The 72089-nt window shown below is 40.5% G+C and overlaps 3 protein-coding genes across 3 annotated transcripts; all 3 read right to left on the reverse strand.

Annotated features, from left to right (window-relative positions):
- Positions 1 to 11170: 11170 nt before the first annotated feature.
- LOC149276130 (solute carrier family 46 member 2-like) lies at positions 11171 to 24035 on the reverse strand. The gene is made up of 5 exons (XM_089503868.1): positions 23573 to 24035; positions 22474 to 23115; positions 17295 to 17378; positions 15569 to 15725; positions 11171 to 11231 (listed from the first exon to the last, which is right to left on the reverse strand). Exons 1-5 carry the CDS (start codon positions 24033 to 24035, stop codon positions 11171 to 11173), a joined length of 1407 nt encoding a protein of 468 aa, XP_089359994.1.
- An 8367-nt stretch (positions 24036 to 32402) lies between these two features.
- Positions 32403 to 35310, reverse strand: LOC149276131 (solute carrier family 46 member 2-like). The gene is made up of 4 exons (XM_089503869.1): positions 34236 to 35310; positions 33660 to 33743; positions 33388 to 33544; positions 32403 to 32484 (listed from the first exon to the last, which is right to left on the reverse strand). The coding sequence occupies exons 1-4, from the start codon at positions 35308 to 35310 to the stop codon at positions 32433 to 32435; spliced, it is 1368 nt and encodes a 455-aa protein (XP_089359995.1). The 3' UTR covers positions 32403 to 32432.
- Positions 35311 to 48376: 13066 nt separating this feature from the next.
- Positions 48377 to 57815, reverse strand: LOC149276132 (A-kinase anchor protein 2-like). The gene is made up of 3 exons (XM_089503878.1): positions 55589 to 57815; positions 51465 to 51643; positions 48377 to 48469 (listed from the first exon to the last, which is right to left on the reverse strand). The coding sequence occupies exons 1-3, from the start codon at positions 57813 to 57815 to the stop codon at positions 48377 to 48379; spliced, it is 2499 nt and encodes an 832-aa protein (XP_089360004.1).
- Between the last annotated feature and the right edge of the window lie 14274 nt (positions 57816 to 72089).

The raw sequence follows: 72089 nt of genomic DNA on the forward strand, positions 1-72089 counted from the left end.
AAAAAATCCATACCAGACTGGGTAAGAGACATGGGAGCTAGAGTAATAACCCCTTCAGTCTCAGGGGTTTTTGGTACCTCAAGCAATTTTGCTATTTTTGCGCTATGTCGGTTCAGTGATTATTCTCTTTTCCTGTGAATAGTGTACCCATGTAAACTATATATTGTTTTTTCAAGGAGAGATAAAGCTTTCTTTTGATACCATAGTTAGATGATTAGCTGAAAATTTAGGATGAGAAATTTAGTAAAAACTAGCGAAAATTTGAAAAAAACACCTAATTTTTTTATAAATTTTCCCTCTGAATCCTCAGGTAATTAGGTAAAGTGATGGAAAATCCCCTCCAAGTTTATCAATTCAGGTGTCCTGATTTCAGAAATATCTGATTTATATAGATTTTCCATACTTTCCCAGCACTTATGCTTATGGCTTAAAGGGTTTGGAGGTTGTGAACGGGGGCAGGAGGGCTTTAGATGTTGTGTTAGGGCAATGGGATGTAAGGGTTTTTTTCTTTTTTTTACTATTATTATGATTTTTATATATTTTTTAAAAATTGTAATGCTCACCCATGTTCTATGAAGAATTTCCTAGAAGTATTTGTCCTTTATAGCATTATTTCCAGCAAACACTGTTCTAAAGTAAGTTCATCCTTACCTCGAAGTAAGAACGCTGCCTCGTACTTGTTTCTTCTCCCCCCCCAAAGGAATTTGTTCCAACATGGAAAAAGAATCCTGACATTCCATAGAATCTCAGTATTCCAGACCACAGATGTTATAAACAAGCTCAAATATCTGCAAGAGCCCTCTACTGGCACACATAATAAGCTAAAGTTTACATTTATTTCTTTTGCTCTCAGGATCAGGGCCGGCCCAAGGCAAAATGCCGCCTGGGGCGAAATTTAAAATGCCCCCCCCCTTATCTACTCTTCCTCTCCCCCCCCCTTGTACTTACCTTTCACCGAGACCGAACAGGAAGACTCGCCGCAGAGGAGAGAGAGAGGGGCGCCGAGTGGGTACTGACAGCTTGGTAAGCGAAAACCACTCGGCGTCCCTTTCTCTCTCTTTCGCTTTAAAAAATAAAAAATAAAAAATAAGTGCCGCCTGGAGCGGTTGCCCCACTCGGCTCCATTGTCGGGCTGGCCCTGCTCAGGATAAATTGAATTTTTTTTACAATTTTTGTTGTTGTCCAGCAGGGTTAATAATTTAAAAGGAGAGTGTTCAGGAAAGTTTACATGAGATTCTGCATTTCAGAGTGGCCAACTCTGGCAAGTTCAACCTACATGAGTATTTAGTGGAAATTTGATAGGTGGTCTAAGCTCTTCCTGCAGCAGAAGCTCACTGATTTGAAACCACAACTATTCTCCCAAATATGCTTTAGAGAATAAACCCCTTCAATGCACACACAAGTTCCACGTACACACTATTTATTAAGCTATTTACCTTATAGTGATATACTGATATTATATTCTGCTTGCTGTATGGATTAAACTGTATCCCCCTTGAAAATAATTTGCAGTTTAATATTAAGTGTAATTATGAATATAATCTCTGTTCTAAAAAATTTATTTATCTCCCTTCTTGTAGTTTCTTTGATATTTATGTGGATAAAATGTCTTTAATAAAACAAAATCAAGTGATAGGTCAGTTATTATTATTATTCATTGTTTTATATAGTGCGGTTATATTCCGCAGCGCTGTACAGCTCTGCATGAGTTTTCTTAGTACTCAAAATATTGGTCATGCTCTGTAAATTGGGAGTAAATAGCATCAGAAAATCTATGTGTCTAAAAAGAAATAGTTTCATGATTTATTTTTTTTTTATTGTAATGCTTGTGCTCAGGTTTGGGTATCCAAAACGTGTGGCCCTTAAGGAGACAAGTTGTGAACCATGGTCTTGTGTTAACTTTGATACCGAGCTCTGTCTACCTCCGGTTCCATAGGCATTCGGCCTATCATCCCGATCATCTACTCGGGATGAAAGGATTCCTCCATTCAGAATGTGGAAAACTCTGGTCCAGAAGGTATTCTCCTGGCTTTAAAAAATAACAACTTAAGATGTACTACTCGTACTCTCTAGCAGAAGATGGAGGACATTAGGATTCTGCCCTTTCTGTTGATAAGAAAATTCCCAACCATGGAGTCAGAATGGCGATCAAGGGCCCAAGCTGGCTATCTAGCACACTGGGCAAATGAGTCAAATAACCCCGCTACGCATGCATGGCCATTTCCCTCAACCACCCCCATTCAAATGTAAAGTCATTAGGGCTGGCCCTGCCCGTAATGTCATCGGCCTTGTGCAAGATGTCTACCTTATGAGAAGTCTACCTTATGAGAAGGCTCTGGGCAGCTGGAGCCTGGAAATCTCAGCTATGCAGGTGGGTTGTCGTCCGACAGCTCCACACACTGAACGGCTTGGAGGATAAAAATATAGCTTGTACCCACTCATATCCAGTCGCACTTACGCCATCAGGTGGATGCTGGCCTTAAAGTGCCTGTAGAGCTCTGAAGGTGTAGATTACATTACCCAGCTTAGTATGACATTCCACATCATAAGACCAAAGGCCCTGGTGCTACAGTGTGGAAGTGATAAAGGGCCATTGGAACACAGGAGTGATGGGAGTGATTAAGGGCCATTGGAACACAGGAGTGATGGGAGTGATAAAGGGCCATTGGAACACAGGAGTGATGGGAGTAATAAAGGGCCATTGGAACACAGGAGTGATGGGAGTGATAAAGGGCCATTGGAACACAGGAGTGATGGGAGTGATAAAAGGCCTCTGTATGCCTATGAAGAGATTCCATTAGAAAATTAGCCATTTCCAGCTACAATCGTGATTTACAACATTAACCCCTTCTGCGCTGGATTTCTGATCCGTTTAATATATATATATACCGTATTTGCTCGATTATAAGACAAGGTTTTTTCCAGAGCAAATGCTCTGAAAAATACCCCTCGTCTTATAATCGAGGTCGTCTTCTTCTTACCGGGGTTTGGTCGAGAGCAGTGTCTCTGCTACTAGCAGCAGGAGAACAGGAAGCTAGCACAGTCCTCACATAACCCCTCTGCCCCTTCTCACTATCTACCACCTCTGCCCCTTCTCACTGCCTTCCCCCCCTCTGCCCCATCTTACTGTCTTCCCCCCCGCCCCTCTCCCTACTTCTCATTATCCTTACTTACCTTGTTGAGTCCTGCGGTGGGAGCGGGAGGCGTCCGTCTTCCCGCTCTGCCGCGGTGCACGCTTCACAGCTGAGCGCCGGAATATGACATCATATTTCGGTGCTCAGCATGAAACGCCGGCACCGCCATGGAGAGTGAGGGGCGCCGAGTGGTTGCTGAAAACTTCACGAGCGACCGCTCTGCGCCCCTGCCTGGGACTTAAATTAAAACATTGGGGGTTTTTTGTTGTTTTAACTTTATTTAACATCCTCCATGTTAAATAAAGTAAAAAAAAACTTTATTTAACATGGAGGATGTTAAATAAAGTTAAAACAAAACAAAAAAAACCATGATGTTTTAATTTAAGTCCCGGGCAGGCGCCCCTGTTGCCGCACAGGTCGCACACCCCTAAGGCCAGCCCTGTTGGGAGGGACACATAACCTACCTCCTTATCCTTGTACTGAGTGCAATCATGGAGTACCAGGACATGACTTCACATAATAACGTATCCAGAGGTCACACAGGTTGGCCAAAGGGTTATTAGGGAGGTCTGTGCCTGCTGTGATGTCACATACACAGGAAAGCCTAGATCTAGATTTTAGTTTGCAGTCTTATTTAGTGAGTGCTGATGTTGGTGTGATAAGGCTGTCAAGCGAGCATTGAGATTGTTCTTAATGTGTTTTTACTCAGCCCAGCAGTTGAAAGGGTGATAGTAGGGTATTACGTCAAAGTTGATACTTTATTGGACCAACATACAAAACGATGTAAAGTTACAAAGGTTTTCAGAAAGTCTCTTCTTCAAATGGAACATTTTCTGTGAATATCACTTGTTCAAATGGTTCTTTGTCCTTCACACAGGCGTTGGGGTGGCTGTGACTCCTCTTACAAAGAGTACGCAGAAGAAACAGGAGTCTCAAGTGTCAACGTGAATCGGGACACACATGGCAACATCTTCACAACTGACTTCAAAGACCCGGTGCATGTAACTTATGTTACAGAGAAGGAGAAACCACGCTTGGAGATTCCCATCAGTAGGGTGAAGCTATCCAGAGATGCTCTTCTCTATATTTCTCTGATAACATGTATGAACCTTCCCGGTGACATTGATTCAGAAGAAACTCTTTAAAGATGACTTGGTATGGCCACTTTCACGTTCCACTTACCACGTCTTACCATGTCGAAAACATAGTAAACATAATGAATTATATCATTAATTAGAGAGAAAAAAAACAATTGAAAAAAGTGAAATAAGTGCATTGATATTCAATAAATTAATAAGAAAGAGTTGAATTAAGAGTTCACACTAGAAAACTTGTTCAAGGCTCCACAATATAATAATATCTCCATTTGTCGGGCTTTTGTATTGGACCCACTTGCCAGATAAAATTGAAGATTTGTAACCAATGTGATGAAAACCAGGAATACATCACTCATAACGGGATTCAGATTGAATTAATGAATTTTTATTTATGTATATTTTGAAGAAGCCAGGTGTTGTATCTTTAAAACAATATCAACATGTTGTCAGTTCCATTGTACGGTTGTGTCTATGTTAAGTATCTATCGTGTATTTAAAATATTTGAAATAAAATTAAAAGTGTAGCAAAGTCTTGGTATTGTTCTTACAGAGCTCCACAAGCAAAATGGACGCTTAACTGCATAAGTTGTATGAGTTATATTGAAAGGTGTATGTTTGGACATCAGAGGTCTCTCCTACAGAAGAAATGGTGACGAAAAGAACTCTGAGGTCTAGAAAGCTTATGTGCTTATAGCATGGACCAGGTTAAAAAAGTATAAAGATCAGTGGGTGCAGGGTTATGTAGCAAGAAGGAAAAATAGGAAACTAGAAACTAAGGGTGATGCACAGTTCCCAAAACCACAGTGCATTATCAATAACAATAAAACATGGTGGGGTATACCTTTCCGATCAAAGTCAACAGCCCTACCTAGTGTTAGGCAAGACCACAACATGGTATACAAAAGTTGTGATCTACCTGACCCAAGTTTCCGTGTTTAAGACGTAGGTGCTTTAAGATGAATTTGGAACTGGAAAGAATTACACTTTTCTACAGTTCCAGCTAAAGATTTTGAGAAACATCCTCTGATCCAAAGACAAAAATGGCATTTTCCTTGTACAATCCCCCCACCAAACGCACAAAAAGTCTGCTATAAAAAAAGGTATTAGGACAGACTCCTTAGGTACCACTGCCCTTCCTGTCCCTCTCTACCAGGACTCTGTATCATAAATAGGGAATTGGAAATGTTTTCTATAATATATATATATCGTTCTGCTTTTGCTTTAACAGTAGGATTGCAATGACATCCTGGAGTGTTTTGATTCTGTTTTAGTTATGTTTATTTTTTATTAATACTGCTGTATTTTTGTAATACTGTATTTTCTGACACGATCACAGTATGTTGATCTCCTCTCCGCATCTGGTGTTGTTCACGGTCCACTGTTCATTCTAGAGTCTTTCGGACCCTGGTATGCTTACCAATTTGTTTTAGTGGACCGTTGTTTTACTGTGCAAACGCGGGAGGTGTCTATCATTCCTCTAATGTACACACTATAACTTGTCTTTTCGCATACCTTGAATAAACGGAGATTTGAATTGAGATTAAAAAAAACGTAGGATTGCTGCAATTTAGTAAAACAAGATGAAAATGTTGGGTATTTTGATGGCACATGACCTATATAAAAACTCTACGCAGCTATCAAAAAGTTTGTTCCAGGCAAATTAAAAAAAAAAAAATTATGTAAAAAAACCTATGCATGTAGGATATTTCCATAATCTAAAAAACATATACTGGATTTATCTGCCATAACACATAACCTGTGCCAAAAAATTCTAAAAAACACAGAAGCGTTGGTGAAAAAAAGTTCAACAAAGTATTTCTATAGCTAATTTCGGCAGTGATTGGTGGCCAAATGTCTGCTTGGAATGTGTCCTGAAGCCACTAGTGACATATCCTAGATTGGGTGGTGTTTATGGCTTCTTTGTTTAAAATTTCCAGTTATAAACCCAACATACTAAATGTAAAAAAAAACAACAGTTCCAAAACAGCAATATACACCTTATAAGCCCAATTAAAATGCTCGAAATGCATATACAATCTGGACACCTGAATTGTTGTTGGGGGTATGTTCTGTCAATTTAACTGATTTAGTGATTTAGGGTTTAGATATATATGAAAAATATGGGGTTTTAGTATTTTGTATAACATTACTCATTCTAAATGTTTAACTATGATGTGTGTGAAGATGTAAGTGACGTCTACACATGAGAGGCACTGATGCAAATTTGTAACTTTTTAAATTCATACATTGTCCTTTTTGTACACCTGTGCATGTATAAAAAAACACAACAGAAACTGATGGTCATTTAATTTATTTATTATTAATTACAAAATTAATTAATAGTCCAGTTAATTAGGCCTGAAAGCAATGATCATGGTGACAGCTACCTCGAGACTCACGAAGAGTCACCTATCAGCACGCAGGAGAGGGAAAAACCACCCTAATGGGGGAAACCTCTGGGGAACCATGGCTTGAAAGATTGTCCTTCCCTCTGGACACTAAGAGGTTAACTGTGTATTTATACCTGTAGAGAAGAAAAGGCAAAACGTAATTGACAACACGGAAGCACAAAGCTTCTGTGGATGATTATGCCTCCACCGCAAGCTCTTTCCCTTTAATAGACTGCCTTAACATCATCAGTGCAATATAAATGGACATAGCATTAAACATGGAGATGGCTTTACACATGGACATGGCATTAAACAATGACATAGCATTACACATGGATATAGCATTAAACATGGACATAGCATTACACATGGGCATCGCATTAAAAATAGACATATCATTACACATGGACATAGCATTACACATGGAGATAACATTACACATGGACATAGCATTAAACATGCACATAGCATTTCACAAGAAGATAGCATTAAACATGGATGTAGACCTACTCACGGACATAGCATTAAACATGGACATAGCCTTCCACATGAGCAGAGTATTAAACATGGACAGAGAATTAAACATGGACATAGCCTTCCACATGGACAGAGCATTAAACATGGACATAGCATTAAAAATGGACATAGCATTACACATGGACGTAGCGTTAAACATGGAGATAATAATACACATGGACATAGCATTACACATAAAGATAGTAATACACATGGACATAGCATTACACATAAAGATAACATTAAACATGGACATCGCATTACACAATGACATAGCATTAAACATGGACATAGCATTAAGCATGGATATAGCATTAAACATGGACATAGCATTTGTCACGGAGCTGGCTAGTCCGACCGACTACCTCCGCTGTCTTGTGCTCCCTTAGTCTGGGACAACACACTTTCCCCGGTTCCCCCACTAGCCGAGACTCAGTGTAGGGTAAAACCAAACGAAGACTGATTTATTTTGGACACACAGGGCTGGATATATCCATCAAAACACTCATTTACATAAAATAAGATATTGGGACACAAACCGCTTCCCTTAATCTGCCTCCCAGAGACAACAGGGGCAGTAACGAGATTAACAATACAATGGGGGGGAGAGACTGATTTATGCAACATTAAACTGAAACAATGGCAGTCACTCCCTGGTTGCAGATCCTGGCTGCCTGCTAGAGATAATCCCCTCAGCCAGTGATGAGATGATACTGCTGGGGGTAGCCACAGAAGTCTTTACAAACCCAGGGCCCATAGTCGATAGGGAGGAGGCTGGCAGTTAGGCCTCTCCGGTGGTCCCAGTAATGGAGGGTTCCGTCACAGCATTAAACATAGAGATAACATTAAACATGGACATAGCATTAAACACAGAGATCACATTAAACATGGACATAGTATTAATCATGGACATAGCATTAAACATAGAGATAACATTAAACATGGACATAGCATTAATCATGGACATAGCAGTAAACATAGAGATGACATTAAACATGGACATAGTATTAAACGTGGACATATCTTTACACATAGAGATACCATCAAACATGGACATAGCATTACAAGTAGATATAACATGGACATATCATTACATAAGGATATAGCATTAAACATGGACATAGCATTGCACATAGAGATAACATTAAACATGGAGATAGCATTAAACATTGACACAGCCTTACACATGGATAAAGCATTAAACATGGACATAGCATTTGTGACAGTGTAAACCCCAGGGAGATGCTTAGTGTGGCATTTGGGTACAGGTGCTATCCAGATCGTAAATATGGGTCCCTGGGGTGGAGCAATTGGAGAGCAGGGTGGGCCAATGCTCCGTTTCCCCATACTGTGGAAATTCCATGCCGGGTTTTCCAGGAGGCAAGAAATCTGCAGGATCCGGTCCGGGATTCCTATGGGGCCGGCATCAGGCACAGGTGCTGGACATTAAAAACCCCTATTGGGGGAAGTTCCCTGCGCTCCCAGGGTAAGGAGAGGCCCTGAAGAAGACAATCCTTGAGCCAAGTGAGGCAATACCTGCCTGGACATTTTGTGTGTTGTCTGGGGGAGGTTTTCTAGAGCCTGGCGTAGCTGGGTCTGGCTGGGAGGTTGAGGTAGTGGGTGATTAGGCTGGTCAGTCTGGACCAGCATAGTTCAGTTAGAGAGGGCTCCAATCGGGAGCTAGGTTTTCTTTTGCAGGTTTCACAGATATGCAATACTTTTATCCAGCAAAAAGAAACTTCACGTCCGGATCATCAATAAGTCGTCACAAACACATCAAGGCCATCCTCCATAAGCATATGTATTTCAGCCAGCAATACACAAGGACACATACCATGCAACAGTCAAACAGTGGTTTTTGGGGTTGAATTTCAATTGTGTGTTGATCTATACCTGCTATCGGCAGCAGGGTCTAATATATATATATATATATATATATATATATATATATATATATATATATATATATTTATATATATGGGCAGCAGGGGCTAATAAATGAGTTTTAGATATTTGGACAGGGGCGCAATCTCAGTGCTTGCCAGAGGCGCTATTTTCAGTAGATACGCCTCTCTTTCTACAGATGAAATGGCATCGAAATATATATATATATTTTTTGGACATTGTGGTTTTTTAAAAAATACATGCTGTAAAAAAAACACCACTGGTACAAAAAGTACACCACTGGTTTATGGTATGGTGGGGCTTGGGGGAGAGATAGAGCATACCAATGGGTGGTGCGGCAGGGCAGACACTGTATTGTTTACAAATGTTTCTAATAAGGGGCACTTACATAGACATGCGCGATCAGTTTTTAGACTGCCATCTGAAGTGAGGACGGGGAAGGTGGCTGGTGGGAGACTACCCTTGGCTTTTTTTTGCGCTCCTCAACGAGGGTGGGTAAGACGGCCGCTGGAGTAAATATGCTGCTGCCTATGCCCTTTGTCATAACTACACCTCTTAACCAAAAAAGTCCATCTAAAGCAAAGGTTTGGTCTTTAAAGACAAAATCTTTTTTTTTTTTAAATCCTTGCTAAATGTTACTTACATTAAAATATATGGTTTTTAGTAATTAGATAAAAGCTTCTAATTTTAAGATTACATCTGCTGTCCACTTCTGTAATGCGCCTTGTCTCTCTATATACCTATTTGGATTGTTGGCACACAGTGGCCGACAAAGACGGTTTCCTTAGCTTTTGCAGAAGTAATCCAGGAGTCCTGGTCAATGGGGCTGATACCAAGAAGAAATATAAGAAGAAGAGAGGAAGCGGAGCTGCCTGAAAGAAGACGTGTAAGGGGTCAGTGGACAAGGTAGTACAACATTTTTTTTAATTTAGAAAGAAATATTAATAATGATTATGAGAATAGTCAAAGCTTTTTTTTTTATCATTTTAAATATTGGATGAATGGGTGAGGTGGTGGCCACGGTGGGGTCCTGCTTGGTGCATAGGGCCCTTCTTGTGTTGCAGATTAAATCGTTTACACGATAGAAATTATCAAGAAAGACTAAAGTATCTTAATATATATAGCTTGGAGTAAAGAAGAGGATGGGATATGCAATAGAAACATTTAAATACTTAAAAGGGAATTAACAAAGTAGAAGAGGCAAGCTTATTTAAAAGGAAGAACAATGTTAGAACAACAGGTCATAGTCTAAACCTAGAGGGTCAGAGGCTTAGGGGCAATGTAAGTGTCACATTAACCCTTTAAGGCTGAGGACATGGGTGTGGGGGGGGCACTGTTGGATTTTTGGGGAGACTCCTTACCTGCTTTCCCAGTCCCTTCTTTGGGGGACACAGGGTGACTGGAAAACCCCGTCTGGGCTGCCGGACCCAGACTCTCATGGACTTGCCGGCTATGGGGGCTCTACAAGCCAGGAAACACTCGATGCGCCTGACCGGGACCTAGCAGCAAATTCATGGAACTGTGCGGCCGCTAGGAACCACGACGATGCCTTTGGACAATTGGAACACCGTCACTAAGGACACCCTTTGCCCCACCAAGTCGCTCTTTTGAGGGTACAGAGAGGGAGCTCGTTTGGGAACAGTGGTTTAATTAGCAATCTCTAGGACCAGGGTTTACCCAGCCACGGCTATGGAAATCTGGCTATTGCACTGACTATTCCCGGGATGTTTCCAACGCTGTCACTCAGGGCCCCAACGTCGGATCACACCACTTTTTTGATCATAAAATCTTAGCTTACCTTAAACTCTCCAATGGTACCCCGGGATTGACGCTGCTCTCTCGGCACTCTTTGTCGGGTGGGCATTGCTGGCCATAGAACTGGATGGTGGCGCTGGGCTATCTGGTGGTTGATGGGATTATACCTTTAATCCTATCATGTTTGCTGTATATATATATGTGTGCAGTCCTCAATAAAGAGAGTACTTGGGGGAATATGAAGGTTTAATCCCATGAGTAATTAAGCTTTCAGCGGAAAGGAAGATCTCTACGCCGGAGCTACTCAGTACGAGTACGGGTCTCTGTCACATTTGGTGGCAGCATTGGAATTTCCTTCTTTGTCAAGGGATATTCAAACCACCAACGGGATACCTTCCTCATCCTCGGATGAATGAAATGGTAATTCAATTAGCCTGATATAGAAAAAAATATTCACTCATTCACAGATACTCATTCATTCCCTCAATCATGTATACTCGTTCATATACCCTCGTCCACCCCCTTACCTGAACTGCAGAGCTCTGGGTGCAGCTTGCAGACTTCTGCAGGTGCCGCTGCTTCCCTCTGCGTTGCTCGCACTCTTTGAGAACAACTTTTCTTGTCCCGCTCAAGGAAAGAAGTATTGGAGAAGGGTCATGTGACATGACATAAATTCACATGACTCTGCTCGATTCCTGCTTCCCCTGGGCGGAACAAGAGATACAGTGTATGCAAGCAAAGCGCAGGTGGAAGCAGCAGGCCCCCCTACAGTGGCAGGCCCAGTCACAGTTGCGACCCCTGCTTTTGCCCTTCATTAAAGATGGCCCTGGGGGTCATCCGGCCGTATCGGCCACTTCCGTGCATGGCGGCACGGCCGTTAAGGTTAGATTTAGGTAAGCCGGAGGGCTCAGCCCACCCCTGATAATTAAAAAAGCGGTGGCCTGTTTTTCATCCATACATCCGTGTATGTAGTTATTTGGGCAAGTTGTGGTTGGGTTGACGGAGGTGGTGTTTTATGTATTCCGGAGCACGATCCTCACTACCTTTATGCATGTATATTTCTGAATGTTTGAGAGTTTTGCCCACCATGAAAAACAAATGTGGTATGCATAATATAAAAACCAGTACCACTTTACCGGTTCTCCAGGTTGACACTCAAATCTTCGAGTCACAAGACAAGGGTCCTGACACGACCCACTCCCTGCCCATTTTAATGGGATGAATGATACTTTTGCTAATGCTTAATGCCAAGTCCCCTAAAGGGAAGACATTACCTAAGTCATGCTCCCATTTGATAATAAAGGGCAGTTTCCAAAGTCTGTTATATATTTGTTTTATTTTATATTGGTGCTACCTGTCCTGTAGGCCCTTTGAATAGGTCTGAGTTAGAGTTGATCTGAGGATACTTATGACCAATCGCTATTAATGGAACCCCTGTGTAAATCAGCAGAGGACATTAGTAGATGTTTTATATGAAGAATGGCATTTTCAGTTTCCACTAGATATGCTTAAAAATCAATTCCAGTGTAGCAATAGAAGTCACCATAGTACGTTTTCTAAAATTAGGGTATTCGTGTTGTACATACCAACAAACAAAATGGAATAAAATCCCAAACAATCCAATCTAAGTAAAAAGCAACGCTTTATTTCCAGGTCACACAGCAGATAATAAATTAGCCTTAAGCTTTTCGTGCACTACAGCACTTAATCATATAAATAATAATAATTTATTTTGCACATAGTTCCAAAGCCAGAAAGATTGGTGCATTGTTGGATGTAAACACTTCAAGGAGTGTTTATATGTAGGTGTAGGGTCCATTCAGAGTATACAATCATTTTCTATAGCAGCTCAATAAACCTTTCCAGGCTACTTATCATTAGGTAGTCAGCCAAGTTGTTCCCCTGTTGTACTGCAGGGTAACCTAGGCTATATCATGATAGATGATGATAGATGGTGGTTGCAAGGCCACAAAAATAATAAACCACAGACAGAAAAATGTAAAGCAAAGAAAAATATCCAAAAAGGAAATGTTACATAACAACTAGGATCAGATTAAAAATGAGTCATAGGTATCCACTTGGTGCATGTTATGCTATGCACTATGCATTATGTCTTGTTTAGCTGTGGTACAGAGCTGCAGAATATAAGGGTGTTTTATAAAACAATATTGTGCACGATCCCTGTCTGGAGCTTTCCAGTGCCAAGATGAACTGTGCAGTGACTGCCTACAGGTGAATAGAAAATAATAGAACTGTAGAAAGGCGATGTAGTAATTGAACGACATTGAGCAGTCAATAACTCACTAGTGTACAGTGTATGTTTGTATAATTATATTGAAGGGGCCCCTTGTAACAGTGTTGCCCCTGGGCCCCACCTGACTTTGATTCACCCCCTACAGACATCCCCCAATATATTACTTTTCGCCCTCTTGTAATGAGTGGCATGTCAGGTCCCCACATTTGCCATACGTGGGGAATATTACGTTACAGATATAAACAGAGCAGAAAAAATACTTCTTAACAAATTGAGAATGAGAACCACAAAACGGGATGGTGCCTGACACCATCATAAAAGCACAAGATGGTGTCATCTGAAGTTTGAACAACTCGCTTAGTGTGACTTGTTTCACATCAAAAATCATTCTCCATAGAATGTGCTCATTTATTCATTCTTCATTTTTCCATGCAGAAAGTTACACTAGAGAGAATGTACAGAATGACATAAGTTAATTGCACACTAAAGCAGTTTATGGGACAAATATTTGGCCTTGTATACTAACTACAGTAACATAGCTTGCAACATGTGGTAATTTCCACTTGACCATAAAATGTATTAAAGGGTTCCACCTTAGCAGGCGCTATTTGAGATAATAAAGAAGGATCTGAGATTTTGGTGTTCAGGTGTTTGTCAGTGCGCAGAAGAAATGCAGTTTCAACTCATAGACTTTGCAAGGAAATAGCCGTCCTTGACAAGGTCACCCTGTAACAATTGCTGGCCCTACATAAAGAAATTGGTGAGGTATTTTCAAGAAATCTCACTGTTAAAAAAACCCCCTGGTTTATGTTAAGCAACATCCACAGAGAATGGTAATATCCAACATATATACCGTATTTTTCGCTCCATAAGACGCAGTTTTTTTCCTCCCAAAGTAGGATGAAAAATCAGCCGCGTCTTATGGAGCGAAGATGCATGCAGGCAGGCAGGCAGGCAGGCAGGGAGGGAGGGAGGGGGGGCAACGATATACCGTATTTATCGGCGTATAACACGCACTTTTTTAACTAAAATCCGGAGCTTAAACCCTACCTGTGTGTTATACGCCGATAAATCCGGGGTCGCAACTGAGGCAGGCGGCGGCGGCCGCCAGCAGAGGAGTCCTGGATTTCTGCCAGTCAGGGGGGCCCAAGGGGTGCCGAGCGGTTGCTGAAGACAACCGCTCGGCAACTCTCGGGCCCCTCTGCCTGACAGATATACAGGAATCCTTTGCTGGCGGCAGCCGCCGCCACCGCCGCCTGCCTCAGCGCTTCAACTCCTGTGTTGGAAGCGTTTGTCTCGGGTGCCGGCGCTTTACGCTGGGCGCCGGCATATGACGTCAGACGCCGGCGCTCAGCAGTGAAGCGCCGGCACCCGAGACAAACGCCTCACGCTTCCAACACAGGAGTTTAAGGTAAGTGACCGGGGCGGGGGGGGGGGGAGATCCTGAGAAGGGGGGGTTAGGGAGTTAGAGGGGAGATCCTGAGAAGGGGGGGTTAGGGAGTTAGAGGGGAGATACTGAGAAGGGGGGTTAGGGAGGGAGGTCTTACTGTGTGTGTCTTACTGTGTTTGTGTGTGTGTGTCTTACTGTGTGTGTGTCTTACTGTGTTTGTGTGTGTGTGTCTTACTGTGTGTGTGTCTTACTGTGTGTGTGTGTGTCTTACTGTGTGTGTGTGTCTTACTGTGTGTGTGTGTGTGTGTGTGTGTGTCTCACTGTGTCTGTGTGTGTCTTACTGTGTCTGTGTGTGTCTTACTGTGTGTGTCTTACTGTGTTCATAGCTTATTCAGTTATTGTAATAAATATTTTAGCCCATTTTTTAGCTCAAAATATTTTTTCCTTTTTTTTCTCCTCTAAAATCTAGGTGCGTCTTATCAGCAGGTGCGTCTTATAGAGCGAAAAATACGGTAGGTTTTTGTGTTTTGGGGGACTAAAATGCTCCTTTATATTTACCTTTTGAGTAGGGTGGCAGCTACGGATTTTATGTCTTTTGGATTTTGGATAGTAAGCTATCACTCTTGTGGCCAAACAGTACTTTTGATGAAACTGTATAATTATTCACTTTTTTTATTTTTTGAAAAGTTATTACTTTTTTTAAAGCTGATCACATGGTGATAGGGAATTAGGGTTCTGCAGCCCTCCATTTCTGATTACAGTAAAATGCATTCAGCCAGCAGGTAGAGGGATGATAAGAGATGGGCCCTTTTGGGTATTTTTAACGCTGCCTTCAATGTCACCACTGACACCACTAGGAAAGTTCAGGCCTTTAATATACACAAATCATTGTATTTTTTGGCCAATTAACTGGGGTTGGATCTGAATATGGAGTTTACAACCTGCACACAGTAATATTTTACAAGAAACAGTTAGGGTGTGAGTGAGGTTCTAGGTGTACAGGGCTGGGCAGGCCAGTTAGTCCACTTGGTTTACATTTTTTTTAAGGAATTTATATAGAAAAATACTCCCACGTGTGGCAGCAGTGCTGATGTGTTAAAAATACATTGTAAAGGTGATATAATTACCTGATCAGAATAAAGCTGATGAATACAATAATGAAGATCACAATAAAAGAGAATCCACTAAACCAGTCCAGTGTAGCTTGATATATTTTGATGAACGCAGATGATGCCATCACAGCTATAACTGCCATAATTATTTGAAGAATGGCAAAGATTTTTCCTGAAAGCATTTGAAAACAGAGAAACAATGGTAACTGTAACTGCCACAATTTGGACGTTTTGTAAAACTATATTATTTACGTGGACAGTAAAAGCCTACATGGTTTTCTTTCATATCTGTCACTTTGTGGATAAAAAATAATTCTGTTTAAGTATACTTAGTAAATGCATATAATAAAAAAAATACGTACCGTATTTGCTCGATGATAAGATGACCCTGATTATAAGACGACCCCCCAAAATCTGAATATTAATTTATGAAAAAAAGAAAAAGCCTGAATATAAGACGACCCTATAGGAAAAAAGTTTTACCAGTAAATGTTAATTCATGTAAACTATGTGAACAATTGTTTGTTAATAAAAGCTATGATTGAGAAAAATATTTTGTTTTTGTTCTTATTTCCTTTTTTTCAACCTGCCCCCCCAGTTATGCACATCTGCCCCCAGGCTTGCCACTCTGCCCCAGAAATGCCTTATACCCTCTAAATGCCACTGTGCCCCCATGATACGCCTTTTAACCCTCTATATGCCACTGTGCCCCATGATATGCCTTTTGACCCCCCTATGTGCCACTCTGCCTCCAGAATTGCCTTATACCCCTATATGCCACTCTGGCATTTAGGGGGTTAAAAGGCATATTATGGGGCAGAGTGACATATAGGGAGGTATAAGGCATTTCAGGAGGCAGAGTGGCGCATAGAGGGTTAAAAGGCATTTCTGGAGGCAGAGTGGCATTAAGGGGGTTAAAAGGCATTTCACGGAGCACTCTGCCTCCAGAAATGCCTTATGCCCCCCCATTTAACACTCCCTCCCCCTCCCTCCTCCAAACCTACCGGTGCTTCTGAGTCCCCGGTGCTTAGTCTGGGCAGCGTGTAGAGCTCTACGCGCTTGAGCGGAAGTTGTCTACGTGAATCGCGTAGAGCTCTATACGCTGCCCGAACTAAGCACCGGGGACTCAGAAGCACCGGTAAGTTGGGGGGGGGAATAACACAGGAGGATCCAGGTCCCCTGCATCTGAGTCCCCGGTGCTTAGTCCGGGCAGCATGTAGAGCTCTACGCGCTTGAGTGGAAGTTGTCTACGCGAATCGCGTAGAGCTCTACACACTGCCCGGACTAAGCACCAGGGACTCAGAAGCACCGGTAAGTTGGGGGGGGGCATAACAAAGGAGGAAGATCCAGGTCCCCTGCATCGCTGTGGGGGATCTGGATCTGTCTCATAGTCAGACCTATTTGAGGTCTGATTATAAGACGACCCCGATTATAAGACGAGGGTTTTTTTTCAGAGCATTTGCTCTGGAAAAAACCTCGTCTTATAATCGGGCAAATACGGTAACTTGTATACAATTTTTTATAATGTACCTGTAAATTAAACATGCCTGTTATATCAACACAGTGACTTTAAGCCTTATTTAGACTTCTACAGTGGTCCAGTTGCTTTGTGGCACATTCTTAACTGAGTGAGACATATAAACAGCGCCCCATACTCACCCAATCTGCCACTCCAGTGACAGATCGGGTGCTGAAATTTGTAGCTTAAAATATATTTTAAAAGTTACATGGCTTTTCTCACCATATGATGTTTCCTGTACACGTTTGGATAACATGGACCTGATGGTTGGCACCGGAATCAGAGAGAACAGCATTGCAACTCGAGCTAGATAATAAAAATGTATATCATAGCACAATATTCGAAAAATGGTGTAACCTCAAACGCAATGAAGTAGCAATAAGAAATATTAACACAAATCGCAAAAGGATCAAAGTACTAAGTTATTGCAAAAAGAAAACATATTTTTCACAAAGATTGCTAGTTGAACGTTTACTGTAGTGGACAAAAGAAGGACGTTTCACGAAATTGAAATGCTACCTTTATCGAGGGATGAAGTGCCTTTAAGCATGTGTGGCCCAGAGAGGTGTCTGTAGATGCAAACTGACCCTTCTGGCCAACTTAATTTGACACTATACTGTACTTTGATTAAGTAGATCCAACCCTTGATCCAACCTGGTATGCAGTAAAGTGTTTGAACAGATGAAATATGTAATTATTAGCAGTACCCAGTACCCCATACATACCGTATTTGCTCGATTATAAAACGACCCTGATTATAAGACGACCCCCCAAAATCGAAATATTAATTTAGGAAAAAAACAAAAAGCCTGAATATAAGACTACCCTATAGGTAGGTAAGTTTTACTAGTAAATATTAATTCATGTAAACAATTTTTTCATATTTAATAAAAGCTATGATTGAGAAAAATATATTTTTTTTATTCCCTTTTATTTGCCAACCTGCCCCCCCAGTTATGCACATCTGCCCCCAGGGTTGCCACTCTGCCCCCAGAAATGGCTTATACCCCCTATTTGCCACTCTGCCCCATGATGTCCCTTTTAACCCTCTATATGCCACTCTGCCTCCAGAAATGTCTTATACCCTCCTATATGCCACTCTGCCCCATAATATTCCTTTTAACCCCCTATATGCCAGAGTGGCATATAGGGGGTTAAAAGGCATATCATGGGGCAGAGTGGCATATAGGGGGTTAAAAGGCATTTCTGGAGGTATATATATATATATATATATATAACTGCTAACAGCAATCACACTCCTATCAAGCCAAGGCAGCCAGTACATGCTGGAACCTGGGGATGATAGGAGTGTGAGTACGGCCTCCCTATGCCATGCTACCACCACCACCCCCCTTACACATCCATGCTATCACACACTCATTCACAAACATTTAAATACTCTTCATTCCATTAACCCCTTAACGTCCATTGCCGGGTCAGGCACGTCATGCAAAACGGTCACTTAACGACCTATGACGTGCCTGACACGTCATCAGACTTAAACAAGCTTAGAAAGTGATCAATGATCACTTTCTAAGCTTAAACGGTGTTGCTGTAATGCCTCGATGTCGAGGCATTCAGCAACACCGAGATCGGCATGATGGGCCATGTCTGGCCCCTCCCCGGGGCGTCAACAGCCGCCATACATTGTATGGCGGCGGACGCCCGTTTTAAAAGCGTTTAGGAGGCGATCAACTATCACCTCCTAAACTTCAATGGTGTCGCTGGAATGCCTCGATCAGGAGGCATCCAGCGACACCAAACACTTACCTCTTGATGGACTGTGACCGCTCCGGAGAGCGGTCACAGCCGCAGCTGCACGCAGTCTTCACCATCCGCAAGATGGCGGCGGCCCGGGAAAAAAAATAATAAAGTTGAAAAAGTTCGCTAGACGGTCTCCTGACCTTCTAGAGAACTCTGGCTCCACTTGCTGGTTGAATACAGGTACTGCATTCAACCATACAAGTCAATGGAGGCCAGCTTTCTAATCACTATGTGATTAGTAAAATATTTAAAAAAAAAAAAAAAATTAAAAAAAAAAAAAGAAAAAAAGAAAAAGCTTAAAAAAAACATGGTAACATTTAAAAATTATTATGCTTTAGAGGAACTATCCAGTTCCAGCAAAATGTAAAAAAAAAGTCCAAAAAGAGTAAAATAAATAAAATTAAAAAATAAAGTTTATTATTATGAGCAAGTGCTTAAATTAGCGCTGTATCTTCCCAAAAATCCTGACGTGGAAAAATTTAAATAAAAGCATTTCAAATACCCAAGGGGTGTCTAATTTAAAAAAATGAATGGTTTGATGGGGTAAATTGGAGTGGCCGGGCTCAAAGATAGGGCATAGGCACAGACTGACCGAAATGGGGGGGAAAAAAAGCGCACTTCCAAAATGTGGCATTTTAACCTCAAACACCAGACAAACCCATACATGTGGGGTATGACTGAACTCGGGAGATGTTCCTGAACACATATTAGGGTGTTGTTTGATAGTGACGTATACCTGGAGCTATAAATTTATACCCAAAATACAATTTGTGTGAAAAAAAAATAAAAAAAAAATACTACCACAAAGTGTGGCAAAGGCTGGTGGTAGAATCTGATGCATGGAAAGGGTTAAATACTACCATTTTAAGTACCTTGGGGTGTCTAGTTTTCAAAAATATATGGTTTTATGAGGTAAATTGTAGTGGCCAGGCTCAAAGATAGGGCATAGGCACAGACTAACCAAAATAGGGGAAAAAAAGCGCACTTCCCAAATGTGGCCTTTTAACCCCAAACAGCAGTCAAACCCATGCATGGGTGGTATCACTGTACTCGAGAGATGTTATTGAACACATATTAGGGTGTTGTTTGATAGTGACGTATACCTGGAGCTATAAATGTATACCCAAAGTACAATTTGTGTAAAAAAAAATACCAAAAAAATACTAACACAAAGTGTGGCAAAGGCTGGTGGTAGAATCTCATGCATGGAAAGGGTTAAAATACTAGCATTTGAAATACCTTGGGGTGTCTAGTTTTCAAAAATATATGATTTGATGGGGTAAATTGCATTGGCCGGCTTCAAAGATACCCGAAATGGCACATGGGGGGAAGAATTACCAGATTTGGAAAAAATGGTTTTGAAATAGCAAAACGCTACCTGTACTTAATGCTCCATAACGTGCAGAAAAAAGCAAAAAAACATAAAAACATTGGGTATTTCTAAACTCAGGACAAATAGTAGAATATATTTAGTAGGGTTTTTCATTAGCTTTTTTGGATGAGTAAAAGATTTTTGGGGTAAAAGTCAGAAAATGGGGTTTTTTTTTACATTTTTCATCATATTTTATTACTTTTTTTATGGGAAATTAGATAATATGATTAAAACAATGGTATCTGAAGAAAGCCCTTCTTGTCCTGAAAAAAACAACATATAATTTGTGTGGGTTCACTAAATGAGTGAAGAGAAAATTACATCTAAACACGAACACCGCAAAAGTATTAAAACAGCCTCGGTCCCAATGGTACAAAAGGTAAAACACAGCCTGGTCCTTAAGGGGTTAATCACACATACTTGCTCAAAAACCCTCCCCCACCCCCTTACCTGCAGATCTCTCACTCGAAGACTTCTGCAGGGGCCCGGCTGTGCGAGCAACTTCTCTGGCCCCGCCTCCAGAGGAAGGAGGGGAGGCAGAATTATGTGACACTCTGCTAGCTTCCTGTTCTCCTGCTGCTAGTAGAAGAGACGCTGCTCGCGACCAAAGCACCGGTAAGCAGCCTGGCCCCAGCGGACATTTTTTTGAGGTCTGATTAGAAGACGACCTTGATTATAAGACGAGGGGTATTTTTCAGAGCATTTGCTCTGAAAAAACCTCGTCTTATAATCGAGCAAATACGGTAAGTTCCCATTACTACATTTTGTTTTACTGTTAAATAGTTGTAATGCTTTATTTACTGCCATAGCTACATCGATCGCAGCTCCGATGGGGCCCGTGCCTCTAGGGGGCCTGGTGCGAACGCTGCAAACTCTTCTTCATGTCTCCTCGTACCAGTTAAAAATAGTTTTGAAAGGACCCTTCCAACCTGGACCATGCCAATCCAGGTCAGAAAGGCCCTTTCTAAACTATTTTGAACCGCAACGGCGAGACAGGAACGTATCAGGGTCACATTACGTGACCCTGCGATGAAACAGAGGCACACTGTGCGCGAGCGGTGAGACCTAAGCAGGGGCGGGAGGTGGGATATATGTATATGTGTTTGCATAATGGATGTGTATTTGTGTGTGTGAGAGCATGGATATGTGTGTGTGTGTGTGAGCATGGATGTGTAATTGTGTGTTTGTATGAGCATGGATGTGTAATTCTGTGTTTGTGTGAGCATAGATGTGTAATTCTGTGTTTGTGTGAACATGGATGTGTAATTGTGTGTGTTTGAGTATGGATGTGTAATTGTGTAAGTGGGATGAGAGGGATTGTGTGTTAGTGAGTATGAATAAGTGTGTGTGATTTGTGTGTTTACATATCTTAAATGTTTTAAGAGAGGCAAGGCACAAAAAAGGCACAGACCAGTTGTCTGGGGGCAATAATGGCACAGACCACCTGTTCGCACCAGGGCCTCATGGTTTTTTAGTTACTTCACTGGCTTTATTAGTATTATTAATTAATTAGTTGATTATTTAATTATTTAATAGTTAGTTATTTGCAAAATCCTGGATTTAAAAAGCATTATACTGAGATTGTGGTATTAAAATCATGTACCATATAAGACAATCTCAAAGATAATTTGCAGGTCAGAGTGCGTACCCACTGTGATATAGTTATTTGTTTAATAAATACCTAAAGATACCTAAAACAGGAAGAGAATAAGGAAATATGAAACATTTCATTAAATACAGTTGTATGTGGCAGCATTAATTGCATAAAGAAGCAGAAGTCCAGTTGTAAACCCTTTGTATTATCATTTAAAACACAACTCAACTTGCATTAGAACTTTCCTCTTTGTGTTAATGGTTAATCAGTTGCACAAATAATTACCAACAGATCATAACCACACCTTAAAATAAAAGTGTCCCTCTTAAGCCATTTTAATTGTTGGGGACCATGACAGTAGCACCCCCTTTGATATCAAAGAAAGCTGAGTCGCCTTTGAATAATGTGTACCTTAGCTAATAGCTGTTCAATTAGAATCCATGTGATGATTGATACATTATCAGTAGGTTGGGTTCTGTTAACTTTAGTATGTTTCATGCTTACACTTTCTGGTCTCATGCTTCCACCAGAGACTCGTTAGCGTTCCCAGTTAAGGAAATTCTCATCTTTATATTTCACATAAAAAGTTTTAAAAATAAAACTGACGTTATTGTAGACATGCTCATGAATGTCGCTATACAGAAAAAATACAGTTTGCTAGATTTACATACCAATATAATACACATAGGTCCAGGATGCAAAGGCCATGATCAGAACTCCAACACCAAACGAGAACATCCCAATAAGGATTATGCTATGATCACCCCAAAACTTGGAAAAAAGTAAAACTCCCAGGAAGCTAGTAATGAAAATCATATAGGCTGCAGCATTTCCATAGCCCACTTCCACCGGTCCCCAGTTCAGAGGTTTCTTTAATACAAAGAAATTAATCACATCTTCTGTACCATTAACTGATGCATTGTAAAGGGATACAGAACTGAACAAGAGGAAAATAAGAACTTTGGAGTCATGTGTCTTCACAGGCACATCCATAGATCTGACACCTGACATTCCACTGGACTGATCATCCATTAATCTGCTGTGTTCTGTGTATTCACAATCAATGGGTTCATCCAGGTTTTCAGTTGTGTTTTCCCTTACAGCTTGAGAAGGTTCCTTTATGTTTGCATCTTTCAACTGTGGAATTCTCAACACGAAAATAACATACAAGAGACATAATATGTAATTTGCTAAGCTGCATGAAACTAGGGCAGCCCCCTGGCTATTTCCAATTTGCAAACTGACAAAAATATGTCCAGATATAAGACTGCCAGCAAAACCTGCCATTCCAAACACGCAGGGCCGGCCGAAGACTTAACGCCGCCTGGGGCGAAGTTTAAAACGCCGCCCCCCCCCCCGCCGACGGGGGGGGGGGGCGGCATTTTAAACTTCGCCGACGCCATAATCTACGTTTCCTCCCCCCCCCCGGTACTTACCTTTAAACAGTCCTGCGGCGAGTCTCCCTGCTCTGCCACGGTGCCGGCTTGTAATGCTGAGCGCCGGAAATTGACGTCACTTCCGGCGCTCTGCATTACAAGCCGGCACCGGGACCGAACAGGGAGACTCGCCGCAGAGGAGAGAGAGAGAGAGGGGCGCCGAGCGGGTAAGCGAAAACCACTCGGTGCCCCTCTCTCTCTCTCTCCTCCGCTTCAAAAAAAAAAAAAAAAAAAAAAAAAGCGCTTGGGGCGGCAAAGTGCCGCCCCTTCTAAAGTGCCGCCTGGGGCAATTGCCCCAGTCTGCCCCATTATAGGGCCGGCCCTGCAAACACGCAATCATTTGTAATGAGTCTGATGGATCTTTGGTTTTCTGATGAACCCAGTGTTGCCCAGACCATCACTCCAGCCCAATAAGCTATGAATCCACCAGTTAAACCATTTATGGCAGCTGACCCAAACATCACCTGAATTGGTAAATCCAAAAGAATCAGCAAGAGAAGAATGGAACTGGACACCAAATACCCCGTCAGTGGCACACACAGAGAAAACTTCCTATAATTGTTGTCACCAAGCTTTGCCAGAATGTAGGCAGGCACCAAAGGAGTCAGTTTAGTGATCAGGTTGTAGATGATGTAGAAGTTTGAGATCGATTTCTGAAGATCATTATCACTGGAACTGTTAGTTGTGCTGACTGTCTGATTATAGTAATTTTTTACTAGCAGAATAAGACCTGTGTCATAGAAAGAGCTGGCAAACTGAGCTGCAGCAACCACCGGCTCAATCCAGGTTCTGGACATTATTATTGTCATTGATGTTGTGTGCTTGCTTTCCAGAAGTGTAGGATCTGAAATTGTTTTCCACCAAGTTAAGATCTCATTCTTCTCTTGAGAATTCTGCTTCTTGTTGTCAAAATAGAACACACACTGTGAAAGTATACTGCACTTCTAAACATTCAATAAAATGTGGCTGTTTGTAAAAAGGCAGTACTTCCTCATTTTGCAATGATTTTACATAAGGAGGAAGCCTTTTTAGCTTGTGGTAACCAGGAAATATTAAGAACCAGCAATTCTCAAAAAAATATTGCATGTAAAGGGTTAATCTGCTTTTGTGATAAATCACAATTCTCCTCAAAAGTAAATTTCAGATTTGATCAAAGACATCAATGTGTTGCCTACCATGAAGATTTTACATAATACTGGTCTAATACTGGCTCTAATTATTCAAAGATACAAGCAGGGATATCAAACATAACATACTGGTAACAGAATCACCAACTAAGAGTTTTAAATATAATCACAACAGTTTTGAATAGGAAGTAATCAGTTCTCTTCTATGTGACCTTGAAAATCTGCCCCAGAGCCAAGCCCAAAAGCTCCCTGGTATTAAAATGATTTACTAAGTGGAAGGTGGCTCTCAGCTGATGAATTCGGTGTAGCAGCTCTTGGTAAGACTACAAGAAGCATCAGGCAAAGTAGTAAAAAATGATCCCCTCTCTTTTATAATCACAAAAACAGGACTACAGAGCTCTGTTTCTTGATTACTGCGTGATCTGCAGGGAGGGTGATCAGTGTGAGAAAAGGAGTAAACTAACTTTTTCCCCCTTCAAAAAATGTAATAAAGTTAAAATTAATCGATCATGCATTCCTGGTAGAAAGGTCTAACAGCACGTTACAAAAAGCAGGAAGCCAAATGAGAAATGAGGGTTAAAAAATGTCAAAATAACTAAGATTGCTTTACTCCTTTAAATGTAACATAGCAGTGGTCTTCAAGTGGTTAATGTTGGTAGGCAAGCAGCCGCATCTGAGCCCCATCAGTTCACAAGGAGTCACAGGCAAATTGGGTAAACACAAATTGGGCTTCAGCCTTAACACAAGTAAAAAGATATTTATCTATAAATGAAGGGTGACATTTTTTATAATTGTCAATTGTTTTTGAAAAACAAAATACTTTACAATGATAAAGCTTCATAAAAATGTGTCACACTTGTGTAGATCCCCTTCATTCTTTAAGAGATACCTTAGACCATACCATACCTGGAAACGTTCAATAAATGCTTTATTATATGTATTTGTTGGTCATTTCAGCAGCTTTTTATAGTGTGCTTTCCTTTATGTATGTTATGCCAATGAAATAGATACCGTATTTGCTCGATTATAAGACAAGGTTTTTTCAGAGTCTTATATACAAGGTTGTCTTCTAATCAGACCTCAAATAGAGGTCTGACTGCAAGACTAAGATCCAGATCCCCCGCAGCGCTGCAGGGGACCTGGATCCTCCTCTCTGGCAGCCTCTGCTGCAGGCACTTCCTCTGGGGCTTCTATGATGGAGCACCAGCATCACATGATGTCACGTTCTACCCAGGCTGCGGAGCTGCATAACTCTGTCTTGCTACAGTTTCTCTGTTTTGCTACAATCCATTCCTTGCTTCCAGTTCTGCTCTTTGCTTCAGCTCTGTTTCCTTTATAAGGTGTGCCCCACCCGTTATGTTTTTCTCAGTCTGCAGTCTACAGGTATGTCTCTCAGATATGTGTTTAGATTTCATGTTTGGTTTGTTTGGTACCTCTGCAGGCAGGGTTTAGTGTTAGGACCCACCGAATATTGGAGTACTTTGGCGTAGTGGTGGGCTAAGCATACTATGGCCATATGATGTTACGGAATCTCCAATTGTTATCTTATAGTCCTAGGCTAGTCCTGTTTGGTCCTGTGGTTTCTGTGTACTCCTGTCATGTGTAGCCTGGTTAGTCTAGGCAGCTCTGTGCTTTGTTGTCCTGTATCCCCGGTAGAGAGTTGTCCTGTATCCCCGTTAGAGGGGTGTCCTGTATCCCCGGTAGAAGGGGGTGTCCTGTATCCCCGGTAGAGGGGGTGTCCTGAATCCCCGGTAGAGGGATGTCCTGTCCTATATCCCCGGTAGTGGGGTTTCCTGTCCTGTTCATGTCGGATCTTGAGTATTCCTTGTCTTGTTCCCTGTTGTGCCCTGTATTGTGTATGTCTTGTCTGGTTATGTTTCTTGCTTGGTCTCCCTGTCCCTTGCTCACTATGTCTCTGCTATTACTCTGCTTTAACACTCCCAGCCTGCAGCATCCCGCAGATGATTCTACTGCTATGTCTCATGCCTGCTCCAGGGTGCCTGCAGGATATCACGTTGCTTCTTCTGGACAACATCCGCTGCTATGTCAGGGTGCTGGTATGTGGCTGCACAACCCTAGATGCTCATCACCCAGGTGAGTGCAGTCGCACTGCACCAGGCCCTATCCTGTGTCTCCGCTTCTGCATGTGGAATCCCTGCATTTCTCCATCCTTGGGCGCTCTGGGTCATTACAGTCATCTCTATGGACCCAGTTCCTGACACATGACCTTCCGCTGCTCCACCATAGAAGTGACAGCAGCAGCAGAGGTTGCCTGTGCGCATCCCGCTGCCGGTGAACGTTTGCGGGATGCCCACAGACAACCTCCGCTGCTGCCGGTACTTCCACCTGGACTTCTATGGTGGAGCACTGGAAGGTCATGTGATGCCAGGGCTCAGTCATAGAAGCCACGGCGGAAGTACTGGCCAGCAGCAGCGGAGGTCTGCATCTCACTGTCATGGATCCGGCTGTCACGGATCCGACTCCCGGCTCCCGGACTGCCGCTAGTAGATGGTGGATGCCCGATACTTCGGCTCCCGGCACCGACGGGCGGATCATCGCTCGCGGACGCCGGGTTCCTGATCTCTCGGTCCCCGGTACCGGCTCCGTTGCCGGCAGGCAAAGTCTCTGCCGCCGGCGCGGGACTCAAGGGGTTGAGTCTGGGGATTCTCAATCATAGCTTTTATTAAAAAAAATAGTTTACATAAATTAACATTTACTGGTAAAAAAAAAATTCCTAAAGGGTAGTCTTACATTCAGGCTTTTCTTTTTTTCCTAAATTAATATTCAGATTTTGGGGGGTCGTCTTATAATCAGGGTCATCTTATAATCGGTACGTATTATTGTCACGAGCTGAGAACACAGGTTGATAAGGAGCCCAGGTGCAGGGGATACGAGGGGCTCTGTCTGTACCCCACGATGCATGATGGCCTGGGGGTTGTTACAGACAGGCGTAGGAATAATCCACAGACAGAAGATCAGGATTTAAGAGTTGTATTGTAATATGGTGGTACAACAATATTTACAAAGAAAGTCACTCGACAGGAAGCCCACTTGCGGGGCACACGGCAGGAAGCCCACTTGCGGGGCACACGGCAGGAAGCCCACTTGCGGGGCACACGGCAGGAAGCCCACTTGCGGGGCACACGGCAGGAAGCCCACTTGCGGGGCACACGGCTGGAAGCCCACTTGCGGGGCACACGGCTGGAAGCCCACTTGCGGGGCACACGGCAGGTACTGGAACAAGGCAGGTACTGGAACAAGGCAGGTACTGGAACAAGGCAGGTACTGGAACAAGGCAGGTACCAAACAGGTAGTCCTCAAACATTAGTGTCAAGGCCCAGACTGCAGGGCTGGCAGGTTATATAAAGGCTGACTTGATCAGGTAAGCCACTGCAGCTGGACCTGATAATTAGTCTGAAAGGTCCTGAATGGCAAGGGCGGCCACTAGTGGCAGGAAATGTGAAATGAATAAGGCAAAGTATAAACAAGTCCAGCCAGCGCATGGTGAAGCATTACAATTATGTAGTTAAAAATGCATGTCTAATGCATATATATATATATTTTTATAAAAGGGGATAATAATGGAGGGAGTGTATATATCCCCTTATATTTTGCAGGGTGGTTACCCTCAATAGTTTCTACCAGCCCCAGGGAGATGTCTTGTTAATAATGGAATTATTGATGTCTGTTATTTGTGTATTTTGGGTCCCTGGGGTGGAGCACTTGGAGAGTAGGGCGGGCCAGTGCTCCACTCCACATTTTGTGAGCAGCCGAAGACCAGCAGGTGGGAATCCAGTCCAGAGATTCATGGATACTCTCCTAAGCACTCACCTGTTTCCACTAATTAATGGGAGAGGCAGTTAAGTAGTCTCCTGATCTCAGAGCAAGAGAGATCATTTGGCTCCCTGAGAGAGCAGGAGAGAGCTGCCAAAATCCTGAGTGCTGCCATTATTGCATACAATTTGTTATTTTGTTTGTTGGGAACGGATAAGCCGCTCAACTGCAGTTAGGTTGGAGAACCCTGTATTAGTTAGTGCTCACAAGAGCAAGGCTTTTTGTTTTGATTTATTTATTTTTCTGTAAGGCTAGGTTTCCATAACGCCAATTCAGCCACACAGCGGCCAGATGTTAGCTGTTCTTCAATAGGAAATCGCACAATGCCATATCCACTTGGTGTTTTTCTGTTTGGCGTTTTTTCAGTCGTTTTTGGCATTTTTCTGCTTGTTTGGGCTCTGTGGCAGTTTTTCAAAATCGCAGCATGTTGACACTCTGGTGTTTTTTGCAAGGAAATCTTGGCGTTTTTCTCCAATAGAAGTCTATGGGAGAGAAAAAACGCCATGAAAAAGCCATGTGGGTTTTGCCTTGGCGTTTTTTATGGCGTTTTTTTCCCACAGTTACAATGCGGAGGATGGACCCAGTATCTGTGTGTCCTACGAGAACTAGGCTGGAAACAAACAGTTTCACACAAAACAAAGTTCCTATTGAATTTTACACAATTTGGAACAAACATGCCATTACAAACATACCCAACTGGATCCTGCGTGCCAAAAGCAACAGCAAACAATTTGCACCATCATTTGAGGCCAATCTTCCTAGAGGAGCAGACATTCGGAATAACCACACAACCACAGAAAAGAGACAAAAGGGTCCGCCGGGGCGTGTTTAAGTAGAACTCTACCAAGGAAATGACATCAGGAGGGGGCAGATACTTGCCATTTATCCTAATCCCTTTTAGCTGGGTGAAACTTCTAACGTGTAAAGGCTGGAAAAACTGCCTAAGGTCAAAAAAGCAATTTCCACAGAAAGGCTAAAATGCCAGAGAAAACTCCAAAAAACCCCGCCAAAACGCAGGTAAATGCAGTGGCAGTTTTCTTGGCGTTTTTCATGGCGTTTTTCATCAAGAAAATAACGCAGGACAAAAACCCAAGTGGAAACTTAGCCTAATGCCTGTGGTGACAAAATAAAAACAGGCCCAGCCTTTTATTTTACCCTCCTTGTGTCTGAGCCGTCCCTGCAGCCTGGTAGACTGTGTGTGAGTAAAGATTCCCGGACAGAGTACCAAAGTGAAGGGGTATTGTGTCACAATATATATATATGTAGTGCATATGTAGCGTTTTGTAATTGCCCCCCTACTTTGGTCCCTGTCCTCCATGTGCCCCCCAAATATGAAAGCTGGAGACGCCACTGCTTCTACCACTAGTAGGCTGTTCCACTTATCTACAATTCTCAGAAAAAAAACTTCACTACTAACACTCGTGCCTCAAACCATCTAGTTTTCTTCTCCTTTAAAATATACATCCATCTTGAACACCAACTCCAGCAACCGACATGCAGCACTACGACCATTGCTCTGTACAACAGCATAAGTACTTCCCTCTTTCTACTGATAATACCTCTCCCTATACAACCAAGCGTTCTGCTAGCATTACCTGCTGCTCTACTGCATTGTCTGCCTACCTTTAAATCCTCAGAAATAATTACCCCTAAATCCTTTTCCTCACTCTTTGAGGTTAGGACAGTATCAAATATTCTGTACTCTGTCCTTGGGTTTTTATGCCCCAGGTGCATAATCTTGCATTTATCCACATTCAACATCAGTTGCCACAGACTCTTTTCCAGTATTACCTAAATCATTTTCCATTTGGCTTATCCCTCCAGGAACATCAACCCTGTTGAAAATCTTTGTGTCATCCGCAAATAGACATACTGTCACGGACTGGGTCCAAACAGATGACTGAAAGGACCCAGCGCGCCCGATGATTGTATGCAGGAGTCACAGTGCAGTAGTGGAGTTTGGACAGGGCCTGGTTGCAGGGTGACCACACTCACCCAGGAGTTGAGCACCTAGGGTAGTGCAGCCAAACACCAGCGCCCTGATATGGCGCATTACATCCACATGTGTTAGAAAAGCAGGAAAAGATGTTCATGTATGATGGGCTGATTGGGTGGCGCAATGGGCCACTTGACTAGACTTGCTACAAATCTAAACACCAGTCCTGTTATCCAAAGACTCAGAGGTACCCTGAGATTTAGATCCGTGACCCAGGGAACTAGACAAGTATTCAAAAAGCTGGTGCTTAGGGATATATTTTAATATTTTAAACCTTTTACTTTTAATAGACTGTGAACTTGCAGTCCCCTCTTCTCCTTCTGTACCGATATGTCTCATGTTTCTTCATCTTGTTGCCTCTGCTGTATATTCTTATTTTTAATGTTATTGTTAATTTTGCATCACCGCAACAGCGCTATTCAATTTTGTGGTAGCTATAAATAAAACGTCATAACGTCATAATTTCTAAATTGTAAGATCATTTAAGTTGGTTATGTCTATTTTGTTCTGCAATGTACTTCATGTTTTTGTCCTGTTTTCCCATTTTACAGCACTGCTAAACATGATATAGCTTTATAAATAAAAACATGAGTATAAAAATGTACTGTATGCTTTGATTTGTTTTATTTTCTTTTCCAAGCGTTTGTTATTCAGGCAAATACCCAGACCCTGTTCTGTAGGCATGGAATGGGCCAGCCTTGGGGAGATCCTTAGAAAAAGTTGGAGAGGGTAATTAGAAGACATTTAATAAGGTTAATAAGATTAGTATTGTAATAAATGAAGTGTTGATTACGGTACTTTGTCTTAGTGTGTTGATTTCTGTTCCCACTATATAAGTCATTCTTTCTAATTAACTACTGGCTGACATACGCATTCTTCAGAAAAAAAAGCACATTGACAAATAATATACCGTATTTGCTCGATTATAAGACGAGGTTTTTTTCAGAGCAAATGCTCTGAAAAATACCCCTCGTCTTCTAATCGGGGTCGTCTTCTAATCAGACCTCAAATAGAGTCTGATTAGGAGACTAAGATCCAGATCCCCCGCACCGCTGCAGGGGACCTGGATCCTCCTGTCTCACCCCCCCCCCCCCATCATACACACACTTACCGGTGCTTCCTGCTGTATTGCCGGGGCAGCGGGTTGACGTCTACGCGATCCGCGTAGACAACGTCCGCTGCAGCCGGAAGGAGGTGTGGCTAGCAGCGGGGGTTGTCTGCGTCCGTCGCGCAAACCTTCCCCGACTGTCAGAGATCAGAGTTCCCCGCACCGGTGCGGGGAACTCTGATCTCTGACAGCCGGGGAAAGTATACGCGACGGACGCAGACAAACCCCCGCTGCCAACTCCACCTCCTTCCGGCTGCAGCAGAAGGCGACGTCAACCCGCTGCCCCGGCTGGAAGCACCGGTAAGAGAGGGCTGAGAGGGGAGGGGAGGGGAGAGTGTGTGTGTGTGTGTTAGTTAAATGGGGGTATAGGGTGTGTGTGTGTGTGTGTGTGTGTGTTAAATGGGGGCATAGGGCATTTCTGGAGTGGCGTTAAGGGGGCATTTAATAGAGCACTCTGCCTCCTGAAATGCCTTATACACCTATATGCCACTCTGCCCCATAATATGCATTTTAACCCCCTAAATGCCAGAGTGGCATATAGGGGTATAAGGCATTTCTGGAGGCAGAGTGCTCTATACAATGCCTTTTAACTCCCTTAATGCCACTCTGCCTCCTGAAATGCCTTATACCTCCCTATATGCCACTCTGCCCCATAATATGCATTTTAACCCCCTAAATGCCAGAATGGGATATAGGGGTATAAGGCATTTCTGGAGGCAGAGTGGCACATAGGGGGTCAAAAGGCATACCATGGGGCACAGTGACATATAGAGGGTTAAAAGGCATATCATGGGCCACAGTGCCATATTGGAGTGGCAAGCCTGGGGGCAGATGTGCGTAACTGGGGGACAGGTTGGAAAATACAAGAAATAAAAACAAAAAAAATATTTTTCTCAATCATAGCTTTTATTAAAAAAAATAGTTTACATGAATTAACATTTACTGGTAAAACTTTTTTCCTTTAGGGTCGTCTTATATTCAGGCTTTTTCTTTTTTTCCTAAGTTAATATTCAGATTTTGGGGGGTCGTCTTATAATCAGGGTCGTCTTATAATCGAGCAAATACGGTATATTATTATAATGGTTTATTAATATATCAAGTTGTGAAACTCCACCATCTTGTATTCTGGTCACTCAGTTCTAGTAGAGCATGGTCTTGTTGAATACCTATGTGCTGCAATACTAAAAGTAAAAAAAATAGATTAAAAAAACCAATTACAGGTAGCTCTGCATGAATTCACGTTTTAGATTTGCTTATAACAAACCAATATTTCCAAAAGAGATTTATGCAGAAATTATTCTGAAACAATAACTCTACTTTCTATAGTTTTTAATATTCCAAAATTCTCCTACATTTAGGAAATGCATAAAAGAAAGTGAAAGATGTAAAAAAAAAAAAAAAAAGAAGTACTACAACCAAATGAATTAAAGGGTGTAAGAGAGCATAAGTGAATGAATTAATCATGAAACATACCGGGTATCATTTGGGTAGGCATGGTTTTAGTGAGGGAGGGGCATTTCATCCATGGGCCCAGACTGAATAATGTTATGGACTGGCCCTGCATTTAGCCACCTAATGACTCCAGAATGCTACGTGATATAGATATTTACTGGATATAGTATAGCATATGGAAATATGTTTTAAACATGTGGCCACAAGCCGCTACATTGCATTAAGAGACTTTAAAAGTGACCTATTAAAGCTGGGTGGGAAGAATTATTGGGAATTTGACCACCAGGAATTGACAGCCATACCAGGCTATGACATGTTTAATAAAACTAAAATTAATTCATTCAAATGCTACACAAATGCTTTCCAAATTGTATCCCAGTTCCCACTGCTGCTCAGGAGAGGGCTGACCTTTTAAAATTCTTTAAATTATAGGAGCTCAGGGGCGTCACGTAACATCGCCTTACAAGATCCCACAATAGTAGTGCAGTAGCATGCACCATGTTCAAGGTAAATGAGTGTATGTGAGAGATAGATGTGTGTGTGACTGAGAAAATGTATGGGCAGGAGTATCACTTGTCGGTTTTTCACTGCTGCTTTTTTGTATACACTTCCAGTATAATGTGAATTCTTACCCAATGGGAATGAGGCTCAGGACAGCAATCACCCCTGATAGAATAAAACTAAATCCACTGAACGTGTCCAGAGTGGCTTGATAAATCTTGTTAAATGCAATGGAGGTAATCACTGCTGAGATTGTCAGAGACAGCTGAAGCACAACAAAGACTTTGCCTTGAAAAAACAGGTTGTGAAAAGAAAGAAATGTGAATCAACAGTAAAAAGTTATTACCAGTTTAACCGATAATGTTTGAACCACATAGCTTCAAAATGTTTCAAAATTACTCACCGTAAGATGATCCTTGCACATGTTTGGATAAAACAGATCTGATGGTTGGTAATGGTATTAAAGAAAACATCATTACAGCTCGGGCTACAAAAAAATATTAATAGCAGTTAATAATTAGTCTTATCTCCATAGCAACTAATACAATGGCCTACATATTCATCAGGTCCTACAGTTCAACCCCAGTTCAACATAGCTAAAAAACCAACATAATGAAACCTAGTAATTAATTTAATCAATACATATGTGTATATGAGCAAACGTCTTAACTTCCTGTTCTCAATATCTGCATGCTTGGAGTCACTATTAACTGACTCCTTACATTTTATGTGGGATCTGATTGATTCTGGGTGACTTTGAATAGTGGGGGGATTTCACAGTAGGGATGCTATAACGTATACTAGTTTTGCCACTGACACCTACCTATTTTATCTTATCTAACCATGAGTCGTTTCAGAAATACATTTAATAGTGATGAATGGTGTAGGTGTCAGATCATCAAAAAGGTTTAGTGACAACCTTAGTAATTTAAGCTGCTCATATTGTGGCGTGCTGAGTGATGTTTTGGCTTTTACTTACCAACATAGTACAAGATGGTCCATCGCACAAAGGCCATGATGATTATACCCATACAGAATGACACAATGCCAATAATGGTCATAATGAGGTCTTTCAAACATTTTGAGAAAAGATATACACCCAAAAAGCTGGTGATGAATACCAAATATCCAGCAGCATTGCCATAACCAATATTTACCGGATCCCAACTTAGAGGCTTTTTTAGTAAAAAAAGAGGCAACACATCTACAGCACCATTAACAGCAATGTTGTAAAATATAGCACCCACAAAGAGAAGACATATGAAGACCTTGCATGGGTAGACGTCACTAGATTGGGCTGTAGAACTTGCATCTGATTTGACTCCAAGTAGCCTAGAGTTTTCACTTGGCTCAGCACTATCTAGTCTGTTGTTACTTGAACTACTGACTTTCAATGTATCTTGAGGATGACTGGTCTGTATTCCCTCTAATTGTGGAGGTTTTAGCACAAAAATACTATACAAGAGGCAGACTGTATAAAGGACAAGGCTGCAGGAAACCAATACAGCACCCTGTTGCTTTGTGATATCAAAATGAACAAAAATATGTCCAGATGCCAGGCTGCCAACAAAGCCTGCCAATCCATACACTAGTTCAATGATGATGAGTCTAAGAGACCTTTTGCTTTCCGAGGAACACTGTGACGCCCAAGCCATAACTCCAGCCCAATAGGCTGTGAACCATCCAGTTAAACCATTGATAGCAGCAGAACCAAACATCACCTCTATTGGCCAGTTACAAAGAATGACTAACAATAGGAAAGCCCTTGAGATTAGGTACCCAGCCAAAGGTACACATATGGTGATCTTTCTGTTCTGTTTGTCACCAATTCTGGCCAGAATGTAGGCTGTCAGCAAAGGGACTAACCCCAGGATTAAGTTGTGGATGATGTAGAAATTTGAGATGTCTTTCTGTAATGCATCCTCATTAGAACTGTTCATGGTCGTTTGGTTGTAATGATGTTTCACCACCATAAGCAGCCCAGTATCATAGAATGAGCTGGCAACCTGAGCCCCAGCAACCACTGGCTCAATCCAGGTCCTCACCATAACCATGATTAGGAATGTTGATCTGCTTTAATTCTTCTCTTTACCAAGGTGCTGAGGACTTACCTCTGGGTAGAAGAAAACAAATAAAATGAATAAGAAATTAAATAAAGAATGAACAAAATATACTATTTCCTTAGTTTAATAAACTGATTTAAAAACTTACCATATGTTCCTGGTAACTGATCACAGAAATTAGCACATTGTTGTAACTAATAGCTGAGGTTTGATAGCTATCTCATCATTAACCCAACAGAAATATATCTACAAGGAATAGCAAGGCAGTTGTAGAATGCTTCACAGTCTCACTGTGTCAGCTGCAGTTAGCAGAGGAAACTGTTTACAATTAAACCATAAGTTATACTTCCTTGTGTCCAGTGACTAGCACATAGAGGCGGTACCAGACAGCTTTCATTTGTTTGTACGTACTGCAAGTTTTAGATTGCTTAAGCAGCATACCAGAATGTGAAAGGAATGCAGGATTGAGGAACCAGGTAGTAGAACAGAGAAAATGCAAAACAAATAGTACAAGTGGTCTCAAAAGAAGGATGGTGATAGCAATGAAGTTCAAGTAGACATTGTGGCAGTTATATGTGTTCATTTTACTGACTGTAGCAAGTCAACGGTGAAAGGGACATTCTAGTGACACATTGAGCCCCCTAATCAATGCATTTTACACAATTTACACATCAAAATAATATGTATCACCTGTGAATAAGAACCACAACCAGCATGTGTCTTTAAAGCTTAATCCCTGCATGCAAACAAACATCACAAAGTAATATTATGGTTTTATTGCTCAGGAAGAACCATAGCTCTGTGGTTGTTACACTTCTCATTCTCTTTTTTATACCCACTGGGTAGCCCAATAGGGCAATTTTCTCTGGTAGTAGGACAGGGGTTGGCACCTTAGTCAGCCTAGGCCAAAATACACCACTGCTGGCTCATCCTTTTATAGAACCACATAAACAAGGCACTACAACCCAATGATTTTCAAGTCTCTAAATGGCCGGGGCTGCTCGCAGCCAGAGAGAAAGCTGCCGGAGCAGTTAGAGGTATGCGGGGTAGGGAAGTGATATATATGTATATGTGTTTGTATATGTGTGTGTGTGTGAGAGCATGGATGTGTACTTGTGTGTGTGTGAGAGAGCATGGGTGTGTACTTGTGTGTGTGAGCGAGCATAGATGTGTACTAGTGTGTGTGTCAGAAAGCATGGATGTGCACTTGTGTGGGTGAGAAGCATGGATGTGCACGTGTGTGTGAAATACCGTATTGGCTCGAATATAGGCCGCGCTTTCCCCCCCCACTTTAAGTCTTTAAAGTGGGGGTGCGGTCTATATTCGGGGTCTAGCGCCCGACGCCGGGACATGCAGTTCCGGGCGCCGGGCAGGCAGCAGGGTTAGGATACAGATCCCCCGCAGCGGTGCAGGGGCCCAATATCCTACTCTCTGATACGCTCAGACAGCCTCCCGTCGGCACTTTCTACGGGGGAAGTGCCGGCACGGGAGATTGTCTAAGCGCATCCTGCAGACGTTTACCGGCTGCGACGATGAGCATGAACGACCTCGGCTGCCAGCACGTCTGCTCGGTGTGCTTAAACAATCTCCCTTGCTGGGAATTCCCACGGGGGGAGTCCCGGCAAGGGAGATTGTTAAAGCACACCGTGCAGACGTGCCGGCAGCGGAGATCGTTTACGCGCATCGCCGCAGCCGGTGAACGTCTACACAATGCGCTTAGACCAGGGGTGTCCAAGTTTTTTCTGCAGTGGGCCACTTCATCAGAATTGTATACGTGCGAGGGCCGCACTCATTTTTCACTGAGAGAAAATATGGCCTTTAATAAGATATGCAGATTAAAATAAAGTAAATGACACAAAACCTTTACTTTTACTCTCACTGATTTTGGGGATTTCTGGGCCTACAAATTCAGGATTCTGGATAAGTAAAAATAAAATAGTTCTATTTATTTTAGGGATGCACTAAAATGAAAATTCTGGAACAAAACCGAAAATTCAGGGTTCACTTAGTCGAAACTGAAAGTGACCCCCCCCACACACTTTTAATAAAAGTAAGTTACACACCAAAATTGTACAAAAAAATTATATATTATGATTGTTAACAGCAATCTCAGGCAAACCCAGATTCCAGCATGTACTGGTTGGCTGGGCATTGTATTTTTTGTCTAATTTTGGTGTGTAACCACACTTTTATTAAAAGTAACAAAACAATATGACTTGGCATGATAGGAGTGTGATTGCTAACAGAAAACACACTCTTTTTATACCCAGGCAACCAGTGAATGCTGGAACCTAGGCATGATGGGACTGTGATTGCTGTTAGCAATCACACTCCTATCATCCCAAATCAGCCAATACATGCTGGTACAGGGTGGCTGTAAGTGCAGACCCCATACTGCTGGCAGCATCAATACACAAGGGGGGCAGCTAGCCAGGTTTCAGCATGTACTGGTTGGCTTGGCATGATAGTAGTGTGATTGCTAACAGCAAACACACTGTTTTTATACCCAGGCAACCAGTAAATGCTGGAACCTAGGTATGATGGGACTGTGATTGCTGTTAGCAGATTGCTGTTAGCTGTTAGCAATCACACTCCTATCATCCCAAGTCAGCCAATACGTGCTGGTACAGTGTGGCTGTAAGTGCAGACCCCATACTGCTGGCAGCATCAATACACAAGGGGGGCAGCTAGCCAGGTTTCAGCATGTACTGGCTGGCTTGGCATGATAGGAGTGTGATTGCTAACAGCAATCATAGTCCCATCATGCCTAGGTTCCATCACTTACACATCCATGCTATCACACACACACAAATTCATTCACAGATTCTTTCCCTCAATCAGACATACTCATTCACACAACCTTCCCCACCCCCTTACCTGCTCTACAGCTCTCGATGCCGCTCACAGACTTCAGCAGGGGGCGCGGCCTCCCTCGTTCTCCCCACAGAGGAAGGAGGACTGGAGCAGAGAATGGACGCTCCCACAAGTAAGCAGCAGGGCTCTTGTGATCCTGGCTGCCGATCTCACGCGGGCCGCACCTTGCGGGCCACATGTTGGACGCCCCTGCCTTAGACAATCTCCCGTGCCGGCACCTGAAGTTGTCTACGCGTTTTGCGTAGGTGTCCCCTGCCGGCCCCGCAAGACACACGGGAGTCTTCTGTCGTGGGGGCACATCTTGGGGGCAGAGTGGCAGCGTATCTCGGGGGGGGCAGAGTGGCAGTATATATATCGGGTGGAGGGCAGAGTGGCAGCATATCTATTCTACCTTTTTTTTTTAACTAAGAAAAATTTTTCCTTAGAAAAGCACCTAACTTTTAGGGTGCGGCCTATATCCGAGCCAATACGGTAATTGATGTGTACTTGTGTGTGAGAGATAGCATGTATGTGCACTTGTGTGTATGAGAGCATGGATATATACTTGTATGTGCATGCGTGAGAGCATGGATGTGTATGTGTGTGTGCATGGATGTGTACTTGTGTGTGTGTGAGCATCTATGTGCATGTGTATATGTGTGTGAGAGCATGGATGTGTATTTGTGTGTGTAGATGTCAGCATGGATGTGTACTTGTGTGTGTGTGTGTGTGTGTGTGAGAGAGCATTGATGTGTACGTGTGTGTGTGTGTGTGTGTGTGAGAGAGTGCATTGATGTGTACTTCTGTGGGTGTGAGAGAGCATGGACATGTATTGTGTATGCGTAAGCATGGATGCGTACTTGTGCGTGTGAGAGAGCGAGTGAGCATGGATGTGTACGTGTGTGTGTGTTTACATACGTTGTATGTTGGAATGGGGGTCAGGGGGCAATGATGGCACAGACCAGCTGTGGAAGTTGGGGGGCCCTGGGGCAATTTTTGCACCAGGGCCCCGTGGTTTCTAGTTACGCCCCTGTCTTGGAGAGAAGATTGGCCAGGGTAACACCAATATCATGTTAACCCTATCGATGACAATTTAATGTTTAAGTCTTTCTATACAGGAGGGAAAAAAACCATTAACTTCATTAACACAACACAGTTGTATTGTCCCAAATGGAAGCTGGAAGAAAGCAGCGCTGGGAAGGGAAGGTCTGACAACCTGAGCAGGGACATCGCTACCAGCAATCTGGAGACAATAGGTACAGTACAGGACAAGAGTGGAGCTAAACACCATGTTACAGTAAGAATAAGTCTATCTGCATTATTTATGTTAATTAGTTCCTGTTCAAATGAGCTTTAGATGAGGGTTAATCAGGTGTTTGAGTGAGGAGTGTTAATATGTTTAATCTATGTAATAAAGTGTAATGATACTGTCGGTAAGCAGGTGTGGAGTCCAGGAGCCAGGTCAGCAAGGTCAGTAGACAGAAAAAGGTAAGTATAAAACAACAGTAGGCTTGATTAACCCCTTAAGGAGAGAGCTGGGGGTTTTTTTTTTGTTTATTTTTGGTACCCTTTGTGATAATGGCTTTGTTAACATTTCTGCGGTGCTCGTGTTTAGCTGTAATTTTCTTCTCTCTCATTTAGTGGACCCAAACAAATTATATATATTGGTTTTTTCAGGAGAAGAAGGGCTTTCTTAAGATTTTGATCATATCATCTAATTTACTATTAAAAAAAAAAAAAAGATATAAAATATATTATTTGAAAAATATTTTTCTCACCTACAAAAGCTAATGGAAAAACCTGCTGAGTACCCATGTCCTATTTGGCATATCTTTGAAGCTGGTCAGTTAAATTTACCCCCTTCGAACCGTATATTTTTGAAAACTAGCCACCCCAGGGTATTTCAAATTCTAGTATTTTGACACTAATCCTACTACCAAACTTTGGTGTTTTTTTACATTCCCCCCCACACACACATTGTACTTTTGGTATGAATTTATATCTCCTGGTGTATGTCACTGTCACACAACAACCCAAGATGTGTTCAGCAACATCTCCTGAGTACATTGATACCACCCATGCATTGGTTGTCTGGGAGGTAAAAGGCCAAATTTGGGACATTTTCAAATGCTGGTGTTTTAACTTTTCTTATGAAGATACAGTAGCAATTTTAGGACTTAAAAATATTTTATTTTTTATTACATTTTTTGGATATATTTTCTTTGAACTGGATGATTCCACTTATGTCACGGTGACATTACTGGGGTCTTTTTTATTTTTAAATTGTATTTTTTTTAATTATTCTTTTAACTATTTTTACATTTTGTTTAATTTTATTTCACCAATCACAGTGATTAGTGAGCTGGGCTCCATTGACTTGCCTGGTTGGCTGCAGTACCTGTGGTACAAGACCCTCTGAGAACTTTTACTTTGAATGGTCAAAGCCATCTTGTTAGAGGTAGCATGTCTCAGCTGGCAGTTTGAAACGCCCCTAAGAGCAAACTGGCCCCTGACTTTTTTTTTGTGTTGATGAATGCCTCTATATAGGGGCCTCCAAAAGTACTTTTTTTACCTCCAGACGCCACCATCATTGAAAGGCAAATAGCCTTTCGATAAGGTGAATATGACCGTTTTGTAGGGACCCATACATTTTTTTTTTGTTCAGGCCAAACTATAAAAACTGAAAAACTGGTAAGAAAGATGGCCAGTAACATAGGGTTATGCGATTACATGAACCTTTGTCTGTTTCTCTTAATTGTTTATGTGGCCAGTTGTTTGTGAAGTGATATCCCATTGGGGTATTATAAAGGGGATACTGGTTCACGGGTTGCTATTTGATCTAAATGTTCAGTCCTAGCACTGAATGGCATAGGTGCAGGGGTGTACCTAGAGTATTTGGCACCTGGGGCGGTTCCTATATGTGGCACCCCCCCCCCCCCGACACACTTCAAAACTGCATAACTTCTACCTTTATATACCGGCGCAGACACTGAAGGTTTACTGTTATTATATACTGAGGCAGACATTGACGGTGGTACAGCATAACACCTATCACTATATACTGAGGCAGACATTGACGGTTGTACAGCATAACACCTATCACTATATACTGAGGCACACATAGGCGTTATGCTGTACAACCGTCAATCACTATATACTGAGGCACACATTGACGGTGGTACAGCGTAATCCCTATCACTATACATTGAGCCAGACATTGACAATAGTGCAGCATAACTCCTATTACTATTTACTAAGCCAAACATTGATGTGGTGTAGGCCTACCACTTAATTGTCTGGCTTAGGGATGCACCAAAACGAATTCTGGACTGAAACCGAAAATGCAGCATTTACCTGGCCGAAACCGAATATGACCATAAAAAATCTAACACTTTTATTTAAAGTAAGTAACACACCAAAATAGGACAAAACAATTAAATAACATACATATATATTATATATACACACACATATATATATATATATATATATATATATATACACACACACACACACACACACATATATATATAACATATATATATATATATATATATATATATATATATATATATATATAATAACAGCAATCACATTCCTATCATGCCCAGGCATACCCAGATTCCAGGATGTACTCGCAGACTTGGCATGCTAGAAGTATGATTGCCCTATCTACCCCTTCTCACTCCCTTCTCCTTATCTACCCCCTATCCCCCGTCTCACTCCCTTCTCCCTATCTACCCTCTCCCTCTTTGAAGTTCACTTACCTTTCAGGAGTATGTACTTTAGAGCATAATTATATAATGAAAAAAACATTGGAAATGGTACAGCATAACACCCATCACTCTCACACACTTACCAGTCCACACATACACACCAATCCACACCCACACACACACACACCAATCCACACATATACCAATCCACTGTCACTCTCACTGAATGCTTTCCTACCTTTCCTCTTTTCTCCTTACAGCTCCTTTTCCTCCTCTTCTTCAGTTCTTCTGTCTTCTTCCGGTTCAGAGGGCACGGACAGCGGTGGGCGTGGCTTCAGTGTTGTGCGCCGGGATCTGACAACAAACCCCGGCGCACAGCAGCTGTTGCCGCGCGGATCGCAAGGGAGCGGTATCGGAGGTCTTTAACAGACTTCCGACTCCCTTGAGTGATTTTAAGCCGGGTTCAAGGGAGATCCTTGAACCGGCTTAAAATCACTCAAGGGAGCTCCCTTGCGAGCCTGCTCCTCCAGCGGCGGACATTACTGTCCGTCTCTGGAGGGGTGCCGGGAGCCGGCATGTTGGCACCCCCCTGATGAGCGGCGCCCCCCGCTAGGTACGCTACTGCATAGGTGTAATGTCTACATTTATTTAAAAAAAAAAAAAAATGTTGTAATAAAGACAAGTAAATGAAACAAATCCATAATGGATGTTTCAACATCACTTGTATTTAACCCGTGCCATAACCCACAGACATTCATAACTCCACTTTTAGTTTAATAAACTAGTAGTCAATGGCACTAAATTGGTATAGGCAGACATCAATTTAGACGAACAGTCCTTTCAGCTCATACGCCAGCCTGTCCCTCGTTGCGTGATTGCAGTTGTAACAAGACCTGTCACTTTAACTGGCTGTGTAATGTGATCTTTTTATACAGTTATGGAACATTTGCTACTTCATATCAGTCAGTAGTAGTGCATTTTACTAAGGACCTTATTAATACATCATATGACCACCTGCGAAATTTGTTTGTATACATATTTCACAATGTAAGTTATGTATTTTTAAATGCTCAATTAGCATATATTATTTAATTAAAATCCCCAATCACTCTATGCGTTAGCTTTATGTAACTCGGGGAAATGTTTTAGTATACATTATCGAAGTCTCTGTATCTTGGCGCACTTATATTAACCCCAGGGGTTTTTGATACCTCAAGGCCCGGAAGCAATTTTGCCATTTTTGCAGTATGTCGGTTCAGCAATTATTCTTCTTTCCTGCGAATAGTGTAAAACTATATATTGTTTTTTGCAAGTGAGAGAGTGAGCTTTTGATACCATAGTTAGATAATTAGCTGAAATAGCGTCTATAGGGAACCGAAGGAGTTAAGGAGCAGATAAACACAATTTTGCACATAAAATATAAGACACCATTACTAGCAGTTAAGGGCAAGTTTCAAAGCGCCCACTTTAAAATCAATTAGCATGGGGCCACTAAAGTCTCCCCTCCCACAGCACTTTAGGTTCAACGTTTACTCATTTTAATTGTCAAATTTAATGAACCTAATCCTCACCCCATTACTTATTTTAGTATATTCACTAAAGTAACAGTTCTGCCACAGTAAATGTTTGACTATACAACGCATAGTTGATTCAACAAGATTTTTTCATATTCCTTACACATCGAATTATATACAGGACCACCCCAGAGCTTTGTGCCAGAGAACCTTGCCAATGTTTGGTTTTCATAACGAATAAAACTGACCGCAACTCTACGGCCTATTCTATCTGGTGAATAAACCCCTATGCCTTACAGAACAAACATATTACCCTAGAACACATCAGAACTTTATGGACTCCTGCACAATTAACAAGAATTCTCATTATTGTTTTCTTTGAATACCTTTACTCATGTTTCTAATACAAATCTTGTCTCTTCTCTGTTGCTTCCTGGTGCACCAACTGGCATGGGCAAGTAGTAAAACCTCTATCACAGAATTAGTTTCTCTGTTTGTGTGTGTGTATATATATATATTTATTTATTATATACACATTTTTTACTTTAATTCCGCTATTCCTCACTTTCATTAACTGCATGCCTTTTTTTTAATTTACATTTGGAAAACATTGTTTGTTGTATAACCTGTTATGTATACTGATAGACAAAACTATAAAGCATAACATATCCAATGAAACCTTTATTTTATAATAACTGTCAGGAATTCCCCTTCCCCCACCAGATAAATTAATTCTACATGAGGCTAGCCCCACTTCCACACAAAGACACTCCACCAGAGAAGGGCGGCGTTCCAGGTAACCTACACTGGGAACTTCCCAGAAATGATTTAAAAAAAAAAAAAATCAACACATGCGCAAATCTCATGTAGAATACGCACGTAGATCTATAACATGATAAACATTTAGAGAAGGCAAAATGTACTTTCACCTTTTCTGTGGATACGTACATATCATAAAGAACATCACACCGATAATAATGCAACTTGATTCAAACTGATGAGAAATAAAAACACAAAAACCCGCAGCAATTACAATTTGTGTTTTAATGAGAAAATAATTATATAATTGCATTGAATCCTTCACAAACGCTATAAAACAAAAGCAAGGTAACTTGTAAGTGGTTAACATATACATAAAGCCAAGTACAATAATCGGTTTGTATGCCATTAAAACACAGCCACCATTCAATGTTTGTATTAAGCTGTCAAACAGAATATTTTCTTCCCAAAAAAATATGCAAGGGTAAAAACTGCAGCTTTATGTAAAATACTGTTGTAAGAAATTCACAAAGACAAAAAAAAAAAGTAGCTATTTTTGGTATCATACACTGCTATAAGCCAGCCTTTCTTCAACTCCCAAAAACACCAAAAAATGCCAGAGACAGCAAGCAAGCAACGCTGGAGTAGCGTGTTTACGTAACTATATATTTATATGCAATAAAACATGATTAAAGCAATTTTCGAGTCCCTGTGGTAGAATGAGAAATATAACATTTCTTTAACGGAAATGTTGGTTTGCATACCTGAAATGCTGCCAGATGTGAACAGTAATTAATGTTATATCTATATCTATATATCATATAAAATGGAAGGGTGACCTTCATAGCGTTAAGGAAATTATGATTTATTGAAACCACTTACAGGGTGTGCATTTTCTTTTGTCAATCAGTGTAATGGTATTTTACCTAGTGGTACTGGTGGGACCAGCATATTAATTTCCTGTACTGATATCGCCCCTTCTACATCTATGATTACAACGGCTGCTACTAAAACGAACAGTAATAAATCTGGGGGATGCTTTATGGACAGGATCAATGCAGATGTGAGAAGGAGGAAGTTAAAGAGCTGACCCAATGGTAGACACACAAGGCGGCATTCTATATAATCGCTTACGTTAATTTGCAAGCATCACCACTTGATGAACTCTGTTGGAAAGTGTGGCATATCGGCTTTCAGACCAATGTTTCAAGCGACTTTGCAATGAATATGGATATAGTTTAATACGTTAGATAGGTAGCTGTAAGTGTTGCTACTTTACAAGAAGCTTCTTAAGAATTGTGAGAAGAGACCAATATAGCTATCAAAAAAATATATATAACAATGTTACATCATAGGTTATTTCTAAAATGATTAACACATTTATTTGTCCAAAAATAAAAGCTTGCACCTGGTTGTGACAATACACACCTCAGGCCATGCACACCAGGAGGGAGGTATGGTTTTTGAGGTGGGTTCAATGGTGACGGTACATTTCCAGAGTGATTTTGTCTCTATAGCAACCTTTAAACGGGTCCAATCAAAAGGATTGTTGTTATGGTGACAACATCAATGTTCAAGTGATATATATATATATATATATATACACACACATACATACATACACACGCATAAGCCCTACGTGCTTCCAAAGCAGTCCTGATTAATATAATAAAAGAAACTGTAGCAGCTTTATTTAAATACTTTACTACACAGTAAGCTATTGCTTTGTGACATATTAAAAAAAACAAAAAAAAAAACCAACCTCACTGCTTTATATATATATATATATATATATATATATATATATATATATATATATATATATATATGTGTGTGTGTGTGTGTGTGAATGTGTGATAAAGCACAAGAATAAATGATTATTTTCTAAATTCTCATACTCACTTTTGCACACGTGGCTCATGCAAATACCTTGCGGGTCACATTCAAAAACAAAATACTGCATTACACTAATGCCTTTATGAACTCTTTCCAGAGACATTAGTTTTCACCAGATGATCATGGTAAATACCTGTAGATCCACATTCTTGGGTTCATCGAAACAATGTTGTTATCTAAGAAAACAATGGTGCTCTTTGTGCACACGAGGAGCACATTGCCTTCTACGCGACACAGCATTGGACTTATCCATTTAAAATGACCACTCTTAAACACAGGAGAAAAGAGTTGCCAGACACAGGTGAACTGGAATTTCTCTTTTTTGCCACTTCCTACGAAAAAGACAGGTTATGTATAAAGCGCACACCAAGAATATTCCATATATATTTATATCCGTTCTATAGTTCGTCTTATTACCTACTTTTGTAGATGTTACAGCAGATACGGTTAGCCTTTAAAATGACTTACCAAAAAGAGTGAATATCGAGATAAAAATAAAAGAAAGGTTATTTATTAATGAAACAAAACAGAAGAATATTCATAGACAGATAAAAAGAATATTGAAAATGAGGTGGTTCTATAGCCTTGTACCTGAAGATCAACAATTTTATCCAAATTGTTATCCAATTTAAAAAACTCCACCTGGAAGCCTCAGCGAGGTGGCAAACCCAACAAACTGATACAATTTTGTTCTATGTATGCATACACATTTCCAAGAACAATGTAGAAATGAGAATTGCTCAATGGGAAACTGCAACTCCAAGATGCTTAAAAAAAAAACCAAAAAAAACCCATCAACTATAAGCTGGTTAAGGGTCATGAGTCCCCACTAGGACTGGGGAGTTTCATGCTGGCTAGCAATGTTATAGATTCATTTACATATCTGGTAGCTCTCATGACAGCCATAGAGGCTCTGAGTATAGCAGCTGGCTAACAGGCAACTAGGGGCACCCTTTCGTTGTCTAGATGTCTAAGTGGTATTTAGCTCTGATCACTGCCAACCTGCTATTTATACACCAACGTGTGTGGCCAAGCTTTCCCTATGTGGTTACCTCCACCCAAATAGCTTTCCTGGCTCCTACATACTAATAGAATGATCATGGGTACAATATACCCAAATGAGTCAATTAGTAAATGCAGGAAAGTAATTTAATATCATTACTAATAGCACAGGAACCTGGGATATTACAGAGGCTGAGTTACATTCAAATCAAATATGTTAAATCTGAGCAACTGCACAAAGAAAGAAAAAAAACCACATTGTGGTTTGTTAAAGATATGATCCTTAGTGTAACTTAATACTACTATTAGCGAGTGATATATCATGTGATACTAAGTTTTATGGAGGTTGCATTGCCTTTTACCGTTGTGGGTCAGCACTTTCTAACCCAACTTGGTGCATCTACTTCTAATGCTCTGCAAAGATTTAAGTGGCCCATTTTGCAAAGAAAAGACATGCAAATTTCAGATATGAACAGAGCGTGAAACGTATTTTCACCCTGTGTTTTAGAAATATTATTTGGTTACATTCAAAATGGAAAAAGCAATACTTGATCAGCCTATTATTATCCCTGAGAGTACGCACTCAGTTTGTGATGATTTTGCCATGCTTAACACACAAAAACTCTCTGTTGTAATTGAATCAATCTGGAATACTGGTACAGAACTCCCAAATGCAAGCAAACCCTTTCATATAGACATATGAAACACCATCACCTTTTTCTACAGTAACCTGCTGGTATGGATCCAAGAAGTAAAGGGTTAAGAAAACTATATATGAAACGTGTGGTTTGATGTACTTTTTCTTTTCCATTACAACTGCTAAGAAATCCAAGCATAAAATGGCATATTATGGCTGCAATAAGGGTGTTAGTTATTATGATTGTGCTCCACAAGAATACAAACCCACAGACACGTGCAAATGGACCTCTGTCCTATTTGAAACATACAATGCTCCTCTTGTGGGATGTATTGCCCAAATACATCCCATCTTAAAGTGGTCCATTTCAAACAAGTCCTTTATTTCCTTTTTGAAGGAAGCATCTGCCCACTTGTTTTAGTGTCTGGTTTTGGACATCAAATAAGCTGTGCTCTGCCATGTAGGTGCTGCTCCTCCTGCCAGAGACCATTTTCCTGAGAGTCCACCAAAGCTCAGCTGGTCTTGTATGCACACCAACTACTGCTGATTTTATATCTCCGTCTTACAAACAAGGTCAGCATTCTCTATTTGGGCTGCCCAGATTGTATAATGTTCAATAAATATATGATTAAATGATTCTTTTTTGGTTTCTGGATATACTCTCATTAGGAATGGAATACTTATTCATCCTCTTCACGATTGGCATATATCCCAGCTTCCCATCGTAGAGCGAGTGCACTCTTCCTCCGGTTTACTCTTACGGCTTCCAGGACCTGAAATAATTCAATGGTTGATAAATGTGATTGCGTTAGTCTGATGAATTGCAAGAGCGTTACCTGCCCAGAGGCACAATTCTACCACTATCATACATACACTACATGCATATCAATAACTTTAGGACTAAGTGGTCAGAGAAAGTAATGAGTTATGAAAACTAGTGAAATAAACTTAGTAAAATAACTTCACAGATTACAATGGCAAATTAGGTAAAATAAACAAAACAATATGGATGGAAACAGAAAAGTAAAAAAGGTAATGGATGCACCATATTGGCCCCAAATATAGGCCTCCTATATTCCTTAAATAGGCCACATCCTTAAATATGAAAATGTGCATTTTTTAAAACAGGCTTAGACCCCTTAGCTGCTTTGTGGCACCAGTTTGATGAAGGGTCTTAGTTGTGCAAGCATGACTGTGCCCCTGTGCACAAAGCAAGATCCATAAAAACATGGTTTAACAAGCTTGGTATAGAGGAACTTGAGTGGCCTTTGGGATGAACTGGAATGCTGATTGCGAGCCAGGCCTTCTCGTCCAACACTAGTGCTCTTTTGCTGAATGGGCACAAATTTCCACAAACACACCCCAAAATCACGTGGAAAGCCTTCCAAGAAGAGTGGGGCTACCACCATATTAGTGCACGTGGTTTTGGAATGGGATGACCAACAAGTTTATATAGGAATAATGGTCAGGTGTCCACATACTTTTGGTAATATAGTATACTTTAAGTCTTATCAGCTGATCTCTTTTGTGGCATTTTATAGTTACACGTGGGTTTACTAGTAACCCTTATTCCATACACGTACGTTGGACATGAATAAGGCAATTTGGAAACAATTATTTAAAACCCCATTGCTTCTAAATATTTATCTACAATCCTCTAAACAAATGCATGACAGACAAAAGACAAAATACACACACAAAAGAAAGGCAACCACCCCATCTCTTAAGAGTGCACGCATGCAGCCTGGAGAAAACAAGCATTTCTAGGTACCTCAGAAGTAACTTTGTAAGACAGTAATTTACAGGTGTACTGGTAAGAAAAAGGAAGAGAAGAGCATTAGTGCAGCAGATGTACACACAGACACAGAGCAGATACTAGGAAAGTGGCTAGCGGTATACTAGCCTGGCATGCAATAAGGTGGTAGTCGGTAGTATACAGACTGACGAGAAGAAAAACATGGACTGGGCAGAAAGGAATGAAAGTTTATCAATAACGCTACGAATGCAGCAGGCCAAAGACACACAAAATGCAAATGTTGGATGGTTAGTTGCAGAAGGCACATGTGGACAGTCCTTGATGTAAAAAGTTGGTTATTAATTGGTTAACCAGAGCAACGGGCTGAAAGCTATCGCTTTAATATATGAACCACTTATGGTAAGCAACTGTGTGTCCTACAGCTGTTTGCTATTGTATGTATTTTTAAAGTGATTACATTCCTCAAGGTACTGAAGTCTGTGAACTAACTCAGAAATCTCGAGCTGCGCTGAAGAGCTCTAGCCTGGAGGACACACGGCCAGCACTTACAGCATTCTCTGTTCCATGTGTCATTAAGTAAAATCATTACGTAGAAATAGGCTTACTGACCCAAAAAAATTCTGAAGCATTTTTAGCTTACACACATCACCAATGGTGAGATTCAGCCGGTTCTTACCGGTTCACGCAAACTTAATTACCCTATTATAGGCCGCACACCCCCCTTAAAGTGGTTGTGCAGCCTATAATTGGGTTTAGGATCCAGATCCCCCGCGGCGCTGCAGGGGACTTGGATCCTCCTTTCCGGCAGCAGCGGACGTCTGTGCGATGCAGACAACCCCGCTGCTGCCGGCGGCTCCACCCACCCTCCTCACTGAACGGGGCTGGCACCGCCCACAAAGGTCACAGAGTCGCACTGGCCAGCTCACTCAATTCTATTTCGGATCAACGGGGACGGCTTCCTAAAATGCACCCCCGTCGATTCGAAATAGAAGTGAGTCATCGCTCAATAACTTTTGTGGGCGGCACCAGCGCTGCTCAATGACCTTTGTGGGCGGTGCCAGCCCCGTTCAGTGAGGAGGGTGGGTGGAGCCACCGGCAGCAGCGGGGTTGTCTGCATCGCACAGATGTTTGACAGCAGGAATCCAACAGAGTGCACATGAGGGTCTTCAGTCAGGTAAGTTGAAGTAACTGAGGGCATGCTTGGCAGTGGGAGGCTGGGACAAAGATAGCTATGGGAGACTGGGGGCAAAGGCAAACTCTGTCCCCAGTTTCCCATAGGCATCTTTGTCACTAAACATGGGACTATGGGAAGCTATTTAGTGACAAAGATGCCTATGGGAAACTGGGGACAGAGTTAATTAATGGTAATTAAAAGTATGCATTGGTGCTTGAGATGTTTTTAATGTGACAAATGCAATTGATAAAACATCAAAGGAGGCATCATAGATTTGTAAAAAAAAATAAAAATAAAAAAAAAATTGTAAAAAAGGGTGGAAACGGCATATACCAATTTGAGTCAAATTGTTTCTTGCAGTTTTCACCTTGTTTTCAAGAAGTAGATTTACAAAAATGTTGTTTAGTGGCTTTTTTTTTTTTTTTTTTATTAATAGCATTTTTCACAAACAATTCACAATCAGTTATCTAAAAAGCACCAGTGCATACCTTTTCCAGACTTCTATTGAACACTTTGATTAACTGCTATATATATATCTATCTATATCTATATAGAGCGAGAGAGACTGCCCGAGTCTGTGCGCGTGCGAGAGAGACTGCCCGAGTCTGTGTGTATGCCTGAGTGTGTATGTGAGGTTTTTAGTTTTTTAGTCTGAAATCTCGGAAGTGGTAACTAAAAAATAGAAAAAACAATTACAGGACAAAGTGCTAAATGCAGAACAATTACAATGAAAACCAATGGACTTCTGAATGTTTTACATTTAGCATTTTGACCCAATGACATGGGTCTTTGAATTAAATGGTTGGCTAATTAAAAAGGTACTAGGCGGAAAACTTACACTAGCATCATCCATTCGATCACGCCGTTTAGTTTTGTGTGTCTCAAAATCATCCATGAGTGTTTGCATGAGATTTTTAGGGCGCTGAGATCCAGCCCCTTCTTCAAAAATCTGATCAGGCAGACCTGGGGAACATTCAGCTCTTGGTGACGTGGGGGTCCTGACCTTTTCGATTTTCCCTGAAAGAGTAAGAAATCATATTAGTACAGCCATTGAAAAAACATATTAGGGTCAGTAAGGCTCACATGTAGCATTTGCAACGTATTAGCCGTCAGTAGGACAGGTACAGGTTTATCTTAGAAGATACACCTCGTTTTCTGAGAATTTCCAATGGGCATTTCATAAGTTATGTACAAAGTAAGCCAATTAAAAAAAACATTCAATAAGTAATACACTATTGTCTAGGTGGCATCGTGAGCAAGCGGGGCTGGTAGCAGTCAGCCTGGGGGAGGTGGATGGCCCACATTACGATTGTCAGACATCAACCACACTATCCAATGCTGCTCAGCTCACATTTTACTACTAGGAAAATCATGTGAGAAATATAAAAGGTCACGGTCTAAGCGCTGCCTACAGACCTTCTCACTGTAAACACTCTTTGGTCTTGTGTAGAATTGTAAGTAAAACACAACAAAACAACCCTTCCTGTAGTGGCCTCAAATCTTCAAAATATAGCATCCCAAGAGACAGTTGCCACCCTTCCCTCCTTTGTTTCTACACAAACATTTGAAACCTTTAGAAAAGGCTCGTTATATCAATACTTGGATAGATCAGTTTTGCCTGCAGACAACTTCATACCTTTAGTGGCGAAGTGGAATTGGAGTGCATGCTTGCCAGGCAACTTACCGCTTTTCAGGCATGTAAAGCAACATGCAGTTGGTTTTACAGTCTTATAAAATTGAACCAGTTAAATAGCTAGTGAGCAATTAAAACGTTTTAAGGCTTATGTTGACTTTGTACAAAAATAACCAGCTACTTGTGACACTGATTTTTACAATAAGAAAGAAAAATATTTGTGTATAAATAACCAATGTATAATTTTATCAATGTATATTAATAAAAAGTGTTTATACACCCAGGGTATTATTTAGACTTGATGTATTCTTTTGTGTGATAAAGGGAATGGCCACTAGGTGTCACACTACTACCATATAATATGCATGTAGGAACCTGCCGTCTACAAGCAGCTAGAATAAATGTTCTGCACAGCAAATAAATAAGATTCATTGTATGTGCTATCACTGGAATCATTCTGGACTTTGTTACTATTTGAATGTACACCAAATCACTTACATATAAAAGTGCTTTTACACTTCGAGAAGACATTGGAGACTTTTATAGTTTCAAGCCAATAAACCTAAGCAATTCCGTCATTGAATTATTTCCTCTGGAGGTTTAATCACACAAAAACATTTAAGAATATTTATCCAGTTTATGGCAATAACAAGCCATTGCCTGTTTTTGTGCCACATGACAAACGCTAGTGGTAAAATTAAGGCAAAATGTTACTTGACTGAAACCAGTCATCATATGCACTTGGCTTACTTTATTTCCTAAAGGTCCCTTTTAAATATAATTTTTCACCCTGAAAATCCACGGAAGGATTCATGAGAGTTCCCTGTATGTATTTGTCTCTTCCTCTTTGGCTCAAAGCAGATATGTAAAGCCAAGCTCAAGTGTGCCAGTGTGCGTTTGAGGTATATTCCGCCAAACAAGCTCCAGAGCTGGCTTGCAAGAGAGTTTAACTGGGCCTACCTAGGGTATCTTGTTTTTTGTTCCATGTAGCTGGCATGATCATTTTTTTTCTTAAAATACTGTAAGCTATCATAATACCATTTTTTCCTCTGTTTTACAGCTACAATACAATGCTAAGCATTTCCCTACACTATACTCAAGCAGGAGAACAAGAGTCCAAAATCTGCAAAACCAGCCCAGAATAAGGGTAACAGAGTTCACTAAAAACATGCTCATGACAAAACATAACATCACTTAATGAAATTATCCTATAAAGCATTCAAAATAAGAATGTTTTGTTCAGAGCTTCCATCTATCTGTAAAATGTATAGTTTAATAATATATTTATATAAATAACACTTACACTCGGATACAGTTGAGTGACCGATCCATCTCAAGCAGTTGCATTTCCCATTTTTATCTAATAAATCCCCACCTCCTTCTATATCGTAAACTTATTTGAACAGGGCTCTCCTCTGTAAATCCACCTTGCTACGTTATACACTACTTGTTATGTTATGTTTACCAGTTGAAGTACGAATGTTCTATAGTCAGTAATAATTATTACATACAGATGCATGTTTAGCACATGTTTTCTATTTCATCGCCCATGGCCATCATTGGCCATCCATATTATGTCTGGTAAAAGAAAACAAAAAAAAATATTCCAAGTGCTATATTCCGATACCTAAGTAAACTACACAGATATTGTGAGTAACAGAAAAATATTTGAGGGAGTTCCTCTTTATGGTATTTCTGGTCATTTTTATCTGGTTTCCTCAACGGCATGCTTGCTACATCTGTCTGCAGCGGTTTTTGCCAAGTCCTTTCTTGCTTTTGTCCCACAGCTGTCCGCCAGGCGTTCTGCTTATCTTCATACGGCATTGTATAGCCAGGACTCTTCAGGGAACCCAAGCATATCCAACAAACCCACTAGCTCTAAAAAACCTTCAACACTAATTTCGCTTTGCCCTTACCATGTAACATTACATATCAGCCAAAAATCCATTTATACCTAGGCCATGCAGCCAAGCAAATTTTTTTGTTATAAATAACATAAAATTTCACTCCTTGAACCATACACTTTACCTGTCGAAATATCTCCTTTCCTATTGCTCTCTCTTTTCCAACCACAACTCTGTACCAGAACAAAAAAAAAGCTTAAAAACCTCCCATAATGAAACAACGGTTAGACAGATAATCTAGGTATTAGATCAGCAGCAAATTATATCAATTATGTTTTATGTCAACACTGCCTCTATCTATTATAACGCTACTCCATTCCAGGAAAACAAATGTAAAACCCTACAATGCTTCTTCATAATATAGAGTGTGTGTGTGTCAGAATGTGATTATTATTAATTAGAATAATACTAACCCAGTAATGCAAGTCTAGTTCTAATTGGAAATGTTTAAGAATAACGTAAACCCCCATAAATGTCGGCATTGGCAGCAAAATGCTTTGGCTGCGGATGAGACTCATTACTAGTTATAGTAGTCTTTAAAACCAGAGGGCCTGGGGTTGTCATTTTGTTGACAGCGTTTTTTTTTCACTTGGCATTCAATATGAGCTTATCCATTAGAGATTTGTAAAAAAGCCTGTACTGTGAGGCGATTAAACAGACAATACTTATGTACACGAACTCTGTTCCAATGACCCAGTTGTGAAGAACACAGACAAAAAGTAAATAGTGTTTAAAATGTTAAATATAGTTATTTTTTCTGTTCAATTCAAGCTTGTATACCCCAATGCTACCCCTTGGTCAACTAAACTACACTGACAGCTACACTCGAGGCATTTTAAAACCTGCTGGGGAGATTACAATTTTAAGAAGTGTATATATTTATGTGACCTAGAATCTGCACAAAATCTAAAATTACACTAAAATATTGAGTTTTAGAATCTATTTTAATGCATAAGTTGCAGGTGGGCACTTGGTCTTAAAAAGCCTCCAAAGGTACACAAGTTGGCTTCTTGAAGCTGGTACTAAAGATGTCTACTATGAAAGACTTGCAACTAAGCATTACAAGAGTCATACTTGGAAACCCCAGGCTACGGATTCCCAGGGGTCCTCCTTCTTCATGTAGCACTAAGACGTTGATGGGCAGGGCCGATGATATTACATATCCAGAAAAGTTATTTACACTACATTACCATAGGAGTGGTTATGATTTAACTAATGACCAAAATAACTCAAAACAGCAAAATCACATGGAGGTTTAAACTTGAGTAATTTAACTAATCATTTAATGTGAGGACATTTGGGGGCTAAATATCAAAACTATGTAAAGCAGGCATGTCAAATATGCCTCAGGGCAACACCTCTTTTATGCATACAATGAGAGTAACACATGATTAATCATAAGGAAAGAATTAATGGAAGCCTTACCAGGAGCGGTCTTGCAGGAGACCGTTCTAGTGGGGACTACTGGTGCGTTTTTGCTAGAAGGGCTTTGTGGGCCTGACATGCTCTGCCTCTGTCTCTTGAGTTCCTGTTCTCTTTCCTGCGCCGCTTTGATCTCTTCCTCAATCATAGATAATGTTTTCTGCTTCTTCGATCTTAGTTTAAAGGGCCCCACAGTAATTTCTTGCTCTTGTGTAGCCAAAATTGAAGCAGTGCTTCTTAGCTCAGCAGCTTGGGAGTACTTACTGAAGTAACTCTCCTGCTTATTTTCTTCAATGATCTCTTCAGTGGTCAGTGGAGCTATGCTTAAGGGTTGAATTGTTTTTCGCAGGGGTTCCTTCTCTGGTTCTGGAGTCTTTGGTATCACTGTCACCCCCTTGGCTTCTTGTACTGGTGAAGAAACCTGAGGTGGCTTAAATATTGCTTTGTCACAAGCTTCTGTGCTCATTGGTGGGGTGGGCGTGCTCATGGCCACTCTTGACTCATCTACGTTCTCATTATCACTTAAGTGCCTACTATCAGATAGACTGTCTTTTTCAGGGCAACTGATCATTCCTGCTTTCTCTGCCAGAGCTTGTTGAATTACGGTATGAACCAAAACACCAGCACGATACTCTAATTGATCATCCAGAGAAATGGAATCATGCAGTGTGGATGAGGGTGAAGAAAAACCTTGATCACTAAAGGACTTGGAGCCTTCAGATGGGGTGTTATCATAAAGAGGTGTTTGTGATTGAGAGATGTCGCCGAGAGAATTTTCATGTACAGCACTCATGGTCTCAATTGAAGCACCGCTGTCACTAATATTGTCCATGCTGAAATCATTTGAAAGTGTCTCCATGATCGTAGTGTCCTGAGATTTCAAGGAAAGGTCATCTAAACCAGAGTCCAGCTCCTCTGGAAGAGAAGAAAATGTGACAGATTTTGAAAAATGGTCTGACACATCACTTTCATCACCCTTCACAACTGAAAATGTTGCAGTGGCACTTAGGAATTCTGTTGATGGTTCTGCCACATGCCTCTGAGAGCCAGGTTGCTGATCTTCCGATGCACAAGTCACCTGCTCTGCTTTTATCAGAGGCATTTCATCTGATTCCACATTTGCCATGTCACCACTTGCAGGCAACGGATTTGTCACTGTAATGGATGATTGAGGTTTAGTTGAAGGGCTTACTTTATAGAAAGGCTTAACTGAATAAAGGATAGGTGTAACAGGTTTCTTTGGTGGTCCTTTAAAGTTAGGCTGACCTGAATTGTCGTTGTTAAGAAACTGTTTCCTTGCAGCTGAAAAATCAATTTGTTCTGTGACAATGTCGTCCTTATTAACTGCAGTTGTCTCAGAAGGAACAAAGTGGGTAGTAGTACTTTTCATTGGTGGTGGGAAAGATGATCCTTGTTGCAGTTTTTGTTTACGTTCTTTGTACCTCATGTGCGATTCTAAATGTTCAGCATCTAACTGTTCTTCTAGAGTTTTTTCCTGTGGTGGATTCCACCACTTTGTTGCAATAGTAGGGTTTTTCTTTACTGCTTGACTTTTGATAAGTTCCATTCTCTCCTTTTCTAGCTCTAGAACCTCTTCTGAAGGTCTCACTTTCCGCACCCTAAAATGTTCTTTTTCATTAAAATCTTCAAATAATTTTGATGGTTTCTTTTCCTCATGAAACGCACGCAGCTCAAATTTAGCCTCTTTTTTAATAGTTTTTACCATATTTTCCCCATCTCTAGATGACCTCCGTGAACTGTTTGAAGAATTTGGACTTGCTGGATGAAAGAACTCCTCATTTGTTTCATGTTTCAGTTCCCCATGTGAATGACCATTCATTTTAAGAGGCTCCCTCTCTTCAGTAGGCTCATTTAACTCTACTATAGGAAGAGGTTTATGGTCCACTGTTATAGACTCTACTTCGGAGGGAAAATCCTCATTTGTAACACTGACAGAAGGTCCTGACCCATCAACAGTTATGGTTGTAGGTTCGGGAGAAGAAGAGCCATTGAATGGGTTTTCCATAGATGTATCACAACAATTTGCTTCCAATACTTCATCTAAATATCGGATTTCCTTAGCAACATCACTGTCTATTGATTCATGTCTATCTTTCAGTCCATTCTGGCTTTGACCAGCAGAAAGTAAAACAATTTGATTGTCAAGTGGCTCATCTGGCATTACCAATGTGACGCCTTTATGCTCCGAGACCTGGACCTCAATCTCCATTGTTTCTTTGTTTGTTAAGATAAGGTTTGTACGGTCAGAAGTGTTGGCACTATTTTGATCTTGGTCTTTTCTCAGTTTAAGATCATCCTCTAACGTTTGAGGTTTCTGAAAAAAAAAAAACATGAAAAAATTTACAAAATTAAATACCTAGAATAATTCATAACAAAATGTATAAAATCAAAGCAATTATTTTTTCATACTTTAAAGTTAGCAGCAAAATACACATTAAAATTTACACATATATATTTTGTATGCAAAAATGTACAGTATGAGTGAGCTATCGGAAACATCAGAAGGACAGGCATTGAAAAATCAGAAATTAAAAGAAGGGAATGGATGCAGTGTGGCCAGTTACAAACAAGGAAAAGAAAACAAAGCTGACTCTGGATGCATAAAAAGATAAAATATAATGTGGCACTCATATATATGCTAAATTGAATGTGATGGCTGGAGAGTAACACTAACTCAGCTGTGTCCAACTCTAGACCATTTGCAATGGCTACTATGTCTATGTGCGAAGGCTGTGAAGAATGTAGAAACTTCTACATTGCGTCTTTTCCTGCAGCATAGAAACCTAGAATCTCCTATGCCTACTACCTGCAAACGTAGGTCAAAACATATTTAAAAATAATAAACTCACCCTCCTTACACATTCCTTATACCAGCAAAACCTTTTTCGCTTGTAAGCCCTATTTTTTTTTTTTGCCTATTATGTTAAGAAACACGTTAAATCCATGGGAAAAAACACGTTCATTGAATGGTGGCTTGTATTTCACGTAAACAGTAATAGGACAGGATGCAGAGAAATTCCTCACATGCCACTTGGGTCCCCCAGGAATTAGCATCTGACCTACCCTATAAGAATGGCCTTAGAAGTTACTTCTCCCAGCCCGTCTTTGTGTAGTCTTCCAATTCTCATCATACCTACAGCTCTGTCCCTCTTTATTTTTCTTACCGAGTTAGCTTTCTAAGCAGTATTTCTAGATAGTGTGCAAAGGAGTTGTATGTTTCAAGCTTTTATTATTAACCACCTCATTAATTCAGAAGCCAGACACATAACCCTCCTTTTGAGGTCACTCTTTTCCATAATTTCAATCTGTCACAAAAATGCCAAGGCGTGACACAAGTAATATTTTCAATGCACGTGTTTCCATGATCCACTAATCTACTAAACATAGTTTAGGTTGTGCTCAGTAGTTCTGTGTACTACTGTGTTCAGTGTGGCTCATGTGGTTTCCATTATAGTACAAACAGAAATTACTAGAAGGTACTGGTTGAATACATATAAAAGGCAGAACAATAATACCGGTTCCTGTGCTGTTTATTTGCCGTCAGGAGTCCTATTGAGAGTAGTTACTACATTTTAGGAGTATTACCAACAGACATGTTGGGCAATGGACAAAATTAAGTAAATAAAGAGTTTACCTATTTTGTAATGATTTACAATATTCTGCAGAATGTTTGTTACATCTAAACAATTCCCACGTGGGAGTTATGGTTTCATCAACCTTTACCGTAAATTAAGAGCCATTCATGGAAAATTTATCTGAAAGAATGGCTGAGCTAGTCCTGTATAATGTAATCAGTGAGGTTAACTTTAATAACCGACTTAAATATGTTTTAGTCTGGGCTCATTCAAGTTATTCTTGTAACTGAGCTGGTCAAATAGCGAGCATTGTTACCTGAGCTTCTGTGTGGGACAGAAAATTGCCTCATCTATACAAGGTAAAATAATTTACGGAAGGGGGTTTTTGCACATTAAAATAAAGACACGTTATGGAAGGTACTTTCTATGTATTGTGCTTTTTTTTTTTTTAGTTTCCCATTACTTTGCAGAACCTATTTCACTATGTGAACGGAAACTGGTTTCTGATGACAAACAGTTAAGGGCGATGAGCGAGTCTTCAATGCAGTGAAAGCTCATAGACTATCTGGTGACTGTTAATTGTAATAAAGGAAACTCCTGGCTACTATAATGTACTGTAAAGTGCAGCATTATAAAATACCAATACAATCGTGTAATACAGGGTGGGTAGACTATTTTGAGGGGACAATCCCGCTGACAGACTTTTTCCCTGGACCCCCCCCCCAAAAAAAACCATCCCCTAAATGCCTATTAAAAAAGAAAATAACTGTGCCACTGCTCTGTGGCAATTGTTGCGTGAACATATTGCCGTGCTGGATGGCAAAGACCGAAAATTCAGGATAGCGTTATGCCTATCCCATGCATGTTTTAATTCCCTCACTATTTTATCCTCTACCACCCTCTAAAAATAAGTGTATTAAAAATACAATATGAACATTTTCTTTGCACACCATTATATTTAGATCTACAAACAACATTAACGGAGGAAACTGAAAGACGGGTAGGAGATAGTTGACATGATCCTGCAAAGGCTGAATATATTTAAGCTATTAAACCCTGATAGACCAGGCTCTGTGCTGTGTTCAATCACAAACGCAAAATCTTAACAGCAAGCATCGCCTTAATGAGCAGCACATACGAATGCCGAACATTTGCATTCTAGGCACCCATATGCACAAAGCCCTCTGGCACACCCACCAGTCTTAAAATTTTGGATAAAAGGCTTTATATGCTAGACTTTGGTTAAAAAGTATAAAAAGGAGTAAATCAGCATAATATGTATTTAGCAGAGAACACATATGCATTACCGAGTCCTGTCCTATTTAAAGAAACAAAGACCAAACACCATTCTTCATGTTCATGCTGCCTTTAGTACTTGTTACTCTAAATACCCTAGTGCCTACGTGAAATTGAAATAACGAGTTTAAGGTACTGGCTCCAAATCTTTAAATAAGAGCAGTCCGGGGAACATCGTGCCCACCCCTTGCTAGCTAGAAAGTGAATGGGTTGTACACCAAGGATTAGATTCAATTAACGGTTAATTAATGATTTATCCACATCCATTAGATTGGAATTGCAGATGGCAGCAAATATCAAAATAGTGCTGCAACTAAACACGATATGCTTTTCAAGACATTTTCCTAGCTCTGCTTCTGTGTAATGGATATGACACTATAGCAATAAGAATCTTTTAGGCCTAACTCTCAAGCATATGGCACCATGGAAGTGATTTTGTAGACGGTATAAAGGACAAATAATTCAATATGTCAGAAATGTCGGTGTACCTCAGGGACAAAAAACTAAAGGGGACTTTTCAATTTTTCCTCATATACTAGGGTACGTTCTATACTATAGGCCAATGAAACAGAATATGGCCAGTACCACAAAAAAAGCATCTGTGAAGACAGACAGACAGAGCTGTCACAAACAGTCCCTCACTGCTCATGCAATATGGAGGGGGGGGGCACGTCTACACACTTTAGGAATGAGTGGCTCCTCCCTTTGAACCCGATTGGCTGGGCCAGGCACTGACATCATCAAAGAGCGCCTGGCAGCTTCTACAGTAATCTCCAGCAGACATTCTTTTCAGAAAACACTACAGCATCTCAAAATAACTTATTTAATCCATTCTTTTTATACTTTAGCCCTCCGTAATTATTATTTGGTATTTGTAGCAATATTTTTTTTAGGTAACAAATATAAAACATCTCAGGGACCAGCTAGTCACAGTGCCATACAGTTTACTGTGCCATTCCATAGTTATGTCTATGGAAATATATTTTCCTGGCTCCCTAAATTTTCAAAAATGTTGGAAGCAAAATTGTATACCTCTTTGAAGAGAATTTTTGGGTTATATTACAGCGAGGAGAATGCCTGGCACACAGCATGCAAGATGCACATGCATTAAGTCACGCAACTAACAGACATTTCATAATCTAAAGAATGTGGGATTGTACATATTACTGTATAACCACCTTCTTAAGAATAACAGGACAACTATAATCCTGATTTTGTGCATTTCTTTTTCTAGATTTTCTTTTTTCTGGATACCAAGTAGAAATTTTAGAAAGAGCATATTTTTATTAAATTAACTTTGATTTTCAAGGTATTGTAAAAGAAAGTAATACCAAAATGAAGAAATACATGCATCACATCCACTACCCTCCAACTACGTTCTTGCACGTGGATAAGGTGTATATTTTAACATCTCAACGTATTTTCTAGTTGTATAAAGAGTGGTATTTATATTCCGACGGGATGCTAAAAAAATAAATAAATAATAAAAAAACACCTTTACATAAATACAGTGAGAGTTTAAATGCACGCCATTAACAGTAATCACAAATTCACTTACATTTCATAGCCCCAGCAAGTGGAAATCTATGTATTTAAACTGGGTGAACCAGGAATGAAGGGTTCTGACCTATTTGATCCAAGTTCTACCAGATTTCCACTAACCATGTAATCAGAAGCGTCTCTGTCATTACCAACCATAGAAAACTGTAATGGTATCCTGCAATGTTTATGTGCCCCCCAGGGCTGCAAGTGTTTATCGCCACTGCTTTAAAAAACAAAAACACCACATCATAAATAGTAGGTTTTAATGGCAAAAAGACCAGTAACAAGTAACAAAAACACAGAATACGTGCAACAAAAACAACTTGTATTCAAAAGCAATGCAATTCTAATCTAAGGGCTCATCAACACTAAGGCACTGAAAGGGTTAACTGACTACTTTATTTTAGCTCAACTTTACTTATATAATCCCTACCATAATTAGTAAAGACCTGGCACAATGGGCCAGGCTTAGTGTTAGTGGTAAAGGTGTGTACAGATTAGGAAACATAAAGGCATGGGCTTGTATCACACATGATTCATGTTGGCTATTAATATTTTCCAAACAGATCCATGTCATCCCATCCTAAATGTTCCTATCCTGTCTCATGCTAACGGTGTCTACACACCAGGGCTTTTGTCTTAAAAGGGCTGCAGGACACATAAAGAAGAAGTCTCCAGATGCAAGAAGTTTTAACATACAAGAGAGGTGAAAAAAGGGTATCTTACCGTTACTTTTTCTCTTTCTTGAATTCAGTATTTCTGAAATGTCTCCAAAATTATCCTTCCCTACCAAAAAAAAAAACTCCTTTCTCTAGATTTCTAAGTCAAAATCCCATCCCTTCCTTCTTTCAAGGAGTGATGTCACAAGAATGGGGGTTGGAAATGCACACATACAAAAAAAAAAAAAAGGAGACCAGCCCTGCCTTCAAATCAATTCATACAATGAGACCCTTCTAAAAAACTACAAGGATAAAAATGGGAGAAGGGGGGGGGGGGGAGAGGAGGAGGAGGAGGAGGTGGGGGAAATCCAGACTTCTCTTCTTGCATATGGCAAGTTTAGATTGTTGATGGGGTCTGTGTCACAGTGTCTGCTTGTTTCAGTTTCTCTCTCCCTTATGGCTCTGTGGCTAATGGGGATTCCTGTGCTGGGTAGACGAACAGATGTGAACTTCATAGTGGAAATCACAAAATAGCCTAAAATGTACATTGCTAGAAAAAAAAAAAAAGGGGGTGGAGGGAAGGAAGTCAAGCAAAATCAAATCTTGTGTGATTCAGAAACTAGGAAGGATATTTGGTTAATGTAACAAGGGCATTGTATAAACAGATGCCTTTATTAGTCTCAACAATATCACTGTGTTGCATAATATTTTTAAAGCAAACACAGGCGGTAATCCTAAGGAAATAATAGTACATTATTTAAAGCCATCCAGTGCTGACACACTTTACTGAGGTTTAGTAAGCCAACAATAAGCCATTGGGAATTTTGGGTGAAAAGTGTCATCTTACCATGTTTACAGGCAGTTAGGAAGAGTCAACCCCCGTGGGATTCTCCTGTGTACTTTTAAACACAAGACTTAAATACGTTAATATCGATATGGATTACTTTTAGATGCTAAGAACGGACCTAGCTTTGGCAATGCTATGAGATCTGTTCAAAATATATATCAGAAACAGATTTTTAGGGTCACGGACAGTCTAGGGCTGACTCCTTCATATTCTACAATGTTCTAATTCCCTGAACAACTCGGCTGATGCTTTTCCTGCTTGAATACCAGCAACTTCATTAAGAATATCTTTACCTCCTGACTCATGATTTTTATGCCAGCTGTTATTGAAACAATTAGGTTGGCAACACGAGTACTGAATCTCTGTCAAAGGGGGGGGGGGGGGGGATTTAAAGGGTTAATACTTCGCCTCAGCGGCATCTCATTTAGAAAGCTCCCCGGCACGATCATTAGGTTTTCATAGGTTGTACAGCATGGAGTAAACTGAAAACCATGCACACCAAAGGGAGGGTTTATGTGGCATAATGGACTTCTTAGTAGCATGTATGTTATATAAATACAGAAATAACTTCTTCCTTTGTAACCTTATTTTAGGGTATGAGGCGGTAGGCCTAATATAACTCATGTGAGTCTAGAATGATAAAGAGAATATTTACCTTGCACAAGTATGTCAAGACAATTTAGTATCAATGAATTGTCTTTGCTATTTATAGCACTTAATCTCAAGGACACCTTTGCAGAGGCTTGTGCCGGTTACCTCATTATTGTTATTACAGACAGCAGGGGTTTAACAAACACTGTGTGAAGTGAGTCAATTACGTTTTTCAAAAGATGTTGATGATAGACATTGAGCTTCTCTCCCATCCAAAACAAAATTGAGACGCTTAACAAAAGAAAGGACCACTGCTTCATACCCTGCCCTAGGATGTGTCCCCGCTTGGGAGCATCTCAAATGTAAGCTCTCTTGTGCCCAAACGCACAAATGAACGGAAATGTGCCCTGCTCTATGGAAAGAACAAACCCCAGGCGTACGTAAAGTCCATCCTTTGCCTTGTCAGTGGGATCCCTGGAGGCACAAGAGAGCAAGGAGGTCCACATCTGGATTTACCTGTACATTTGGAGTGGGCCAAAGAGATCCTCAAACGGTAAAATTTCATACAAAACAAATTTGAGATGCTTAACCAAAGAACATCCCTACATTTCACCCAATATATGAAATTCAGCACCTTTATTAATACCCTTTGTATATCACATGGTAAAGAAATTATCTGTTTCGGGATGCTGTTCTCACCTAGAGAAAGCAATAATCGCACTTTCTAGTAAGCTAAGCTAATACATCTCAGCAGAGCTGTCATTATATTATTATTTCCTCTAAAGTTTTAATCACTTAAAACAGAAAAGCACCTGTCCATAAAGATAGAGGCTGCGTAGGAAGCCAAACTGCAACCTTTTCAAGTCCAGACATAACGGTATTACATTTAAGGGACACTCCAGCCATCATGTGCACTTTAATGCATACGATAGGTGCGTGGTCCCTGGAGTGGAATCCTGGAGAATTCACCCAAATGCATTTGCCCCTTTCCCCACCACACAGCTAAATGACACGCAGGAGACACATAAAGAACAGTTCATTTTATTTATATGAGCTAATAAGGTTAATTGGTCTTAAATGAAGCATATGAATTACACAGCTTTAAAATTGTATAAAATGTGTATTTTTCCTGCAGGTTTTACATAAATGTGATTATGATGCTGTGATATAATGGGCAATGTCATGGTGAACGAAACAGCAGTCTGAAACCCAAATTTTGAACAATCGCTTTTCTCTCTCTCTCTCAACATTAATACATTTGTGTTATATAGAAATAATTCACCAGTTTCAAATATTACATTTATCATATAGGCAAAAAAATGGGATGTTAATTTATTACCAGCTATTTTAATCCACTCAAGTGGAGAATAAACTCTCAATGCTCATTTTTGTACTTGCTCATACAATGTCTGTCTCAGAGGGAACTAAAATTAACCTAATGCATCATAGCTTTTGGCAAAAAAAAATGTAAAAAAAAAAAAAAATCTCTGAAAAAGTCAAGCCCCTGAGGTTATGTTTTTCCAACCAAGCAAAACAATAATAACTGAAAAGAAAAAATGTATCCAGAAGCACACAATTACTAACCAGGATTACTTTGAGTCGATTCTTAATACCCTAAATCAATTTTCTTCAATACAAATCCAGGCCATCAGGAAATATGCACACAAATGCAATTATATAAAGCTTGGGTGGCTGAATGCTAATGTCAGGAGGCTAAGAAGAAAGTCACAAGATAGTGTACACATGCTCCCTAACCCTTTCAATGTTTTTAGGCATATTTTTCTCCTCCCAGCACCTCAGCTTGTCTATCTGCATACTGGTACACAGTGGCTAAATAGTCGAGTTATTTAACGATCCCTGAAAAAAATGGCTGTACTTTAATGCTAGATTTTTTGTAACCTAACATTTTGAGACAACAGTACATATACTTGAAAGACCCAAGGCCTAAAACCAGTTGCGTCACAAAAAAAGCTGAAGCCCCCTGTGAGGCTTACGGAGCCCTCAAGCTCCTCCTACACACATACAGTAACATACTAACATACTTCCACAAACACACACTAACCTCTACCTTTGTTGGCTGTGGAGGGGGAAGTCCAGTAGCATATTTCTCACACAGTAAAATACTTGAAATACATGAAAAATGCACACACACAATAACACAGTAATATACACACATACAGTAATATATTTACACATGTCTCCTGTTAGCTAAGGAGGAGGAAGTCCACAGTCCGACAGCTCTTCTGCTCCCTTGTAGCCGTCATATGCAGCCTGCACATGAGCACCACAAAGTGATGTCATATTCCGTCACTCGGACAGAGAGTACTAGGACAGGGAGCACGGAATGGGTGGCCTTGGCGGAGTTGGCATTAGCTGCTCCCTGGACACAACGCCAGTGGAGTATAAGCGTACCAAGTATATAGTCACGTTTTGAAAAAGCAGTTACTGATTATTTTCCAAAGTTTTGCTCATGATACAAATATTGGTATTTCATTATTCTCCTGTTAAGAGAAAACTCATCATTTCATTTACCTTCACAAGTAATAGCCAAGTAAATACCCCATGACACTGGAATTCAATCTGTCTTCGGAATACGGTCCCCAGCTTGTTATGAGATTTTTCACTCCATATGTGGGAACAGAGCAGTCTCTGTATCCATGCCAATCAATGATCCAACAGTCATCGCAGTGAATATAAACACACACGTTCAGAGAAGAGAACCAGAACTAGAATTCCAGGATTAGGGTAACAGAGACTGCTTAGGTGTGAGCAAAAAGACACAGCTCAAGTCAAAAATGAATTTCGTAAATAAAATGGCAATAAAAAAGGTTAAATATTGTTAAAATGTATGAAATTTTACTCGATGGAAAAATTACAGTTTGGTCATTCAACAGCACAAGGAACTATGTATGCAATCCTGCATTTGGTTACAAAGGTTAAGTTTAGCAGAGCAGATGAAACTGGAAATGTAATTACGTTTGGTTATTAAATATTTCACAAGCTATTAAAAAAAAAATGTATATAAATCGTTGTTTTAAGAATGTAGTCATATTTTAAGCATCACGTATATAAAGCAAGTCTTGTTATTTCATTTCTTTGGAATGGTTAGTTACACTAGGTTTTAAGTTTGTGAGCAATTGGTTTGCCTAAGTCTGTCAATTCTAGTCTAACCCCTTGAATATATGTATTGTATGAAGCGCTGCTTATCTACTTGGAGCTATATAAATAAAAGATAATTATTATTATAAATTGTGTTATCACTTGTACTGATCTCTCTCAGTATCACTTGTACTGATCTCTCTGATGATAAAGTGACCTATTTAAACTAGTGGAAAGAATGTGACTTGTTCTATGCATGTAGAAAACATCATCAATTTGCTTGATGCTTTTAGCACCCAAATGTATTTGAACTATGTGATACAAGATCTCCAACAATTTCCTCACATAATTAACTGTCCAACTGGCATGTTGAATTACAAAGGGTACTTAAGACAATATTTGAACAGCATTTCACTGGAGTGGCTGAAATACATCTCTTTACTAAAGTGGCTCTCTACATGAGTGAACTTCAGGAGCTGGAGCATCAATATATTTAGCATGCCGGCATTCCTAGATAGACAATAGAACACTGACTCTTTTCTTGGTACTCGTGACTACCCAATGTCTTTGTATAAAACTCTTTACAGTTGATGTATTCAAGGCAGCAACAGAATGTTGAACTGTAAGGTGTATATCCAAGCGTTTCCCTAGGGTAGCTATAAAAGATGTCTTCGGGCTGCGTGTATTCTCTCTTTTTTTTTGTGGGAATGGCATTTCAAATATTTTTGGAATGGAAACTAGAACATTAACCGTAAACATTCTTTATAGCGAATAGTGGAGATATATCTAAAGGAGTAATAGCATGAAATATATATATAAACTGTAAATGTTTCTCCAGAAATAATTCCACAGACATGCTTTACTGACATTTTAGGAAATTGTAAAAATAATAATTTTTGTTAAGAGAGGTTGCTGGCCACTTTCCAGATGGACCAGTCATTAGCCACCTGAGACCCAGTTAATGAGGTTTAGTCCTAATATGCGCATGGTCAAATCAGTCTCAAGGAGGAAAGGGGGCCCTGGAAAATTGAAATAGCGCTGCTTTTAATCCATAAGCAGAATAGGACTCTTCTCTGTATTACTTGGAACATGTAGGGGTATACTTAATAAACAAGTGGTCTGCATGGGAGCTGGATGTTATAAAGGGCCAACATCAGTAAGGTTTTCCTGCAAGAAGGGCTGAGTTGGCTCAGTATAATGCATAGTTAGATCAGTTAGTTAGAAACTTCCCGCATTAACTAAGCATCATGAAGAACGAACAGCCCTTCTTTATCTTGGTGGAAAAGCTCACCAGGTTGGCCACACACAGTGCATAATAAAGTCGTTGGGTGAAGATAATATTTATTGATTTATAAAGCACCCTCACATTCTTAAGTGCCGATGTTATATGCAGCACTCCGCACCATGTGAAGATGTTACAAAGGTCTACAGAGACTGTGCTATAGGTAGGCTGGTTTCAAAAAAGATGGCCCTTAACCAGCCCACTGAGAGCTGCAATAGACTAGGCAGGCCAGTCACCCTATAGGGTGAGCAGTCCCAAGTAAAGCAAACCCCTTGGATCTGCCACCTTAGGGCTTATTGGCCTAGTTGATAATGTGCAATTGGAGTCAACTAGGGAGGCCTTCCCAGGGCCCTATTATAATTAAACATGGCCCAGGGTGGGACCAGTCCAGTGCATGGGAAAGACTGGCAGTTTCTATTAAAGTAATATTACACATTCCTTTTGACCAAGGTGACAAGGAACCGAGCAGTTCACAGTATTGTTTTGTGGCAGTGAAACATAGCTGCATAATAACCCACTCAATACCAGTGGAAAAATTATAGATTTTAAGTAGGGACACTACAGCATTACCTTGTGTACAAAATGCACTGGTCCAAATAATGCTATATTTATATATTTTTTTATTTTTTTTTTATTAATATTTTTAATCAGCACCACGGCTTCTATGTCTTTTGTTTATAAATAGCAGACATTTGTTCAATAATTTCATGATAACACCAAAGGTGAACAAGTTAGTAGAGGCTCAATGGAATCCACATTATTGTTACACTTGCAACTTTTCATCACTTAAAACAAGGTCTAAGGGTATCAAGAAGTGTAATAAATTCCTTTTTTTTTTAATTTATTTTTTTTAAACTTACTTAATATTACCCACTATTAATTAGTGTTCTATAAGCATGTGTAAAATACACAGATATTCATTTTATGATCTAGCCATACTACTTTATTATTATGGTCTCTGGTATCATCAGCTTTAAAGAAAAGATATGAAGACACTTGTTAAACAAATCTTCCTGGAAACGGAAAGTTTACGGTCCAACAAACTAAATACACTTTTGAAAACTACTATCTAAACGCACACAGTATAAACACATATTTTCGCCCGCTAAAATAATGCTGAAAGATAGTTTGTGCAGTGCATTGATCCTCTTGTATGTAATACCTTTAAATGGCTGGACATTATTAAAGACGCATATAGGATAGCCAGGATTACAAATCTTCATTAGGACTAGGCATGTGTGATGACATAGACAATTACTAGGATTAGCACCTTTCACTTAATCACTCGACCAGCATAGTTTAACAAGGTTCGAATGCCACCATGATTGTAAATGCAGCACGCCCGCATATGTTGGATAACAACTCCCATCATCTTCCCCAGGCATGTACAAGCGGACGATGATGTGTAGGCACACAACAGGTAGGTTGCCTAAACCTGATGAACACAATGCTAAAGGAATTATTCCACACACAAGATAATGAATGAAAATATTTGGCTCTTACCCGTAAACCTTGGTCCATAGTCAGGCAAAGTACTTGCCATGGTGCAGTATACCTGAACATCTTTGGTAACCGGTTAAATCCAAGTTTCAGTAGGATGGAGTATTCACAGTCCTTACTAAAGGTTTGCGAAGGTCAACATTCCTTAAAATGTGGTGCAGAGCCCTCTACCCAGTATTGAGCTTACCAACAAAGTTAGCACCTTAAAAATTTACAACATCTAGTGACAAAACGTCCATGTGTTTCTCAAAGGAAGACTGTGAAAGTAATGTGGGATAAGAAGCTTTCCTCCCCAGGAGGAGCTTAGATCAAACTCAATTACCATAACCCCTTGAACCTGCCCGCCTCTCCTTCAAGCCCTGTTACTGACAAAGACAGGTTATTTAAGAGTGTAAGCTTTTGTTCCATGCTGCTCAGGCATTTAACCCTTTACCATTAGCTTTCTAAAATAAAATCGCATCCCATTTATAATTTGTGTATGGATTTATAGCTTGCATGTAAACATTTTTGGCAAACCCAATGTTGCATCATGGCGCAGGTGGATTTTTTTTCTTGGTATTTGCATCAGAATTAGCTTCCAGAGCTAGAGATATAACATTGGCCAAAACCGAATGCGAGCAAAAACACTGTGCAAAGGATTGCCGAAAAACACATGACCATCCTTACGTTTCTGTTTTATAAACATATTACTCTTTTTCTCAAAAGCGCTATCATAAAAGGCCTTTGAAATATTATGGATGGAATATGGTATCATGTTACCATTAACTGATTTAGTTAATAATACCGCAAACACCAGCACATATCATAAAGCTGTGTTTGCATGTAATAAAAACAAGGATTTCTACCATTCCTAAGTAAGGAGTCTCCCCTGCTGAATAATATCCATGTTACATGAGGATCACATATAGCGGTATATAGTAGATTGCAAGCCTACCAGGGCCGAGGCCATTTCTTATTCTGTACCGTCTCGGTATAACACGTGTGCCCATGTTATTATTAGTTTTCATTTTTTTTGTTTCTGTTTTTGTAATAATATTACATAACCTGTAAAATAAAATATAATTTTAGAATTCTACTAGTCATTAGTCTATTATTTTTTCCATATATGGTATCAAGAGGAGGATGTTATCGCATGCGTGGTATATAAAATGGCATTGATACACACATTTAATTCTTCTGCCCCATGGAGGGTTAACCACACCGAGCTTGCTCTTAATGCTGCTATAAAGTGCATTCCATAAAAGCGCCCTCAGTAAGGGAATGCCAGCATTACCATGGAAACCCCAGACGCTTCATTGGATTTCTCGCTTCTTAGTCCTAATGGAGACAGACTCATTGGACTTTGTTTGTTTGTGGTGTACATGGAAACTTCTAACTTCACGCTAATTTATCACATTGATAACATGATTTTAAATATATGGTTGAAGGCTCCTTCACCAGTACATGTATAACGGAACCACACATAAAAATAATGTAAAAATAATGGCCTTTAAAGGGACGCCCAATCCATCATATGCATTTTATGGCACACGATAGCTGTGTGGTCCCAATTTGTTGTGATGTCCCTTTTGCTAATGCAATGGGGATTCTGCATATCCTCCCTAAATGCATTTACCCTTCTTCCAACCCCTCAGCTGGTTGCCAAACACATCTCCCTACACATTACATTACATTTATTTAAGTGCCGGCAGATTCCGCAGCACCGTTACAGTCAGTCAATTTCACGTACAAAAACATACACAATAACAAACTGGTGCAAAGGAGAAGAGGGCCCTGCTCTTGCGAGCTTACAATCTAGTCGGTGGTTGAGGGGGAAGTGAGGCAATAGGAGAGGACTGCTTGGATGGGGATGAGTTGATCTGGTTCCGATGATGTGTTGAAGCTGTTGATTGTTCAGATGGCTTGATTATGATGGTTGGGAGTACTGGGAAGGAATGTTGTATGCTTTCCTGAACAGATGGGTTTTCAGAGATATACTATACCTCCAGTCAGCTCCAGTGCTGGCTTTGGGGTTTACTTCCGACCCCTGTGCAAATGCGTCGAAAGTGCTCCTATTGATTTTAATAGGATCACTTAACTATCACCAATTCAA

The sequence above is a fragment of the Sceloporus occidentalis genome, unplaced genomic scaffold (genome assembly GCF_023333645.1).
Source record: "Sceloporus occidentalis isolate IW3139 unplaced genomic scaffold, rSceOcc1.0.p SCAF_246, whole genome shotgun sequence".
In the NCBI taxonomy this organism is placed as follows: Eukaryota; Metazoa; Chordata; class Lepidosauria; order Squamata; family Phrynosomatidae; genus Sceloporus; species Sceloporus occidentalis.

Coding starts and splice junctions, on each gene's coding strand:
- LOC149276130 (XM_089503868.1), bottom strand. CDS start 24,035: ATGTCCAGAACCTGGATTGAGCCGGTGGTTGCTGCAGCTCAGTTTGCC. Junction 23,116..23,572: donor CAGACTCATTACAAATGATT/GCGTGTTTGCAG, acceptor GGCGGCGTTAAG/TCTTCGGCCGGCCCTGCGTG. Junction 11,232..15,568: donor ATCAGCTTTATTCTGATCAG/GTAATTATATCA, acceptor TTTCTATATCAG/GCTAATTGAATTACCATTTC.
- LOC149276131 (XM_089503869.1), bottom strand. CDS start 35,310: ATGGTTATGGTGAGGACCTGGATTGAGCCAGTGGTTGCTGGGGCTCAG. Junction 33,744..34,235: donor GACCATCTTGTACTATGTTG/GTAAGTAAAAGC, acceptor ATTTTTTTGTAG/CCCGAGCTGTAATGATGTTT. Junction 33,545..33,659: donor TGTGCAAGGATCATCTTACG/GTGAGTAATTTT, acceptor TGTTTTTTCAAG/GCAAAGTCTTTGTTGTGCTT.
- LOC149276132 (XM_089503878.1), bottom strand. CDS start 57,815: ATGGAGATTGAGGTCCAGGTCTCGGAGCATAAAGGCGTCACATTGGTA. Junction 51,644..55,588: donor CTCCTGCAAGACCGCTCCTG/GTAAGGCTTCCA, acceptor TTACTCTTTCAG/GGAAAATCGAAAAGGTCAGG. Junction 48,470..51,464: donor ATCGAATGGATGATGCTAGT/GTAAGTTTTCCG, acceptor GAATTATTTCAG/GTCCTGGAAGCCGTAAGAGT.